This window comes from Notolabrus celidotus, chromosome 20, assembly GCF_009762535.1.
Source record: "Notolabrus celidotus isolate fNotCel1 chromosome 20, fNotCel1.pri, whole genome shotgun sequence".
In the NCBI taxonomy this organism is placed as follows: domain Eukaryota; kingdom Metazoa; phylum Chordata; class Actinopteri; order Labriformes; family Labridae; genus Notolabrus; species Notolabrus celidotus.
In genome coordinates, this window is record NC_048291.1 from 8,918,235 (window position 1) to 8,974,782 (window position 56,548).

General features: G+C 38.8%; 3 protein-coding genes and 1 long non-coding RNA gene across 5 annotated transcripts; 2 read left to right on the plus strand and 2 right to left on the minus strand.

The window, feature by feature from the left end:
* The first annotated feature begins 5,674 nt into the window (after window positions 1-5,674).
* Window positions 5,675-16,083, plus strand: LOC117832495 (cytohesin-4-like). Its single transcript, XM_034711653.1, has 12 exons — window positions 5,675-5,695; window positions 6,418-6,464; window positions 8,598-8,664; window positions 10,080-10,198; window positions 11,470-11,550; window positions 11,707-11,819; window positions 12,049-12,197; window positions 12,755-12,866; window positions 13,027-13,103; window positions 14,453-14,524; window positions 14,752-14,900; window positions 15,712-16,083. The coding sequence occupies exons 3-12, from the start codon at window positions 8,650-8,652 to the stop codon at window positions 15,794-15,796; spliced, it is 972 nt and encodes a 323-aa protein (XP_034567544.1). The 5' UTR covers window positions 5,675-5,695; window positions 6,418-6,464; window positions 8,598-8,649; the 3' UTR covers window positions 15,797-16,083.
* A 3,776-nt stretch (window positions 16,084-19,859) lies between these two features.
* Window positions 19,860-37,355, minus strand: fam83fa (family with sequence similarity 83 member Fa). Its single transcript, XM_034711487.1, has 5 exons — window positions 36,266-37,355; window positions 28,892-29,059; window positions 27,401-27,522; window positions 22,276-23,057; window positions 19,860-20,496 (listed from the first exon to the last, which is right to left on the minus strand). The coding sequence occupies exons 1-5, from the start codon at window positions 36,737-36,739 to the stop codon at window positions 20,447-20,449; spliced, it is 1,596 nt and encodes a 531-aa protein (XP_034567378.1). The 5' UTR covers window positions 36,740-37,355; the 3' UTR covers window positions 19,860-20,446.
* LOC117832389 lies at window positions 36,366-39,692 on the plus strand. The gene is made up of 3 exons (XR_004635179.1): window positions 36,366-36,808; window positions 37,501-37,539; window positions 39,369-39,692. It is a non-coding gene; the product is annotated as an uncharacterized LOC117832389 (long non-coding RNA).
* On the minus strand, window positions 37,934-54,500 carry grap2a (GRB2 related adaptor protein 2a). Of its 2 annotated transcripts, none has more exons than XM_034711488.1 (8): window positions 54,217-54,500; window positions 45,004-45,156; window positions 44,830-44,921; window positions 44,228-44,347; window positions 42,044-42,233; window positions 41,642-41,731; window positions 41,332-41,448; window positions 37,934-39,532 (listed from the first exon to the last, which is right to left on the minus strand). In XM_034711488.1, exons 2-8 carry the CDS (start codon window positions 45,079-45,081, stop codon window positions 39,338-39,340), a joined length of 882 nt encoding a protein of 293 aa, XP_034567379.1. In that variant the 5' UTR covers window positions 45,082-45,156; window positions 54,217-54,500; the 3' UTR covers window positions 37,934-39,337. The 2 variants fall into 2 exon arrangements, with proteins under 2 accessions (XP_034567379.1, XP_034567380.1); XM_034711489.1 differs by having other exon boundaries at window positions 38,890-39,532; window positions 45,004-45,090.
* Between the last annotated feature and the right edge of the window lie 2,048 nt (window positions 54,501-56,548).

Sequence of the window (56,548 nt, forward strand, 5' to 3'; positions counted from 1 at the left end):
GCATGAGTCATTGTTCAGCTTGCAGTTGCATCTAGTGCATTGTTTGGTGGCACTTTACATTACAGCTTATGTGATTACAAGAAAATAATGGGTGTTGTTGTGATCAGAGGAAAGAACACAGTATGTAGAAGAGAAACACCTGAAAATACCAAAGCAAATCATTTTCCTGAAACACAAATGGAAGTCTGTATCTAATAACTATTGATCAGGGTGGATGTTATACATTCTGTATATCCATATTGTGATACAGAAGGATTTGTCTATACATCAGACCTGACTGCTGTCTCCAGAGCTTGCTTTAATCTCATCAGACTGGCGGATTACAGTCGAGACGATTTTTTAATACTGTTTACAATAATTACAGCTGAAGAGTAAATACTGCACATGTTTGACAGAGCTTGAAAAGTTTGTTATAATTTGAATTGAATGAAGCAAAATGAGTACCTTGAACTTTCTGTAGCCAGCTAAGACCTTTATTAGAGTCTAAAGAACAGGCATCACCAAATGGTTGACCATTCAATGACCTTGTTTATTCTTCCATGTCTTTTCAATAGCTTAATTCACATGGCACAGCTTTTACCGTCTTTACAGTAGACATTTTAGCATTCCGAGAAAGTCCCAACCCAGGTATTTGTTGTAAATTCTCACGTGATGCTGAGACGGTCAAATCTTTTACCGACATAATGGTTGTGAGCAATGCAGAGATATGCACATAGAGGACTGACACAGCGGGAGGAAACAAGTGAGTCAGATAAAAGTTGATGTAGCGTCCTCTAGAATGAGAAAGGTTCACAGTGAAAACAGAGTTTCACATCAAGAATCAGCTGACTCATATCATTCCCAAGGGCAGTTTTATTTTTTATTTTTTTATTTAACCTTTATTTAACCAGATAAGTCCCATTGAGATCAAGACCTCATTTTCAAGGGCGACCTGGCCAAGAGGTCAGCAGCACACGTCAGAATAAATGGCACAACTCTAAAACATGGAACATATATGCAGACAGTATGTAGAAGCAAACAATAATTTAAAAAGTGCAACTTATTTTCAAGTAAAGTGCAGTTTGTGAATATAAAACAGCATTTAAAAACACAGGCACTGTTCTGGGGTCTTTCTTTCATTTAAGATAGACTTAAAGGTGTCCAGAGAGATGAGATCCGACAGATTCAAGCCCTTCTGGAGTTTATTCCAAGCAGTAGGAGCAGCAAAACTGAACGCTCTCTTACCGAACTCTGTGCAAAACAGTACGCCTCTGTTTTGTGACATATCTTGCCTCACCTCTAGTTCAGACACATTTTGGGGATATATATTAACAGCAGTGTTTCTCATTGTAGCACAAAACAGAGCAGCAGCAGACATGTACAAAGATTGATTGTTTATACAGTAACAAAAGTGACATTTTTTTACTCTGCAGAAAAAGTATAGAGACAGACAAACCATTCAAAAACTCACCAGTACAATAAGCTCCTACAGTCTGCATGGGAATACAATCCTCAGTTTGTACAAGTTTTTAGAGCTCCTGAAAGTTTCCTTTTGCAGGTAGAGTATTTAAACTAACCTCCCGTGGTGCTAAATTACAAACTGACAGAATTATAGCAAGGTACAAACAGCTCAGTCAGTGCACAATATATATTTCAGTAATGCATTTGCTTTTCCTTCTTTGCATTAACTCACACAAGTTATTTTTTTCAAACAGAAGTTCCCAAAAAGGCAGCTTTACCAAGAGAGCAGATTTGCAAGTCAGCCTCTAAACAGCCCCGCACAGAGAGAAGAAGTACTGAATGATGGAGTGAGTTGGCATTTTTACTCAACACTAACATTCAACCTCTCAACATGTAATTAAATCCCATTATTTCCCTGAAGGTAATGTGATTTGTTGCACTGCTGGATTATCACACAATTCCTTATGTGACATTATTACCAATAAGCAATTTGGACAGTCATGCATTAATGTGGCTCAATTGCTTTTTGTGATTTATGCCGACACATAAAGGTTGAGAAATAATGGTTTGTTTATATTTTGACTAAATCATGGTTGTGTTACAGTAAAAGGTTTCTATTGTGTAGAATGAGCTGTGCAACGCTGTCTCAGACGCCTGAGAGAAATATTCTTAAACAGAAGCTGTATTTCGCCGTAATGCTCCAAGCTGGGTGAATTCATTTGCAGCAACAATCTAGAAAAGGAGTTGAAGATGCACAAAGTGAAACAAACGTACATTTGACAGCTGTTCGGTAAAGGCAGGCTGGGGGATCTACTGGAGGATTCGGAGGTCAAGTGGCTTCGTGTGAGAGCAGTTTGAGAATCGTTTCTGGGAAAGAGAAGAGCTCTTCAAAACTGTTCTACATCCCACTCAAGCATTTTCACGTCATCTCACTGTGATTACAGAGTTTCACTTGTAAGTCATTCTCAAGTAAAAGCAGCATTTTAATATAAGTTTATGGAATGAGATTAAATAATTACAATAGAGACACTACCAGTCAAAAGTTTGGACACACCTTCTCATTCAATGGGTTTCATTTATTTAATTATTTTCACATTGTAGATTAATACTGAAGACATCAAAACTGTTAAATAATATGGCTTTGCCATAATATTGATTACAACAGTAGTCAAATTGGGCTATCTATTGTGTACTAACCCTACCTCTGGACAACAACTGATGGTCTCAAACACATTAAGAAGGCAAGTCATTCCACAAATGAACTCTTGACAAGGCTCATGTTAATTAGAAACCATTCCAGGAGACCACTTCATGAAGCAGACTGAGAGTTTACCATGAGTGTGCAAAAGGGCTACTTTACAAAATATAAAATATAAAACATATTCTGGTAAATAAATAATTCCTTATATTTCCTTTCATAGTTTTGATGCCTTTGGTATTAATCTGCATTGTATGCGGCAAAGTAATGTTTCCGTTATTAGTGACTGTTTATAGATTTATTTAGCATTAGTATAATTAAGAAATTGTTGTGGTAAAGAATGTAGAAAAGCATAATAGGTTTGGTTGTTAAACATATTATAGTTTATTTTTTGATAAGAAGACACTGTCTCTTTAATATAGGTTTGTGTGTGGCACAGACAGTGGGAGGAGTCAGTTGAAGCTGGTTCGGAGTCACACGTTTTTTTTATCGGGTCTGTCTAGAGTTTTGTTTATTATTTTGGAATCCAGCATCATCTGCAAAATATTTGGATTTGTGACACTGATGGAACATCAGAATAAAGTGGTTTTACTTTTTACAACATTTAACAGCTCATGAGTGGATGATTGCTCTGGATGCAACAGGGAGACATGTGTAAGCCAGGACTCCAGTTAGCGATGCAGTTTTGTAAGCTAAATACAGTGTTTAAAATATACAAAATAAATAATAACCCTTGAATAAGAAGGTGTTTCCAAATTTTGAATTGATAGTAGTTTTGGACTTTTGACAAACATCTTCATTTCCAGTCCTCAAACAATGAAGCTAAGAGGTTTAAATGTTGTATCTCTGTTGTGCTTCTATTGAAAGTTAAAAATGAACACAGAAATAAAAAAATTTTTGAACACTCCAACGCTAGCAGTTAAGTTAGATATTTTCAGTAAAGACATAAAAAGTAAATAAATTATATTTATTCTTGGTTGCTGTCATGCTCATGCCCCCCCCCCTGCTGGCCCCAGCTGGGCCACCCCAGTCAAGAAGGTCTGGACACGCCCCTGGATGTGATGATAGGATTTGAAAATTGTAGTTCTTTAACTGTAGTGGGTAGTATATAAAAACAATAAATAGATAATAGAAAGGAAGGATGGCAGAATACAGTATTAGAAAAGCATCCATTTAAAACAGTGTTAAAAATCAAATTAGGTATTTTTGGGGATAACTTTGAGAACTTCTAGTAAAATTATTTGTGTGGTTTTGACAGCAGAACTCATTTAAAATGCTTTTTTACGTTTTGTTTGTTACAAGCGTTTCAGTTTCATTGACTTGAATCATCTTCTTTAACATTTAGTTTTAAAACAAGAAATCTGTGATTCACTTCTAACTCGATAAAACACCTGCAACAATTTGTGTGCACAAGACTGACACCCTGAGCTATTTTGACTCTGCGTGTAATTTTCCTGGACATCCACAAGTTGAGATGATTTCTCCTTTAATGGCCTCAGACTCAGCCTGCTTCATTACAGGAAGAAGAGGAGCTTCTATTTCAGCCTCCAGTTTATCCTGTTCACTGAGTTCCTCTTTAACATTGGAGGATAAAAAAAAAAGTGAAGCTTGCTGGTCTGTGAGCGAGCGGGGGAGTCAGGGAGGTTGTTAAAACGGTCCACATGTCTGCTCTCTGTCTCATCAAATACCTGCTCCCACAGCTCCACCTAAAGCCCCACCAGGAGAGAGCAGGAGGGGGGGAACCATAAAGACTTACAGGCGTGAGCTGCGGAATGCTTCTCAGGTACAGAGTGTTTCTTCCTCAAGGTCTCATATAAAAAAGTCTACCCATTATCTCCTTCAGGCACACACCCCCAGCAAGCAGACCCTTTGACAACACACAAAGACTCACACAAGCTGACTTCAGACATGCACTCTGAACAAATTCTGCAGCTCTGCTCTCTGAAACTTTCCTGAGTCAACTACACATGTCCCTTCACACTAATCCTGTCAGACATGAGGGTGGTCTCCAGAGGCTGAACATGACGTCACATAGATGCTGTGGTAGACACAGTGTACTGCTTTCCTATCTAATCCAGAAAGAAACAGCTGATCCTTTTAATTTACACTTCCATATGTTTTGATTCACTTCCTCTCTTATTCTCCCTGTTTGTATATTCATCACTGTGCTATTGTCAATGATTGAGATAAAGTTGATTTAAAATGAGCTTGCAGAAAAGCCACAGTTGTACACTGTGACAGAATTTAAATCAGCTCTACAAGTTACTGAACGCATCCACAGTATCAGAAAATTAGTGGAAAGAAAAGAACACACTGCAGAGCCAGTGGAGGAGCCAGAAATCTGATTGGCCACCCAGAAATTCTTAACCATGATTGGCAATTTGCCTTGTCAGAGGCATTACTTAATTTGAAATCAGCTACTTGGGTTGTGTTTCGACTAGCTGCAGGTACTATAGCTTCTTTGCTTTTTAATGTTCCTTTTAATGATGCTTTAAATGGTAACTTTGGATAATCATCTTCATTTTGAGTCTTGAGTACAGCAGATTTAAATGTTGCCACTCTGTTGGTTTACCTTTAACGTTAGAAATCTTCAACTATATCACATTTAAAAATATATATTTTGTACAAGACGTTTAAGTAAATGTGATTTTTGGAGGTAAGTTTCCTTGGTTTGGGGTAAGCCCCTAATGTTTGCCACGCCTGGCCACCCCTACATCAGTCAGTGCCCCCGTTTGGCCACCCCAGTCAAAACAGTCTGACTCCGCCCCTGTGCAGAATAGAGGGGAGTCGTCAGTCTCACCACAAGTTGAGGATTTTTCATCCTCTGGGTTCCCACCAGTCAGTATGTTTCTATGCATAGTTATGTGGAGCTACAGTTATTACAGTTATTGACTACTGTTATCCCAGTTTGCAAGCACTGGGCGAGAACCTATTTATTGACAAAAGCATGTCCACCTCCACTACAGTAGATGGCGATACGCCCCCTTTCAGCTACTTACTATAGGACCTTCTTCTGGTTGACCTAATACATCACATGCCAAAACAATCGACACACAAGTAAGCAAAGAGGCTAACTGGTTGTTTGTCCAACTGTACATACATGCACAACTTTACAGTGCTATACTCTGCACGTACGATACAATAGCTTCATCTTGTTTACTTTCCTTCTTCTTCTTCTTCTTTTTTGAAAGTAGCTACAGTAGTCTCACAAAGACAAACACAGACTCACACAGGCTCACAATTATGCACTAAGACTAACAAACAGTGTACTAGGGATAAATTGGCTGAGTCATGTAGCATTGACTCTGTGTACTTGTGTGTGTGTGTGTGTGTGTGTGTGTGTGTGTGTGTGTGTGTGTGTGTGTGTGTGTGTGCGTGCGTAGGTGCGTGCGTGTGTGTGTGTTCATGTGATTCCATCAAGATTAAATACCCATTATTAAAACAAATAAAGAAACTTTAAACAAACACTCACCAGGTAACAGACGTGGTAAAGACGTTTCCACTGCAGTGTATTGACGTCTCCTCTTGGAAAGGTAGACATTGCTCAAGTCTGCGAGTTCCCTCTTTGCATTTCTTAAAAAAGAAAAGATTAAAAAAACACATTTGAAGTGACATTTACATGAATTTTCTTTTCTTTTTTGGTATTTTTAAAATGACTAGAAATAGAGGTCCACATTTGGTCAGTTTGGAGTGATGGTCCCCTATTGGTGAGGTAGATGAGTATGTGTGTGTTTGTGTGTCCTGAGCTGAAATCACTAATATCCCTCTCTCTCCATCAGCCGAATCTCGTCACAGAGATCCTCAGTCCTGACCTGAAGGAGCACAGGTGAGTGTGAGCAGCTCACCTCTGAGTCACTGAGGCCCTTTTTTATTTCACAGACACAGTGATTCATTCTAACTCCCACACCAGACCTCATGCTCAGTTTGTTCAGTTTGTTCAGTTTGCTGAGTTTGACAGAGTCATCGAGCGGCTGTATTGACAATTTTATTTCTGAGTCAAACGTCAATATAGTTGTATTACCTGAGTCCTCTGCAATGAAAACTCTTTAAACCTGAAACTCAAACCGTTAACCTCAGCCTTTAATTATTTCCTGACCGCTTTTCATAAAGAAAAAAAAATCATTATAGCATTTGATATCCTCAAGGCTCAGTCAGAAAGGTCAAGTACACAACAGAGCTGCCATTTATTTCCTCCATTTCAGCTGATCAGAAAAAACACAGTTATTGAATTCTGCAGGGATTAAATGTTCAGAGGACATATTGATCATGAGTGCGTCTCTCTGACAAAATTAATTTTGGTCTTTGTGTTATTTTTGTTGACTTTGTCCTCATTGTTTTCAGAAGGTGATAATGATATGTTAGTGGTCTGTACTTTTTTTCTTTCTTTTGTTAGAACAGCCTTCCTGCTACGACAACCACAGTTTCTGAGTACCACACACCACATCTCAAAACCTCTAACACCTAACACATTAGAAAATACTCTGAAGTATTAAACGTTTGTAAAGGGTCTATAATTAAGAGCTGGTCCAAGCTTGAGCTAGCCTAAATTATAAGCTTTATCAGGAAAGAAAGTTTACTCTTAAAAGTAGAGAGGGTGTCTGCCTCCCAGACACTGATCGGTAGATGAGCCCAAAAGAGAGGGTAGAGTAGGTGATAATCGAAAGCTTTACCTCCCATACTACTTTTAGAGACTTCAGGTCCCATCACAGTAAAATAATGTACTGTATACAATGTTAGAATGTCATTTGGCAGACGCTTTTATCCAAAGTGACGTACATACGAGAACAAGAACAACACAAGCAAAGATCTAGACAAGAGGAAACAAGATCAGTAAGAGTAACAAAGTGCTTCAAGTCCATTTGGGTGCAGGTACTGCCAAGCAGTGTAAAGGCAATGCACAAAAGTAGAGAAGGAACATCTACAATGAAGCAACCAAACAGTTTAAGACCTTCCATTATCATCACCAAAAATTAGCTTGTCATCACCACAATAATGACCAAAGTATCAAGTGCTGGGTCAGAGCTGAACACAGATTCCCAGAGTAGAGCAGGACAGTGCGAGTCAACTGTAGCTGGAAGACATGATCTGCCACTGGGGATAACAGTGGAGAACAGTCTAGCTAAGTGCATAGTGCTTCCTAAAGAGCTGGGTCTTTAGTTGTCTTTTGAAAGTAGAGAGGGACTCTGCAGATCGAATGGAGTTGGACAATTCATTCCACCATTTAGCAGAAGAGAAGAGTCAGGCTAGTGATTTTGAGGCCTTATGTGCTGGAAGCACAAGGCGCTTTTCAGAGGCTGAGCGTAGCGGGCGAGAAGGGCAGTAGACCTGGATGAGGGGTTCCAGGTAAAGTGGAGCGGTTTCGGTTACTGGTTTGTAAATGATGATTAGAGTTTTGTATCTGATGCGAGCTGCAACTGGAAGCCAGTGTAGCAAAATGAGCAGGGGAGTGGCATGAGCTGTCTTAGGCTTGTTGAAGACCAGACGTGCTGCTGCATTCTGGATCATTTGCAGAGGTTAAACTGTGCATGCAGGGAGGCCTGCCAGTAGCGAGTTGTATGTGTGAGTTTTATGTGGGTTTTTTTTATTGCACACATGCTTACAAAGCCTTGAATTTAAACCCGGAATGTTGTTTTTAAACCAAAAATCTGTTAACATTACTTTTCATTTTGTGACTTGTAACGGTTTCAAGGTCTAAGTCACTTCATTTTGCACATCATGCATTAAAAATGGATTCCATTCAAGCTTCATGCCCAACATTTTAAAACCAATTAAACCACAGTGTCAGTGAAAAACAGCCTGTATGGTCCGACTAAAGAAAATATGAAGCAGGGTATAAAGATATGACATACGACAATGCAAGATACAGAGCTAAAGAACACAGTGTTCAAGTATGAAATTGCTTTTAACCTCGAAGAACTTGAATTTAATGAAGATTTTTGCCTCTTGTGTTTCCTTGCAGTAAAAATGTTGTAAGGAACAGGAAGTTCTTACGAGGGAAAAAAAAGTTCAATATGGACCCAAACAAGGTGAGTTCTCCTTTTTTCCCTCTTTTTTGTATTTATACGCAAGAAAGGTATTATCAGTGCTGCCTTACTTCAACAACAGAGGGGCAATTTTCGTTCACATGAAGATCATTCCCTGGATCCTTCACAATCATAGCATATTATTGCACACAATGTATCTGCCTGACCTCACATAGGGGAAAATGAAGGCCATGCTGGGTAGTTTGCAACAAAGGCGCCTGGACAGCTTTTGTTAGGTGGGAGGACGGCTCTCCGCTTCAGCTGCGGGTTTGGTTTCAAGTGCTATTTGAGACTTGACAAACTCCTGTGGTAACTCTATTCACATCAACCATCAAGGCAAATAACTTTTATTCTTGTCGAGACAACCGTTAAAAGGAACATGTGTTAATGTGTTATTGTGCTAACTTAGACAGCCCTAATTGAGAGCAATATAATCACACCTTCACGTGTTATTGAGGAATGATGCTGGAATAATTCCGTTTGATCTGATACACTCATGTGGTCACCTTTTACTAAGAGTAAACGCTATTTCCATGCATGCATTTGTGAGTGTGTGACATCCATGGTTCTTTTAGATTAGTGTGTTATAGAGTTTAACATTCCTCTGAGTCACAGCGAGGTGCAGGGGGTGAAGTTCTCTCCAAATTCGGCTCCTCTGAAACATCCAAAGGGTCAGGAGACAAACATAGCACTCCTCACTGAGCGGATGTGGAGTAAAATGCTGTAGAATTGTGTGTGTGAAGAGTACATGCTGTGTATGTATGTGCATGTTTGAAGTGCACAAGTGCGAAGTGTGCGGATGCAGATGTCTGGGTAGCGAGAAAAACCTCTTCCTGTTCCCTGAAGTGAAGCATCTCTTCACCACAGCGGGCTTCGTCTTCTCGCCTTCATCTCCGCGGCCTCATTTCAGAACTGTGCTCGCTCTGTTCAGACTCGAGGACAAACACAAGGGGAGAAGGAGAAGTTTGAGACTTGCGGAGGTTAAGAGTGTGTTAAAGAGAGGTTGATTAGAAGGACTCCTCGGTGCACAAGGTTGTATTTGGCAGATTTGTCAGTGAGCTCCTCTGAGAATCACACACAGCAGCATGAAATATTCATTCAACCCTTCGGAAACCTGCTGCTCTCATGATTAATGACAGCAGGGATTTAAAGAAGGGGAGGAAAAATTACAAAAGTCAGATGACTCAATTATCAACCCACAAAGTTAGCAGAATTACTAACATCTCAGTTTTCCTCGAAACAGGACTGAAACACAAATGAAAGTTTTTGATTTATGACTGAAAGTTGGACAAAAAGGAACTGTTTTCACACCTTTCAACTTCTCTAAACCACACTAAATAAGTGTTTCATGCTCATGGCTACAAATAGGTTTTGTACCATTCTGACCTTGTTAAACCCCTCCATGTTTCATGTTTCAGGGGGTTCAGTTCCTGGTAGAGCACGGTCTACTGGAGTGGCAAGCGGAGTCTGTGGCTGAGTTCCTTTATAAAGAGGAAGGACTGAACAAAACTGCCATTGGGAACCTCCTGGGAGAAAGGTACACAGCACACACACACACACACACACACACACACACACACACACACACACACACACACACACACACACACACACACACACACACACACACACACACACACACACACACACTAATTCTAACATAAAAAATCAGTCCTTTTACTTTTAGCTCCTATGAGTAACTTTCAGTGTGTATTGATTTTGGCACCCCCGGTAGACACAAACATACATGTTCTACCTTTGCAGATCTTATCTTGCTCGTGTGTAAGTGATGTTTGCTGATAAAATATCTCTCTGTTTTTTGACAGTCTAACATATAACTCACAAATCGGTCAAGGCAGATGGCCATCTTACATGAGCCTGGTTCTGCTCGAGGTTTCTGCCTGTTAAAGGGAAGTTTGTTTGTTCGCTTAATCACAACAAACGTTATCTCAAGAAGCTTTTACAAACAAAGCACGTCTACACAGTACTCTATGTTAAGTTATCAACAAAGACCCAACATCAAGACAGGGTAAGAGTCAATCTTATCTCATCTTAATCCACCATGAGCAGAGCACTTTGCAGCATTTAGCTAATTGCAGTGGCAAGGACAAGCTTCCTTTATCAGGCAGAAACCTCGAGCAGAACCAGACTCATGTTAGACGGCCATCTGCCTCGATCAAGTTGGAGTTGGAAACAGGGGTAGAGGGAGATGAAGGGAGAGAGAGGGATGACAGTGGTGAGGCGGATAGTTGTAGTTGTAGCCGATGGCAGGTCCGTAGCAGCTGGAGTGTTGCACGTCCACAGCAGCATGCCATCTACCGCAGTAGAGAGGGTGTCTGCCTTCCTGATAATAGAAGGCTCGACCTCCCATACTATTTTTAGAGACTTTAGGTATGACGAGCAGGCCTGCATGTTGGGAGCGTAGTGTTCTAGAGGGGTGATAAGGCACTATGAGCTGTTTGAGATACTAAGGTGCCTGACCATTAAGAGCTGATGTGATATCAGACTGTCACTATCTTGAGTCTTTTTCGCTAACAATGGTTTGAAAAGAGGGCACTGGTGACAGTTTATCAGATTGTGACTCTTATAAAAGGAGAGCTGTTCAGTTGGCGAGTAAATCTGGATGTCACACTCAGGAACAGAGCTAAACTAGTACAGTATACAACAAAACCAGTTATACCAACTTCCTGTAGTTTTGGGAATATTAAAAAACACACATACGGCTGCTAACAGATTAGAAGATGGATTATTTCTTTTATAATGAAGCTCACATTCTTAGTTTTAATGTTGGTATGTTTATTCACACAGGGAGGAGCTGCACTTGGAGATCCTGAAAGCATTTGTGGATCTGCATGAGTTCTCAGATCTGAACCTGGTGCAGGCGCTCAGGTGTGTGTCACTGAATCACCCTGAGAGGAAAATCAGGAGGAATCTTTGCAGCAGTTTTGATCTTAAAAGTGTTTTTCTGAGGGTGTACGCATCTTTCCCTTATCGTGTCTAACATTCTGTGTTTGTTTTACCCTCTCTGTGTCTGTCGTCTTGCAGGCAGTTTCTGTGGAGCTTCCGCCTGCCGGGAGAAGCTCAGAAGATTGACAGGATGATGGAGGCGTTTGCAGCTCGTTACTGTGCCTGTAACCCAGGTGTCTTCAAATCTACAGGTAGAGTACAGAGTCTGACTCAGCCTGAGACAATCACATTAAAAAGACAACCCCACAAAATCATGTAACCCCCCTACCGTGATCACAGTAAACACATTGTTCAGTCTGAGTGTTTTTCTGCAGCAGCTATTATTTTGAACAGAACCAATTTATTCAGCTGCAGCAGTGATAACAATGCACACTGAGTTTTTACACCCTGTGCTTGTGTGTGTTTGTGTGTGTGTAACAGACACTTGCTACATCCTGTCATTCTCCATCATCATGCTCAACACGAGCCTCCATAACCCAAATGTGAAGGAGAAGCCGAGCCTGCAGAGATTTGTCTCCATGAACCGAGCAATCAACAGTGGGGAGGACTTGCCCATCGAGCTGCTCACGGTCTGATTATAACACACACACAGTCATGACAACACACACTCTGAGTACAGTCACTATGTTAACATGAGCTTTAAATAATCATCAGTCCTTGAGAGCTTTATGGAAAAGGTTTACTTCAGATTATTAACAAACAAAGATGGCTGGGACTGATGTGACTGCTAGAGACTTTTTAAAGGAAACTATACACGTCTTTTTATAGATACTGTCAGCTAACAATGATCAAAAGTCACAACGTTTTAACTTTCTGGGGTTCTGAGAGAATATAGTAGCTTTGTTACGTTACCCAAGAGCAAACGCAGACACAGAAAGGTACTTTGACTAATTAAATGTATCCTCAGATTTGAGGATTACATTAGGTCCAATCTTTGCATTTCTATTTCTTACCCTGAAACAAATCTTCCATTTGGTTCTTTACCACATTTGGGGCTTTTTCTTTTTATATCTTTTTAAGATGAACACTTAAATTCTTCTTCCTCCACTTTCTACAGTTTCAAAAAAAGCAAATTCTGAAACATGATGCTGAACATTTGTTCTCCTCTGATTAAAACGTTTTACAGAAACTTTATGCTAGCATCCGCAGCGAGCCGTTCAAAATCCCTGAGGATGATGGGAATGACCTCACGCTTACGTTTTTCAACCCGGACAGAGAAGGATGGCTGCTGAAGAACGGTGAGATGAAGAGAATACACACACACACACACACACACACACACACACACACACACACACACACACACACACACACACACACACACACACACACAGCAGAGTTTTCTGAGTTTACACTTTTTGAGTCTGTCTCTCATTGTATTCATTTTTTGTGCCAAAGGAGGCCGAGTTAAAACCTGGAAGAGAAGATGGTTCATTCTAACTGACAGCTGTCTGTACTACTTTAAATACACCACAGTGAGTGTCTCTGTTGATATGAAAAGAAAAATGTGTATCGTTAAATATGCAAATGACAAACATCTCTATGGGGCACCATTTTTTTAAGTTGTGCACACTGAAAATGATGACAAGATCCCTCCCCATTAAGCTCCATATGTCTTAAAAACATAGTGTTACTTTTTTAAAAGTCACTTTTAAATCACATTTAGAGCAATATTTGTGATCTTTTTCACTTTATTTTTGTTGTGACAAATATATTTAAGTTAAAATCACTGTTAAATGTTAAATGTTAAATCTAAGTTTAAAATGTTAAATCTAAATGCTAGATATAAATCTAAATGTTTAATCAAGGTGTAAAATGTTAAATCTAAGTGTTAAATGTTAAATATAAATCTAAATGTTTAATCAAGGTGTAAAATGTTAAATCTAAGTGTTAAATGTTAAATCTAAATATTAAATATTAAATCTAAGTTTAAAATGTTAAATCTAAATGTTAAATATAAATGCTAAATATAACTCTAAATGTAAAATATAAATATAAATGTTTAATCAAATTGCTAAATTAAGTGTTAAATGTTAAATCTAAGTGTTAAATGTTAAATGTAAATATGAAATGTTAGATCTAAGTTTAAAATGTTAAATCTAAATGCTAGATATAACTCTAAATGTTTAATCAAAGTGTAAAATTTTAAATTTAAGTGTTAAATGTTAAATCTAAGTGTTAAATGTTAAATCTAAGTTTAAAATTTTAAATCTAAATGTTAAATCTAAATGCTAAATATAAATCAAAATGTTTAATCAAAGTGTAACATGTTAAATCTAAGTGCTAAATGTTAAATATAAATATAAAATGTTAAATCTAAATGTTAAATCTAAATGCTAACTATTAATATAAATATAAATGCTAAATATAACTGTTTAATCTAATTGTTAAGTGTTGAATCTAAATGTTGAATGTAAATGTTAAATGTTGCTCTGCGATCCTAAATATTTAGCTGATATGCAAAATTCACACTACCATCTGGGGAAAGTTCCAAAATAAAAGCTTCATAAAGCGATACAGACTTAGCAATTATAACTAAGTATTTCTGTATCAGATTCATATTTAACATTCATATTTAACATTTAACATTCATAACTGTATTTTAACTTAAATATATTTGTCACAACAAAATTAAATGTGAAAAAGATCACAAATATTGATCAAAATGTAATAAAAAAAGTGACTTTAAAAAATTCACACAACATTTTTAAGACACTTAAGAGCTAAATGTGGGAAAATATTGCTGTTCTTTTCAGTGTGCACACTTTGACAAACCGCGCCCCATACATCTCTGTGAAGGTTAAACTCTCTCCCTCTCCTGCAGGATAAAGACCCAATTGGGATCATCCCTCTGGAGAACCTGAGTGTGAGGAAGCTACAGGACACCAGCAAACCGGTACATGTTTATTTTGTGTGTTAATTTAACAGCTTGATAGTTTCATAGTGCATAAAAGCAGTTCCAGATCCATGTTTCTGCTTCCACATGAATCATGTGGGGGAGTTGCTGATTGAGTTCTAACAGAAGAGGTCAAACTGTGCGTCACAAGGCTAACAGAGAGCTAACAGAATAAACAGAGAACAGAGTAACAGTGTTTGTGTGTGCATATGTGTGTGTTTGAACAGTACTGTCTGGAGTTATATAACCCTAAAGGACTGAAGATTAAAGCCTGTAAGACAGAGAACAAAGGCAGAGTGGTTCAGGGGAAACATCAGTCCTACATGCTGAGTGCAGGCAGTGAAGACGAACGAGACGACTGGATCGACGCCATCAGGTGAGAGAGAGACATTAAACATTTAACAGACACAATAATCAATAACCAGAAATATTCATGAAATATAGATTCAATTAATCAGCCGTGGCAGCCCCATCAGGTATTGACCATTAACTGTATAAAAGGTGGATGACATGACAGCTCCCCAAAAGTGAAGTCACAACTTTTAGAACTACCCCAACCGACTGGCTGCAGAATGCATTCTAAGTCCCCCCTCCTCCATGTTAACCGATGGAACATGAGTCAAACTATAAAATCAAAACACAGGTTAAATAAAATTTTCTCCAACATTGTTTCTTACTTTAAAGTTTGTCATTATCATGCTAATTTAAGTGTTCATTTTTCTTAGAAGTACGGTTTAAATTAGTTTCTTGATGTTTTGTTTGATGACAGCTCTGTCGACAAATGAGGCTCTTGCAGTGCTGTATGCACCAGATTAAGAGAGTTAGGGAGGAACAGTGACGTCATTGGCTGGTTAATGTTCAATTTGGTAAGGGGAGGGGCTAAATGTAAATTCGGCTAGATTGCTTCTGCACATGCCTTGGCTCTAAAATAAACCACCAGCACAATGTGTCAGCCCCCATTGTTACAATATTTTGGCTTCATTTTTTACAATAAGAGGAGATGGTCATGTGTCGTCCATGTTTATATACAGTTTAAGGTGGTAGTGATGAGTGCAGTGCAATTAACCAGCCACCAGAGATAAAACAAAGTTATATCAACTACTATTACTATTATTCAAATGACTGACGAACCCTTATCGTCTCTGTTATTCCTGATTAGCTAATTTTCCCTGAACCTTGTCTTGCAGGTCGAGTATGGCTAAGGACCCTTTTTACGACTTGGTGTCTGCACGCAAGAGGAAGCTCATAAACACCTCGCCATCAAAGGACTGAAACACAAACTACCACTGACAATGGAGCCTGAGGGGTCTGTGCAACATTAATCCTGTGGATTAATTAGATTATTAGCTTTTTTGTTAATAGAGATTATGGTAAAGGTCTTTAGAGCAGCTCCTCAGGAAAGACACAAATCCAAGATAAATATCAAAAATGAACACAAAAGGATAAATTATATGACATTCATACACTTAGACACACAAATAAGGCACAAAGGTCCCAGTGCTCATTCATTAATGCTTGAGATTATTCAGGTACAAAAAAACAGAATTTACTCACACACTTTTCTCGGTGGTGTTCAAAGAAGCAAACTACTTTCACACTTGTTGAAGCGTAAAAATAAAAAAGAGAACTTGTTCAAGCTTCAGTGGACTTTCGTAGACAATTGACAAACTGTATGCAATACTGCACTGACACACAAACAAACACACACACACACACACACACACACACACACAAACACCTGCTGTAGGGCTGGAAAGAGTTAAATTTCCAGGTCTAGGCCTGCTTCAACATGATTTCTATCAAATGTTTTTTATGTTTCCTTTTTAAAATGCTGTTCAATGAAAGCAAATTCGAAGCATGCATAGTATTTTAAAGCAGACTTTATAGTCACTACTAAGGGAAGTGGAAGTGCACGAGGACAACTTTCATAAGGTAGAAGAGGGGGCTGCAGGGAAGGGGCCTGAAATAAAAGTCAGGGGTGCAGTGAGTGCAAAAAACAGTGGAAGTAGACACAGCCACTTGCATGACATTTTGTTCTTAATTATTTTCTGTTTAGTATTGTTATAAAGTGCAATATAAATGAAGCTAAAATATGTATTCTGAATTATATTATGATAAACTTAATAGCATTTATGTAGTTTAAGTGTTATTTCTTGTTACTGTCTGTATAATGTAATGACTGTATTAAATCAAACTATTAGTTGTATATTAAACCAGTTTATTCTGAAGTCAGTGTGGTTGTTTGTCCAACAGATGGCGCTGCATCCTCACTCTGTCACTTCTCCTGTTACAGAGCTTCTTTTCAAACATCAACTTCTATCCACAAAAACTGATCACCTTGTGAGGTGTTACAGACAGAGAATAGATATGGTGTGTGATACCTTTCCTGGGGACTTCCTGTTGTGTGAGCGTACAACGCTTAAACAGAGAGCTGTGGTTTCCTCAAATCAACAAAACTACACATAAAACACATCTCTGTTTTATTTTAAATGCATCTCCTTCAAACATGGAGGGTGTGATCATGTGACTCACCCGGGGAGAATAAACTCGATTGGCTGCTTCACCTGTCAGGTTGTTGACTTTGGTTTAACCTCCTTTTGTTTATTTAGAAGTTAAAATGCTTTTTCCGACCTTTTTAAACCAACATGTTCAACATAATTAACTCTCTTGTTTTATTTCCTTAAACATTTTCATTGATTATGTGAGTCAATATGAAACTCAATCACTAATTTTAAACAAACTGAAAGTATTTGTGTTTATAATGGAAATCCGGCCATGCATAAAGAACGTCATATTTGTTAAGTTTGTCACTCAGAGACAAACAAACTCACAGTCAGAACAACCTGCGTGAACAGACTTTTAAATGTCCTTCGGGATCCTGGAGGTTATGTGCGTCATAAAACCTTCTATCAACACCGACCACAAACGGTGACAGCTGAATGATTTATTGATCCAGCAAGATCAATAAAAGTTGACAGGTAGCTGCAAGTGAGGTTGTAGATGGCAGGTAACAAGAACATGTGGAAATATTAAAATGTTTGGATGAAGCTGGCAGGACTGAGTGAGGACAGGCAGCAGAAACGCTGCAGGGCTGCACAGGGAGAGACTGTGAGAGAGAGTGGGCAGGGTGGATCAAGTGTCTACAGGGGGGTGGCAAAGGATGTGGGAGCATAGTGGTGCAGGTAGGGTAACAAAGTGGAGGTAGGATGACAGACAGCTTATAAGAAGCTCAGATGTGACTGCAGTGTTTGAAACAATGTTGGAGGTTTTTTGGAAGAGGCTGAATTATTACCATTGCTTAAAAATCACTTTTATTTTTTTATTTATTCTATCTTATTTATTTAAATCTTATTTTATTACAATTATTTCAGCATTGTTTTTATTTAATTCTATCTTTTTTTCTGATATTTATCTGATTTAATTTTATTGATTTTATCTTATTTTACAGCATTTCATATTACTTTCCTCCATCTTGTTTTAGCCTTGTACAATTTTATCTATTGCTGTTGTTTTCTGTCTTCGTGTAATTTTTTGTGAAGCACTTTGGGCTGCATGCATTAATGTATGAAAGGTGCTATATAAATGAAATTGAGTTGAGTTGAATCTAAAACAAAAAAATCCTTAAATTTAAACTCAACTCTGAATTCTTTCACCCTTCAAATGTTTGCTGTTGAGTCGAAAACATGAAATAGCACATTAAACATTTATTGCTTCATAACATCAATTTTCAATCTGGGAACCCATGGGCTGTTGTCTGATGAAGAGATGTGTCAATGACCAACTTTTTGGGTGTTCCAGCATATTTAACAGCAACAATATATAACTTCCAACAAAGACTTCATTTTCTGTGTGCTGCCTTGTGTGCAGTTTAGTTAGCAATTTGAAAAGTGACAGTGTGTTCAAAACAAAAACAAAGTCTAATTCCCCCCTTCAGATAAGTCTGCAAAATAAGCACCATCATTTCTGGTGTGTTACAGACTCCTGGAGGACAGCCTGTTTTGGTGGGTCTCAGTTTCACTGTTAACAGTAAGTTTGCAGTGGCTTCTCTCTGGCTTACTTTAGCGGTATGAACCCTGAAAAGAAACATACTTCCTTGTAATTTACCTGCAATTAATGGGTCTTCAACTTGCTGAGACAACAACGTTATCTTCTGTTTTTAGAGATAGTTAAATAAATCGCAAGGTTGACTAGGGATGCACCGATCCTACTTTTAGGTCCCGATACTGATACCTGGGCTTTGGTATCTGCCGATACCAATACTAGCCGATCCGATCTCGGTATTGATTTAACGATCTTTATTCCTTAATGTGAGGATAGAATCATGTTTTGGCAACTTCAGGCTTTTCTGACTTGATGGTGAACTGTACCTTGGTTCCAAGTGCTAAACCAGAGGCTGAAATCCCTTTATTCCATGCATCCGGAACAATTAAATCCAATAACCTGTCCATTTTTTCACACTTTGAATCCATTAATAGAAGGTTTCTTGCTTCTTTACAGTAGGCTACAGCTGACGTAAACTTCTTCCTTTGGGCTCCCATTATATTTCTCAGCTCGACTGCCATCCGTCAAAACATTAGTGCTGCACATGTTGCGAGTTTCCAGCGGAGTTGTTAGCAAAAGAAGTGTGACATGCACAACCGCAGAACCTCTGTAGTTATCCTCCATCATGCTCCACCGGGAAAAAAGGCACAGACCGGCCAGCGCTGATGATGTAGGAGACTCACATGGCTGTTGTAAACACAGAAAAGCATAGAACTGAGATGAAGAGATCTGCCATATGGATCGGCACTATATATCGGTCCCTTGTCACCAATATCCAATCTAGCTTTTTGAGTCCAATCTAGCCGATATCGGATACCATGATCGGATTGGTGCATCCCTAAGGTTAACTGTGGATGGGAGCCAGGATGTTGTTAATGTGGATTGTGTTCTGCCTGCTTTTGCTCTCTGTACGGTAAATAGACTTATATAGTGCTTTTCTAGTCTTTCTGAGCACTCAAAGTGCCTTTACACTACTTGTTGCATTCACCTATTCACTCACTGATGGTAGAGGCTGCTATATAGTAAGGGACCATCAGTATTAGCTAATCTCTACATTCACATTCACACACAACTGAACAACAGTGGGAGCAATTCGGGGTTCAGTGTCTTACCCAAGGACCGCCAACCTTCCAATTGATAGACAACCAACTATCCACTGAGCCACAGCCATATATGGACTGTTCTTACTGCAATGTTGAAGCTAATGTTCAACATTCATAAATACAGATCTAAATTCCAGATCCCTTTCTCCCCTTATTTTTACTGAATTCTAACATTGAATCACTCAATCCAGTATGTTTGCCACTGTTTTTTAATGTTTTTTTAGTTACATTTTTTTCTACAAAACTTTTATTATTTTCATCTCAAGTGGTTCAAAGTCTTCACATTTCTTTTGTAAAATAAGAACAACAGCGGTGTGCTCAGCATTCATTATTCACAGCCTTTACAAACCCTCTCTCTCTGTGTGACTGAGGGTCTCCTGTAAGGTGACGCTCAGGGACAACAGCACAAATGATCACTTTCCTGTATCCGTAGCAACCAGGTTGACATGATGTAATCCACCCACATAACCTGAGGCAATGCCTGGGTTGTACACAAGTGGGGAATATAAAAACACTGAACAGAATACTTTAATTAAAAAATAATAATAAAAGCAGAGTAATGATGATCCTTTAGATCTTTGGCTAAAAACTTTAGACTCTCTGTAGGAGTTACTGATCACATGGGGGGTTTAACTGTAACCCTTCCCACCAGACAGACTGTGACTGCTTTAATTTCTCTAAAAGGAAGTCCCCTGTTACAGGTAGGTGATCATGTGACTCAGCAGGTACAACCTGCAAGTCATCAGCTGCTCGTTACCAACTGTCCAGTTGTTCTATCTCAAGACTGGATGCAGTTCTTCTTCTGATGCTTCCGACGGCTTCTGGGTCCTGTAGGAAATCAATAAAAAATACAAATATTTTTTAAAATCATGTCATCAAAGATAAGAGTAAAGACATTTGATAAAAGACAAATGGATTAGCAGTGAACTAGACCAAGATAGAACCTGTGCAATCGAGATACAGCAAAGAGATACTCAGGGATCTTTCCTCTACCCAAACAGAGACACATTTTCATGATTCCGTAAATTATGAGGCCACAGAAACAATACTAGAATACAAAAAATGTTGTGTATCGTATCATGTTGGCACCCATTGTGGCAACCTTATCATATCATTTTGTATCGTATCAGTTTCTATCATAATGTAGTGCTTGTAATGTATCAAGTTACTTCATATTGTATTATATTGTGTAGCGTATTGTATCCTATCATATCATATTGTTTTGAGTTATATTGTATCACATTGTATCGTATCGTATCATATCGTGTCATGTCTTATTGTGTCGTATCATGTTGTATCGTATCATTTTGTACCTTATCATATCTGTTCAGTAATATTATTTTATATTGTAACGCCCCAACGTCCACGTTAAGACGTCACCATTTCATCACCACCCATAATCCTGTTAATTCCTCCATTCATCGGTTCATCCACACCCACCTGCAGTCCATAGCCCCATCCCAGCGTCGTCTAAAGGGGCACGTTGTTCAAACCCTGCCTCCCGGAAGCTTTAGAAAGAGTGTGTTACCGGTGTGAGGGAGAGGTAAAACGCTGGGATTGGGCTATGGACTGTTGGGGCGTTACATTACAAATTAAAAATGAAAGTTAGTGGCTCAGAAATTATATCGGCAGCGATTTTCAGGAAGTATGGCTGAATACCATCAGGACCAGCTGATTTTTTGGTATTTAGCTTTTTTAGAGCTTCACATACCTCATGTACCCGAAACAGAGTGTACATAAAATTTAAATCAATGGGCATCTCATCTTTATCTTCCTTACTCCAAATGATTTTTAGGGAGCTGTGACTGAGCATCTCTGTCAAACAAGAAACCAGGGGATATAAAATGCTGATTTAAAGTATTTAATATATTTGCTTTACTTGTAATAATTTCATTTCCAATCGTCATTGATTTTGGCAGTCCTCCATTTCTTTCAGTGTCAGAGGACATACCCTTAAAAACTTTCCAAAACTTTGAGGGGTTTTCATTGCTTTCAGAAAGCTCCTTTACATAAAAGTCTGATTTCACTTTACGAGTTTGGGAGATGCACCTGTTCCTTAAATGTTAAAAATATGTCCAATCCGACTGGCTTTTGGATTTTCTTGCACAAGCCCACGCTAGATTTCGCTTGTGAATTAAATCAGAAAGGTAATCTGAAAACCATGGATTATCACGTCCTTTGACTTTACATTTTCTTAAAGGAGCATGCTTGTTTATAACTTCTAAAAACAGTGAGTTAAAATATGATAATGCACTTGCAGGCTCTGGAATCAGATATAACTTACCGAAGTCACACAAATAAAGCTCATGTAAAAATGTGCATGTAAAATGTTGTTCATCAAAACTTTACGTGGTTTAACTTTTTAGAAAACAGTTGCTTATGAACACTTCCAGCAAAGAAGTAGAAACAAAATGTTATTTGTGTTCACTTGGGGAACTTAAGTTTGAAATTATTCCTCTTTTATCCGATTTTGGTCTCCACCACCTCCTGAGTTAGTTAAATATCAGTTTCTTTGGCTGTTGTTTTGTGCTCAGCAGGAAGTTTAATTATTGTACTTGGAGGTTTTTCTAAAACATAATAAAACATAAATGAAATAAGAAGACATACCATCCTCTTCTTCTGTGTTGATGGTCTGCAGAGACAAACTTCTCTGCATCACCTTTGATGGCTTCTTGGTTTTGGTTTTTAGGGGAGCTGGTTTGTCAATGATCTCAAATGAGTCTTCCATCTCATTTCCTGTAACATCATTAGTCTCTGACACTTTAGTAACAGGGGTGGGGTTTGGAGGAGTGACCACGCCCTCCAATATTGTCTCTGTACTGTGATTGGCTCCTCTGCCTTTCAAGAAATGTCTGAAGGAACTACGTTTCTTTGAACCAGGGTTTTTATTCTTCTTCAGGCCGTCCTTCCCATCCTCATCCTCCTCCTCTGAGGGAGGACCGGTGCTCACAGGAGAGACTCCGCCCATTTTCACCCTGCTGTCTTTGATGTTCTGCAGTCCATTCCTCTGGTTCAGCCCGCTGATCAGAGAGTCACTTGTGGTGGACAGGTCCTGCAGAGACCCCGTCAGGCCCGTACTGTTCCCAAACACTAAGGAGTACTTTGGATTGTGGTATTTGTGAGCCGGCACCTTCAGATCGATCTGTCGAGACTCTCCCACAGACACCTGAAAGCGAGATATAGAGACAGGGAGAGGACGGATCGGCTCCACCTTTGGCTTCCTGACGGGTGCGGGGAGGGGCGGCTTGGTAATATTAAACTCTTTGTAGAGGTCAACATGTTCAGAGATGGCGTACAGCTCCCTGAAATCGTTATCAAACGTGTCTACAATCTGTCCTGACATCACTGTGATCATGTTTCTATCCATCCGTGATGAAGTCCATGTGAAGCTGGAGGAGGAGAGAAAAGATAAAACAGAACTTTATTAGTCCTAGAGAAAGTCTAACCATGTTGACTTAGAAAATTACAGAAGTGAGAGGAGGAAATTGAAACCACCCTGAACCTAGCACATGCCAAACTAACTTAGAGTAGCATCAAGCCTGTACATGGAGTGAAAGGGTTAGCCTGGCTCAAAAAACAAGAAACAAAGGAAAACACAGAAAGTTTCTGGTCCCACATAGCTCTCCCTAAAATATCAAGCTTTATATTTCACTCCTTCATTATTTATTTAAAAAAACAACCCAAAAAAAAAAAATGCTTTGTCCTTACTCAGGGGTTACATCCTTCAAAGGACGCATTTGAAGACTGTTAGTGTCACAGCTAAGGGTTGAAGGCTGACCAATTTCAAAGGCTCCTCTTATTAATGCAGCTGACAAATGCGCCCTAGAATTTCCAGGTCCAGGAAGATACATCAAATGCATCCTTTACGACCAAACATATCCCATAACTCTTTGTATGCCGGTTCAAACTAGATCGCAGACTCTTAAGCAGATGATAATACACCGTTGCGTTGTATTTAGTTTCAACTTAATGGAATAGTTAACAATAGAAATGTGAAAGAAAGACAGACGCACTGAAACTTGAGATAGTCTTTAAAATGATAGTGATGGAAGTTGAATTCAAGAAGCAACCTCTGGTCTAAAAATATGAGTCCAATGCGGAAGTGCTAAAAACAGCAGTTCATAGAGGATCCGCTTGAAACCACATACACACCAAGACTCAATAGACTTACTCAGACTTAATATGTCAATAGAGTCCATTAAGAGCGTGTGTGGAATTGTTATTACCAAGGGTAATTAATTACCATAGAGAACATTTTCAAAATCATGTGATGCTGCTTGGTATCTCTGTTTTTTTGTGCAATTTGGAATATTTAGAAAGTTGTAAATAAGTCAGTATATCCATCAATTTAATAGATTAGTGCTTTAAAAATACTGTGTAATGGTCCAGAGGGTAAAAAGAATCGGTCCATACAAGACTTCTTGCAAAAGATCTATCGTCTTTTATGGTACTCAGACTTTCTCTATTTCATCAACTTTGATACTTATGTACAACATCTTACTGAGTTTGAAAAACTCTGTTTAAAAATGGTTTAATAAAAGCTGATATGTTTTGTTGAATACTTAGAAATATGTCAGATTGTTATTGTGATAGAAGTTAAATTCAAGCGGCAACCTCCGGTCTAAAAATGAGTCCAATGCGGAAGTGCTAAAAACTGCAGTTCATCGAGGATCCGCTTGAGGCTGGCTCCAGAAGTACCGGAAACCACATACACACCAATTCAAAAAAGATCTTTACAGCAGAAATAAACATGTTTACAGCCTTGTACAAAAGACGAGTGTAGTCTGGATAGCTCATTTCTCGATTAGCACAAACTGTACGGGGGGTAAATCATTTTCTAACGCGGAAATTTCGAAGATATTGAGATTACGAGTCTTCTTATGAGAGGCACAGCTGACTTGATTGACAGGCGGGAACACTGTAGCTGTTGGCTAGGAGGCTCAAAGCCTGCCTCTTTATGTCACAATCGCTAGACAGCAGCAATATGGCTGCCGCCGCCGATTGGCCTCAAAACAGCGCTTCAGAAACAGATGAGTGACGTCACAGATACTACGTCCATATTTTATACAGTCTACGGCTAAAATTATGTAACAGAGGCAGCGTTCTATCATGTAAGTTTAAGGGTGGGAACAACTCATGCCACATTGCCTGGACCCTTCCAAAGATTCTACTCCCATGAAATGGGACACAGCTACATATTCATATTAGCTAGCTAGCAAGCATCAGGGATTCTTGACCTGACCTTCTTTAACCTTTGGAGGGAATAAGACAAATTTTCCCCTTTTTTAGGTTCTTCAAGCAAAGCTAAGCTAAGCTAAGCCAACTGGCTGTTAGCTACTTCTCAAAATTTACTTTACAGACCAGAGAGTGGTGACAGTCATTTTAGCTTAAACCCAGGGAACAGATTAAGCACATTTCTCTGAGTTTTGAACTATTCTTGTTGACTTGTCTTTTTTTTTTTTACACTATTTAAAAAAAAAAAAAACTCAATCATTAAAATGTCCCTAATTACTTTCTCCAGCTTTGAGTTCTTTGTGTATCATGTTCATAACGTTTAGACAAAGTGCTTCATCACTTTTCAGTGTTGAACCAGGAGAGTCAAACTGATAAAATCACATGCAAGTGTGGTGTGGATACAGGTTTAGCTTCTGTTTACAAGAGATTAGAGCTTTACTTTATGTGATGTGTCCAAAACATTTTAATCAGATTATTTCCGCAAACAGTCTAGCTCAGAGATTTGACAGTTTGTTGGGGGGCTGAGTTTTATATCTATCACAAAAATTTCACTAATTTTACACAGTGGCCTAATTTTTTTCCAGTTAAATTTGTAATAAGTACCTATAGAAACATGATGGACATTTGAGGGTTAACATATGAAGGTCATGTAATTATCTAACAAAACCTTGTTGATGGTTTTAATAATCTTTCAGGAGACGCCCGTAGAGCGTTTATCCTCCTGGCAAAGGCTTCAGAGAGATATTAAAACAGACGAGTGGATCCACAACAACAGATTTATATTCAGGTATTACAGACAACACAGACAGAGAGCAGCTAAAAGCATTCCTGTCATTCCTTAAGTTTAACAGCTTAACAAAGTCTTTAAAGAGTTATTAACGAGCGGGTGAATATATTTTTAATGTGTTGTTGTCTGCTGTCTCTGTCATTTAGAACAGAAAGTGAAGATGTATTATCATTTAAAGAAGGTTTACATTCACACAGATGATAGACAGGTCATAAACTCAACTTTAAATATGGAAATATAGAACAAATTCAAGTTAGATGTGTAAAGGCTGAAAAAAACGAGCAATGCAAAGCTCACTTTTGTAAGGGCGTGTCAACTGATGCCATCTTTTTTAGCCTTGACGTTTTAAGCACAAAACTTCTCTTGGTGTCAGCTGTATTTTGTCCCTGCGCTTACAACAATCTTAGTGCCACCACTCTCACTGACCAATCAAAATCAAGAAGGGGCGGGACATCTGATATCATCATTGTCAACACTTAAAACAAAGATTTACACAGAGATAAAACTAACCATACACATTTTTTGAGGCATCATTTCTAGGTCGAGAGCTGCTGCTAATGCTACAAGATTTCTAGCTTTTTTCTTACTTTCCCTTTGTGAAACTCCATTTAATGAAAGAAAATATGAAGCATAAAGAGCAATTTAAAACAGAGTCAGTGATCATTACTAAGGCTATGTTCACACTGCAGGCAAAAGTGGCACAAATCCAATTTTTTGGGGGGTCAAGTCACCAGGTCAGATTTTTTAGAGGCAGTGTGAACACTCAAATCTGGCCCAAATCTGATAGACCACTTCTATATGTGGTCCTAAATCAGATACAGATCAGATTTTTTCAATGCGACCTCAGTGTGAACGGCCAAGGCGGATTTAATGCACATTTGATACTTTCACGTCACGTTATAGCGACACACGTCACAATTCTGTGCGGCGGTAGCCTTGCAAAAATGGAGGCTAGCAACCATGGAGCAAGTCAATGGAGGGACAGCAAGGTCTTGGAACTTATAAATATATGACACTTCCATACAAGCAAAGCTTGCACTGCACAAAAACTTTGTAACAAAGGTGAGGCAGTTCAGAGCCGCAAACAGTTCACACTGGAATCAGATATAGGTCACATTATAGATGGTAATGTGAACAGGCAAACAAAAAATCGGATCCAAGCAAAAAATTGGAATTGAGCATTAAGCCAATTAAGCCAGTCAATTTGAGGTGCTCTGTTATTGAGGTCATGATGGTTGCATATTAAAAAAATGCTGTTAGTGGACACAGGCCCTAAATATGTCAATAGAGTCCATTAAGAGTGAGCGTGGAGTTGTTATTACCAAGGGAAATTAATTACCATAGAGAACACTTCAAAATCATGTGATGCTGCTTGTTTTTTTGTGCAATTTGGAATATTTAGAGAGTTGTAAATCAGTCATTATATCCATCAATTTAATAGATTAGTGCTTTAAAAATACTGTGTAATGGTCAGGAGGGTAAAAGGAATCTGTTCATACAAGACTTCTTGCAACAGATCTATTGTCTTTTATAGTACTCAGACTTTCTCTATTTCATCAACTTTGATACTTATGCACAACATCTTACTGATTTTGAAAAACTCTGTTTAAAAATGCTTTTTTAAAAGCTGATATGTTTTGTTGAATAATTGGAAACATGTCAGATTGCGAGTACATATGATTTAGGGTATTTCCACAGAGATGAGCTCACCTGTAGGAGCCGAACATGACTTTCTCCCCATCCACCAGCATGTACTTGGAGCAGAGCGAGCCCGGCAGCTTTCCAAACGACAGAGCGAGTCCTGCTCCTCTCACTGTCCGCACACGCAGGTTCTACAAAGACACACACACACACACACACACACACACACACACACACACACACACACACACACACACACACACACACACACACACACACACACACACACACACACACACACACACACACACACACACACACACACACACACACACACACACACACACACACACACACCTGTTAGCATCACACAGGTGAGCCTGAGTCAGCTCACTTTTTTTACAGTCTGCAATTACGTCAGGTGTGATTGATTTCAGAGAATACAAACTGTCACACCTGAAACATTAAATAAACATCTAAAAACACAACCCTCAAACCTTTAGCCTTTGGTGTTTACTCAGAGGGAGATACAGGAGGAGACAATAATACTGGGACGAGGACTCAAGGGGGCTGGGAGGACTGGGGAGAAGCTCCAGTTTCTGTGGAGCATTTCTCTAGAGTGTTTTTATTGTACACAGTCAGAGTAACATAGCCCACACTCTGAAAGGCTCTTTCACAGCCGGGTCACCTGACACCAAAGATAACCGGGAACCCAGAGCTGTAGTCAGAGCAGACTGTATACAAACTGGTCTCAGACCAGATCAGAGTGGTATCAAGTCTCTGTGAGTATAACATGTCAGACTGACTCAGTAAGCTGTGCTGTTTGCTCTTAAGCTGATCAGGTCTCAAGTGTAGTATATTAACAGCAGGATTAAATACCAATGATTAAAAATTAACTTACATTTATGATGATGCCAGCCTCAAACGGACACTCCATGAACTGCAATTTTTAGCACTTCAATATGGGCTTCATATTTTCAGACTAGAGGTTGCACGGCAACTCTTTAAAAAACACAAATGAAGTTGTTTTCCCTGGAGGGTTTGTGCGGTCAAAGCAAAGGTATCTGAATCTAAAACAAACCACAGACTGTCTGCAGGATACCTGGAGGAGAAATGTAATTTGATTCTTTTACTTTTCTGTGGTTTTCTGTACTGAAAGACCAATAGGGAAAATGGCAGCTGTTAAACATCTGAGGACTAAAAACTATTTGATTAAGTAACTGATTAACGTGTTTTAGCAAGACACAGATGTATTACACAAAACTTGAAGTTTTTTACTAACAAGATCTAGACAAGAGCATCACAAACATAAATGTTGAATGCTTGATAATGATCAGTGTTTGTTAAGTAAAGGACACAGAGCGGCAACCTTTTCATTTATGCATATTTCGCATGATCAGGCCTCACCCCTCTGCAGTAATTTGTTGTGTATTTCAGTATTTTGTTTCATATTTTTATGTGTTTTCATGAGTTTTCGTGTCCTGTCTCATGTTGTTTTTTGTTTTGGTTTGCTGTCAGGTGTTGTGTGTTTTTTGTGTGCTTCTCTAAGCCCCTCCTCACCCTCAGGTGCACGGCATTGATCTGTAGCCGAGTGCACATGTCCAGGAAGTGTGGCAATCCTCGTGCCTCCAGCAGAGCGTAGACGGCTACCCCGCGGCGGGATGAGACGTCAAGCAGGTCCTGGAGGATCTGAAGGTCGGTCAGGAGGTCCATGACGATGGCCACAACCTGAAGAACACCAAAGTAAACTTCATAAGGGTGCCGGTTTAGATCAGTTAATAGAGTAGGTGCCTTATGTATGGACGCTACTGGTTGTAGGACCAACTCTTGGGTGGTGCATCAGTCAGGTTAACGTCCACATGCTTGCCCTGGTTACACATTGCCCCAGTTAAGTACTTATATGTCTGTTTATCTCCATATACCAGCTCAAAATACAGACAAACCGCACTCCCCGATGAGAGGCCATCTGTCATCTGTACTTGTTTACATCAGGGTAGTAGAGCATTACAACATTATTATAGCAGCTTGAGCTACAGCCCAGGCTAGTTGCAAATGGATGCGTTACAGCTTAGACACAACCTTTGAGTTGACATTTAAGGCCTATGCAAATAAAAATATTAACAATTAGTTCAAACTGGTTATTCTGGTTCCACTAAGCAAGGCTGATGACTGTTGATCGTTAAGTTGACTAAAGGCGCATGTACTTACTAGCAACAAGTGCAACATTTTTCAGGGGTCAAAAGCCACTATCATCTCTCTCTCTTTTCATCTCCTTGATCCCTCTTTCCAACCCCAACTAGCTCAAGGCAGATGGCTGTCTAACATGAGTCTGGTACTGTTCGAGGTTTCTGCCTGTTAAAGGAAGTTTGTCCTCACTGCTTTAACTTGCTAAATGCTGCAAAGTGCTCTGCTCATGGTGGATTAAGATGAGATCAGACTGAGTCTTACCCTGTCTTGATGTTGGGTCTTTATTAATAATGTAACATAGAGTATGTTCTAGACCTGCTATATTTGTAAAAGCAACTTGAGATAACCTTTGTTGTGATATGCAGCAATATAAATAAAGACTGATTGGTTGAGAAGCATTTAGTCAGACAAAGCAGAGATGTGGAAACTTTTATTTTAACTGTTTATTATTGTTGGTGCTGAATTACCTGTAAGTGTTTCTGCTTGACATTTCATTTTTGCTAAATTAGAAACAAAGTAGGATACAAACACGGAACATTAGATGCAATTAGACGTGCATTTAGGGTTTGAGCGTATTTTCCTTTTTGGATATAATTTGCATTGCATCACTTGTGTGTTGTCAAAACATTAAGAGTACTTCTGATGTTACTGAAGTATGGATATAATATTGTGTCCTCAGGTCTCTGCAGCACCAGAATCCCGATTTCTACTCAGAAACAAATTTACACAACTTGTTTTTCTTTGTGCCCTATAATCCCATTATTCAGTTCAGAAGAAAACACGTAATTACTCAATATGACTCATTATTGCTCGCACTTGTTTTCTCTTGACCTGTTTTGTTTCCTGTAACACAGAAAAGAAATCCCCGCGCACAGAGGTGTGTTAAGATTAGTGTGCAAGTGTTACGGATGTCACGCCTGGGGATTTCTTTGACTTTGAGTCCAGATTTAAGTCTTGCAGCAAACACATCACCTGCAGACTGAAACGCTCTAACCCTCCCTCTGTCTCAGTCAACACTCTCTAAGAGTCTAACCTGTTATTACTGCTCGATACAGGGTTAATGAGATCACTTAACAACATGTGAGGATTCAGTTAAACTTGTTCCAGGTGATTTAAAAAGACCTGAGAAAGTTTGGACTCGGTCCATTAACATACAGTAATTTTTATTCCAGACTGAGACGGAGGGGACCAGGATGTGAGCTTTGGATAAATCATCCTGTTTGAAAGTACACACATCAGCCTCAAGCACACACACTGAGGGACTTTCTGTTCAGTGTCGTCATATTTACAGTCTATATTTTATACTGTATATGCTTTCAAACACAACAAATGGATTTTTCCGGCTGCGTAGTTTACTCCGGCTGTTTTTGTGTCCCTGAGTGAAGTAAAGAACAATCACGGAGTGGAGTTCTTTTTTCTGCTTCTTTATTCCAGCTCTCATTTGGCTCCGATCAATCACGCTCCCCTGACAGACAGCTTCATGAGCAACAAGCTCAAAGAATTTAAATGACATCAGCCACATATAGTTCACCACAGGCATCTGAATGAGGCACACGACAACCAGCTCTCCTGCTAAATGATTGTATATCATGTCATGAGGAGACATTTGGCTGGGGTAAGAGAAATCTCTTTCTTTCACTGCAAATTAAGCCTGATGACGACTTCATAAAAAAACAAGATGATCTCCTCAGACTGGAAAAACTCTTAATGCTGCAACATTTCTGCTGCTTTGATTCTTGAATGTAGAATAAACAGACACATCTCAGCTTCTTTATTGCCTGTAATGTACAGAAACATCTGACCCTGACCCATCTTCATAACTCTCTAGCCAATGAGAGATGAGCTGACAGGCACTTGAATTACTTGTTTTATATGATTTTTATAATTTTATCTGCCAGACACCTGAATTTCCCTTCGGGGATTAATAAAGTACATTCTATTATATTCTATTCTATCTCTGCCAACGATCCTCAGCTCATTTCAATCTGCTGTAACAGCTCTGTCTGATGATTTAAATCTCCTGCAGTCATTTGTCATGTTTGTCTATAAGAGCCACAGTCTGAACTTCAGAGTGCTGACAGAACTGTCTCAAGTATTTGGCACAGGTTCATCTGTAGATTACTTAATTCATGACAAGGGGAGCAACCTCTGCATGTTATCAGATAAGCTGTCTGAAGGCTTCTGTAAAGAGATATTGCTGTAGAGGAGGATTAACTCATTGCACATGTTGACCCGCTTTCATAGATCTCTCAGTCAATCTGCTCTGGATCTGTATCCTGTCCTCAAACTGAGACAGATTTTATTCTTATGGCAGTTTGGACGAAACAGAAACTTCCAGGGAAGAAAATCCAGAGAAAGTGAGCTTGTGTCAGGATCTACAGGTTACCTCACTGAAGAGATACTAATTTGCAGCCTGCTAATAAAGCAGCCATAGTTGAGCTTTGATAACTTAGCATCTCATCCAAGTCACTCCTTGCTTCAGAAAGCCAACATACCAGCGGCCAAATGCCAAGGCTTCAAATTCACAAAAGAAGAAGCAATGGCTGACATCACAGTCGCTACGTCCATTTGTTTAATGTTCTATGTTTTTAGAAAAACATGCGACTTAGGCCTCCGTGTTCCACGTCAAACTGCAGGTGAGCGTTACCCTGTTCAGCTCACGTTTACATACCTGTGAGTTCAACACACCTGAGGCAGCAGGTTGAATCAGTGAGTGTGCAAGTACAAAATAAGAACAAGCCCTCCTCAGTGTACAGGGGGGGTGCGGGGGTGGGTGAACATGTCCTGATATGAAGCTGACATTTAGCCTCTGTATATGACTCAGCCTGTTTAAACCTGCTTGACTCTCCCATTGATGTAGAGATATTATTAATGCTGCTGGTTAACCCTTCACTGTTATTATGCCTGACTGGAAAAATCAACATGTGAGGATGTGACATTTAGGGTTTATAGTTCAGCTAATTACTGTGCATTACTAAATAACTGAAAAGACGCACCACAATGACAGTTTTTGGTTTGAGAAATCTACAATGTATACAGTGTGTTTAACTTGAACTTTTTTTTCTTATATAAACACCCTCGCAAACAGACTGGATGCATGTGAGTGCTGACAAATTTAGTGTTAATTTAACATATTTCAGGTTGTATTTGTTGTTTGAAACAAGGACCTCAAAACAGGGCAAGAACTCAAGGTTTTCAGTGTCCGTTTTCAAAGGATAAATGCTTTTTTCCCCGACAAAGATAATCACAGATAAGTTATCTTGAGTTTAGGATTTTCAACAAAGTATTTCAAAATTAGCTTAGCAATGTAACTTGTCACATCAAGTGTAGATCTTTTAAATAATTCTTCTTAAGGAGTCTAATTACAGTAATTCTTAGTAACTCAAATCTTTGGGCTTCAGTGACCTTTCTACCACCTCTGACAAAAAAAAGGGGCACATATCAAGAAAAACAGACTATAAAGAGTCAAAATCAGCCCCTAACATTATCATGCCCAGCTAGCTACCAACCCACCATGAGTGCACCTAGTTTTAGGGATGTTCTGAAGTGACAAATTTTCCTAAATTCCAACTAAATGATTAGTCAAAAGATAAGGCAACACTCATAAAACTGTCAAAGGAAGCACAATCTATTTAAAATCTCTTGACACACACAGGATAACAGAGTCCGAGTATGGCTAACGTTAGCAGAGCTGGCACCACCAGATGTCGGTCTTCATGCAGACACGTCTGTACTTGTTACACATTGATCCAAGAGAGTAGTTCCGCCAGTTTAACTGGAAACAGCCTACAAACAACGTTGTACCCTCTTATTACCTCAAATACTGCTAAACCACATTGCACTATGGGATGTTATCGGCCGTCTTTAGAGCCAAAGTTGAGGCTTGTAGCAGGTGATTATGCTCCAGCTTAGACACAACATATGAACGACATTTCAGGCCTATAATAATAAATAAAATTATTTGTTCAACTAGCTAGGGTGATAGTATTTAATTGTCTAACTAAAACAAGGTACAGGTCACTCTAGCATCAGTATGGGCTTAAGCATGTCAAGCTAACTTTGGCTTAAAATGACAATGAACATTTTTCTTCAAGACAAAATTCAGTGACAGCAAAGATGTTAGTTTGTCAAAGTTAAGCAGTACATTAGCCGCTTGGTTGTGATCTTTATCTGGTTTAGCAAAGTTTGTCTCAAAAAGTTGATGACAAGATAATCTATGAAACGTTCTTAGATAGCATTACATATGGCATATATACTTGATATTCTCTTATTTTAATCTATTTATAATCTGTTAGCAAGGTAATCTTATGTAGACACAAAAGACTAATTCAAAGTTAACAAATCAAAATGATTACAAACGTACTTATGAAAATTAGATTCCATTATTATTACGTCTGTTCTGCTGAAGGCTGCTTAATACGACACACTGTACCTTTAAGGATTTGAACGATTACAAATAAGATAATGCAGACACCAAATGATTCATGAAAAAGTTCTGTCAAATATAAAGATAACATCACAGCTGCATGCACGTAGGCCTCACATTAATCCCTACAAATACTAACTGTATGAGTTGACACGGTAAGCTGCTGTACATTATTTCATATCGAAGTAATAACTCTTAACTGACACTTTAATTTTCCATTCCACGTGAAATAAGATAGGTGGGCTGAACTGAACAAGTTCAAACACATCTGACACGGTTAGCCTGTGGCTAACACTCTGTAAGCACCTCTGCAGGAATCAGGTTTAAATTAAAACAGAGTATTAAAACAGATACAAAGAGAGTCTGTGGTACACCTAATGCATGATCTGAGAGACCGTGTCCAGGAACAGACAGCTTTAAAACCTTATGACTACACCGGTGTTACAGATTAAACCATACAGTTTTAGTAGTAAACCAATCCTGTGACCACTGTGAGTATCCTCTGATATAACCTCATCTGTAAACTCTCCTCGGTCTGCTGACATGTGATGCTGTTTGTTTAAGTACCTGAGTGCACCTGTGACTGTTAGCTGTGTCCTGGTTAAAGCTTATATAACCACTTTGAACCGGGTGGAAAGTTTACACACATTAGTCATCTATAACTGAGCACACATTCAAATGTTACTGTGACATTATCATGACTTCATTACACTCAGAATTTACATGACATCCTGCCAAACATCAAGCTAATTAGCCTAACATTTAGCCACATTGATATATGAAGAAAGGTAAATAGATTGTTGAATTTGTTCATTTACATAAAAATAATTTCCATTCAAACTTTCACTGTGAGGAAAAGTTTGTTCGGGGTTTTTTAGGTTGAAATTTCGTCCTTACTTGTACATGCTTGCGAGCTTAAACCGGGAAAAAACAACACGTAGTCTTATGAAGTTTGATCTTTAACACTTAAATTATTCTTAATTCATCTACTACATTATGCTCACTATGAATATTATACTTCCTATCACTGTAAAACCATCAAAATTAAAAAAGTGTCAGTTTTCCTTTAATTCACTTCAGGATTAACTACATTTAAAATGTGAATTATAAAAGGCTTTATTGATGGTTCTGTCATGATCCAATAAAAGTAATCTATAGGAAACCTATAGACAGTTATAAAGAGAGAAAGAATTTGTATGTAATCTATAGGGTATTAAAATGAATACTCTGTGCTATAATTCAAACTGTCATTTATCACAGGTTGCCTGGTGTCTCTTAGGAAACAGCACATATCAAGTAGCTGCAATGGTTCTCAGCCTGGGGTCTCTGTCACATGATCACCTCAAGCCAATCATTTCAAAGACTCAGCTCTTTTATTGTGCAGGTAAACTGGGTCAGGGACATGACGTACAATCAGATGAGCTTCAGTTTTACTGCACGTCTGAATTTTCATAATATACGGTCATAAAAAAAAACTGTTTTCTTTTTTCTGTGTGTCACAGTAGGACATAATTACAGAGTGAACAACTCACATATTTAAAAAAAGAGCTTTGGCATTTAAACTCAACTTTCCTAGCACACTTCATCTGTAGGCCTACACCTGTTCAGTCTTAGCTTTTTATAGATACAATACTCAATGGATGTGTTTTTTTTATTCCATGCAGTACAGAAAAGTCAGACTAATTATCCTGCATGTGGACAGAGTGGAGACGATGCATTCAGTGTTATGTTTTTTGTTCTAAGGTAGAGCTCATTTTAAGAGATCTGCTTTGAGCTGTTATATTTTTTATTAAAGGCGGGCATGTTTTGTGTAAAATCTTAATCAGAAAGTGTCTACATTTGTCAAATTAATGTAGAAGAAGACAAGGTAACGTAGAACGAAATAGAAAAGTACATGTACCTCAAAAGTTCTCCGAATAAGCCTTGAGGCTCAGCTCAGTTAGTTATAAGTGAACATCATGTATTTATTTTGTTAACATGTGGAAAAATGTACATTTCTTTTGTTCATCAAAGAAATTCCAAATCATTTTACTTACAAATAAGTTAGATATTTTTTTGTGTATGTGCCTCGTGTTTTTAAAGTTCATTCTTTTTCATAGTGGTGGAAAAAAGGCACCTTTTTCCCCTCCAGGATGAGACTCCTCATCACCTCCTTTCCGTTAAAGAAATGTAAACTCTTTAGACCTTTAGAAACGTAATTGTATTATTAATAATTACTTTATTATTCATTTATTATCACTTCTCTTTTTGTGTCTAAATACATTTTACTTTGAGAGCAGATTAAGTCCACACATTAGAACCATTTACAAAAATATGTATACCTTGTGGGCCTCCTGGATGAGCCTCCTCACCACCTCCTTGATGTGAGGTCCCGGTTCTTTGGGCGGGTGTGTGAACACACTGACCCGGGTCACCCCCTTGTAGAGGCCGCTGGTTCCAGGCCAGCCGATGTCCAGAGCCGGTACCTCTGTGTCGGACATCTCAGGCCAGTAAGTGGAGTGGACCCCAGAATCCGCACTGGAGGACCCTTTGGACTTCCCTGAGTCCCCAGACTCGGACTCCGTATCCGGGTCATACTCGGAGAAGGTCTTGCGGAGCAGCCGGACTTCCCTGGCGGACAGGAAGTCCTTAATGTTGTCCTCCTTGAGGCGCATCTTGAACGCACCATCGCCGCTCTGCAGCAGCCGCTCGAGCGCCGCGCGCTGTTCCTCGCTGTAGTAGAACTCAGCTCTGGACTCCGGGATCTTCTCGTTCACGTGCTCGTCGTCCATGCAGAGCAGCTGCGAGCCCGCCATGATGGACTGACGGTTCTCCTAATCTAATCAAACTCAGACCTGTGTGGACAGGTACTCAGGTGTGATCAGGTGAGTCTCTCAGGTAGCAGCAGGGGGCGGGGCCAACTACTGTTTGAATGGATGTGGCTGCATGAAGCAAACCGTAACTACACAGGACTTCCTGTTTTTGTCCCTTTCAAAATTAAACGCTAAGGTATTGAATTATCTAGTCCAGGGGTTCTCAAACTTTTTTGGCTTGTGTATCCCCTTTCAAAAACAATTTCAGCAGAGTACCCCCTTGCATGACCGAGAACATTTTTCAGGATATGGGAAAATAACATGAAAAAAGGTATGCATTTGGTTTTACAGTGTCATAATAACATTGAAATGAAAGATGACAAATTCTATGCTTTGGTAGTGCAATATTTTTCAAAAATAATTAAAGATTTCTAGTACAGCTAGTACCTTTGAAGTCCCAAGGAGCACAACGATTTATTTCTGTCAATCAAGAAGCATTTCAACCACCTGTCCATTGATATCCTCATGGCCGCGCTTTTCGTAGCATGCAAAATACGTGATCGCTCGCTGAACAAATGACGTCAACAGACGGAGGCCGTCAAGTCCAAGCGGTTTTCCTCATTACAATGCTGTTTACACATTCATACATTACAATAGTTATTAACTGTTAATTAGTCACAGGAGACATTTTATTGCGGGGTAAGAACTTAAGAGTTCAGGTGCCTCTTTAAACGTGTTAACAATATCCTGTACCTTTGTTTCAGAGGGTCTGGGTTGGTGTTTTGATTTGCAGCACAGTAAAGGTAAGGATTGTTCTCACTTCACCTCCTCCTTGCTATAAAAACACCTCATAATGCCAGAGCTATATCTCACTAAATATTAATGTTTTATAGAAACATGTTTGATTTATAAATCTGAGGAAACATGAACAGTAATCAGAGTTATGTAGAAAACAGGGAGACTGAATTATGCTTGGCTTTCTGTTTCTGGAAGAGTTCACTTCATTGAATCTTCTCCTGCAGCCTGTCAGCTTTTAGTTTGAAGTTCCTCACTTCTGGTTTCATATTGGCTGTCATCATGCAACTAAAATAGACTGCTAAAATAACCACAGAGATCACTGAATGGATAGAATTCAGGGTTCAAAAGAAAATGTGTCAGTGAAACACAATACCGCACAGGAAGAAAAACCTCAGTAAATCCTTAAAAAAAACATCTTTAGTTTATTTTCAGAGTTAGATTTAAAAAAAAAAAAACAGCTGTTATAAAAATATAGTATTTCCCGCTCAATGAGCTGTGAGGAAGTTACAGATTTATCTTAAGCATTTGGACTTGAGCGGAAAGCTGCAGAACTTTCATAACACACGTTTCTGCGGCAGAGGAAGTCGGATTAAAGCTGAAATTAAATGCAGATTAGGACTGTCAACAAATATTCTAAATTTGAATATTCGAATATTTAAAAAAAAAAAAAAGGAGATTCGATTGTGAAAATGAATATTCGACTGTGGAAAAAAACCACACCAGCGGCTGCTTTGCGAGTGGGCTCACTGCATGAGAGGTCAGGGACAGGTCACAGGAGTCACACATGCACAGCGTGAAGCAAACGGCAGAGTGAAATCTTTCCGTCCCCGGATCCTCAGTGCGCTCTGAACGCGTCTTTTCCTCCGTTGGGAATACAGTGAATAAAAAGAGATCGGGCCTCTTCACATGTGGACTGTCTCGTGTTTTTGGCAAATAACCTGTCAGGCCTAAGACCCTACATTGACAGTGGACTAAAAGAGCCCAAGACAATCAGTGACACTGGGATAAAATGCAGTTTTTCCTCTCTGTTTTTTATACAAGCGCCAAGAATGTAAGTGGACTACTTTTTCGTTTTTAACTTCAATTAATGTTAATATAATTTGCTTCAATCACTGAATGAAGCCTGCCTATATTAGGGACAAGAGTCGGGACCTTTAATTGCTCGCACAAGTCTTGTTCAGCACTCACTCAGCGCATTGCGCACAGAGAGGGGAGGGGGGCGAGCGATCGAGCGAGAGGTCTCCGGTCTTAAAGGTGTTACGGTATAGACCATTAGGTCATTTACTTGATTTGTATGTGTAGGTATGTTTTAGGCATGTTGTATCTTAAATAAAAACACATATACAAGTAGTTATGTCTCCTTGTATTAGTTTGTCCACCTGTTATTGACATAATGCGCAAATATAGATATTCGAATGGTTCGAACCTATGGGTTTTTTTTAGAGCGAATATGCGAACGTCATTTTTGAGCAACTTTGACAGCCCTAATGCAGATTAACACTTCCTGTCAGAAACAGAAGTGTACATGATAAAATATTGCTGTGTGCCTCCTGCAGCAGATCCTACGTGTCAGATTAACAAACCTGACACAGCGACGTGACAATATTCCTTAAAACACAAACTGACTTTGAGTCCTTTAAATCCTGAGATTAGAGCTGAGTCATGACAGCTCACTTTAGACAGCACACACACACACACACACAATCACACAAACTCACACACACACACACAAACAAACACACACACACATACATATTCCAGGTCTGTGTGTGTTTTTGTGTATATTCAGGGTAACAGTCACTGTCAGGGTTTTTTTGTCACTGGTTCGGTGTAGTTGGCAGGGAAAAGCCCGCTCCTCCCCCGCAGACGTCCTCTCCACCACGAGGTGTCGGAGCGATCCATCACCTCGATGATGTCGCCGGCGCAGAACCCGAGCTCGTCATCTTCCTCTGCAGTGAAGTTGTACAGCGCCTTGACTTGCAGAGAGGAGGGGCCCCTCTGTTGGGTGGAGGAGGAAACAGAAAGCATCAACACATGATGGTTCAATAAATGTTACTGCACTTTAAATATTCAAGATAAGTTCAAGAATTACGTCGTTTATTACCGTTAACTTGTGATGATCAAAACCTTTCAGTTATTAAAAATGTGTGCCCTCAAATTCAGAGTAACTTTTTGTGTCAAAGTCTTTAAATACTCAAACTAGTTTTTAAAATCTCCCCTCATATTCTACACTTTTACAACAACCACCTTCCCAAGGTACCAGCCATATACTACGAATAATGGACATAGTATCTGTGACGTCACCCATCTGTTCCTGAGTGCTGTTCTTAAGCCAATCGTCAGCAGGAGCCATATTGGAAATGCTAAACTCAACCTAACTTAGGCTGTTTCCGAAACGGCCTGCTTCATACTACTTACTAATGTAGTAGGCAGTAGGTACAGCCTACTATATACTGAATTTTGGCCAAATCAGTACGTACTGCTAGTATAGTAGGCGGTTTCGGAAACAGCCCTAGTGTGAGGTAAAGAGGCGGGGTTTGAGCCTCCTAGCCAACAACTATGTGTTCCCGCCTGTCAGTCAAGTCAGTCATGTCCTTATTTGGGCAAAACTCATAATCTTAATATCTTCTGAACTGGCGTGTTAGAAAAAAAATCACCCCGTACATTATGTGCCGATACAGAAATTAACTACGTACAGCCAAACCGTTTTTTGAACCAGGCTGTAAACATGTTTATTAATGCTGCAAAGATCGTCTTTTTTGAATTGGTGTCTCTGTGGATTCCGGTGTTTCTGCAGCCAGCCTCAAGCAGATTCTCGATGAATTGCAGTTTATAACACTTCCGCATGGGCTTCATATTTTGAAACCGGAGGTTGCCGCTTGGTACCATTACATGAGGAAGTGCCTGTCATCGTGTTTGTGTGTACTGAGAAGTGTGTGTGTGTGTGTGTGTGTGTGTGTGTGTGTGTGTGTGTGTGTGTGTGTGTTTTGTATAATGTTTTTTTTGTGAATTTTTTTTTGTATTTCGTAGTTTTGTAGCTTTTGTTGTTTTGCGTTTCATTAATCATTTTGTGATTTGTAAATTGTTTTTGCACATCCTGGAATAATTTTGCTTTTTATTTTATTTTTTTGCATTTTTTTAAATGTTTTTGTGTTTCATGAAATATTTTAGGTGTTCAGTAAAATGCTTTTGTGCATGAAATGGGCAAAAACCTCAGTCAAATATAATACAATTAAAAGATTTATTATAAATCTACAAATAAAACAACTTGTTTGAGTTAAAATCGACAGTTTTCAACTGTCTTTCAAAATTAAATCTCAGTCTTTTTTCAGAGGAGTTAGTTCTGCATAAATCAAATGTTCAATGTTCAATCAAAGTTACTTTACATTCTGTACTTATTGTTAGGAGGGACTCTGGGGACCAAAAGTTATATTTTGAGTGTAGAAACGACACTATGAGGGAATAAATTAGAATTTCAGACACATACACACATGTCCTTTTGATCCCTGACTCTGAAACTGTGGATCAAACACATTTATCTCAAATTTAATAATCTATAATGTCCCAAAGTTTCCCTACAGCTGAAAAATGAAACAAGACAACAGTTTAATGATTCATGAACAACCATTAAGAAGAAAAACATTGCTGGATCAATTGTTTCTGTTAATGAAACATTGAATATCAGTGTGTGTTTTAAGTGACTGAAACCATACTCTCACACCACAGTCCACTTTTGTGTGAGAGTACGGTATGCGTGGTGTTATATTTTTATTAATAGATCAGATTGACTTGCTGACCTGGGGGAGGGGCATGGTCTCAGATGTGCGGCGTGGAGGGAAAGCGGAGGGGACAGGGCTGCTTCTTCCTGTGTGGCCAATGGTGTGAGCTCGCTCCTCCAGACCTGTTCTCTTAGCCTGAGAGACAGAGACACAGAATACAATGTTTGTGAAAAAAGATCTAAAGCATGTGTATCAACATTTTGAGTCACTTGTTACAGCAGTATTCTCAGTGTCCTCGTTCAAATATGCATTTTAAAATAATGACAAAAATGTTAAATAGCTCTTTAAAAGTAAAACAACAATGATTGAAAGAGTGAGGTCAGAGTACCAGCTGGTTGTGAGGCTGATCTGAAGCCCTGCGTGGTGAAGCTACAGCTGCAGGTGTGCTACGCTGTTCAGGTAAACTCCCCCTCTTCACCTGGAGAAAGGAAGCAAAGTTAATAATTAAGTGTATTAACTAGGGATGTCAACAATTAATCAATGAGATTCTGAAATCAAGAAAAGCGTCATGTACAAGTTCTGATGAATCGCTGAGTTTTTCTTATGCAAACACAAGTATATTGAGTATTTTTTTGTTGTTTTTAATTGACATTTTATGGACCAAAAAATTGGAGATTGAAGTTTTGAGACACAAACAACAAGACATATTTCTGTATAGTGAAGCATGGTAGGAGGTTCCTGTGGTGTGACCTTTGTGACCTTTAGCTTCAAACAGAAGCACCTCTCTCACCGGCTGAGCCGACGACGGGCTCCTGTTGTCTGAGCTGCCGTCGTTCAGGTAGATCTCTCTGGTTTTAGAGATGGACGTGGTTTTGTAAAACTCCACCAGCTTGTTGAGGGAGGTGAATTTCTCTGACCACAGGAAGTAGTGACCTTTACTGTCCTTCATCACTTTGAAGTGCTGAACGTCACTCTCATGTCTGAAGAGGAGGAGGAAACAGAGAAGATTTAAATTAAAGCTTTGTTCCATCTGATCATGTAGATGAAGATGCTCTAGCAGTACTGAGGCTCAGCTGTTGGCTCTACTTGATCGCCCTCTGCTGGTCAGAGAGAGAAGTACAACCCGAGAGTCCAACAGAAAGAAATCAGTCTTATTTTTGAGGTTATCACGGAGGCCATCAGGACCCTGTTATTTGAAACATTTAGTCTAATTTATCTACCATGTCACTGTACTGATTAAGTCATTTAGGGCAAAATATAAAAAACATCTAAAAGTATCAACACCATATTTAAAATGCTGTTTTGTTTGGTAACTTTGAAGGTTTTTAAGTTTAAGTTTAAACTGTTGTACCCAACAGAAACTGTAGGTTTGATCAAGATAGAAGGCAGAACTGGGTCATCTGATCTAATCCAATTTTATATTATTTTTTCATGTTACAACCTGTTTTCAACACCGTGTCCTCTTGAGCTGTGACGATCAGCAGCAACATATAAATGCAGAGATCTCGGTATCAGCGCAGCTCATCGATCTGCACCGACTGCTGATTTGAAGCCTGCAGTAACACCCAGATAACCTCACTGCTAACTCTTCCTCTGTATCTGCAGCTGGTTCCTGCCAGTGAACATGTGAATGGTTTGCAGAGTTTGCAGCACACTATAATAGAGGGTGATGTCATGAGTCGTGGTTTACTTCTTTAAATGAGGTCTACAGAGGGGAAATATGGTTTACTGGTTCTGATGATTAGATTAACCAAACATTAAATGGATTTCTATCTCGCTTTTAAGTTTTTTTCAAACTACCAAAAATTCCCCTCTCTATTGTTTTGACAAATGAAGCTAAAACAGGAGAGAGAACAGACCACACCCTAAACATGTCCGACAGAGTGAGACAGGAAACACGTTGAGAAACATACAAACAATATCAAATAAACGTTACAGTTCATCCATAAGGTGACATTTTTCAAAGCTTTTAAGATTTTGTTTGTGAGTTTGACCACCAGTTGGCACATTTTAGACTGAGATCAAACGTTGACTGTAAACTTAATGTATCAGCAGCTGTTTCCAGGAATGGCAGAGTGTAAAAAAGAAAGAGGAAGTCTCTCTGAATTATCTGTGTTTTAAAATAAAGACATGAAAGACATGCCTGTTTGTTTCTTTTTTTGTTTTCCCTGAGAAAAATAGTGCCAACATCAAACACTTCAATTTTAGAGCAAGTCTCAAACACTGCAGTTCCACATGTGTCCACTTGAGACTGTCTCCAAAAGTGAGTCAATCCCTACAGAGCCCCATGTTACAATGTCCAGCTTCATAGCAGCATGGTACAAAAACTGTTTTGGTCTTCATGGCTCATTTTTCTATTCTTGGCTGAATTTTTAGATAATTCATCATTTAAATGTTATTAAAGCTTAATTATTTTAATAATTAGGGGGGCATGAAGGGTCAGAAAACTTGAAACCTCATGAGCAAAAAGGTCAAAGCAACAAATCTAAAAGCTAATAGTTCGTGTCATCGCAGTAACTTCTACCTTCTTTGTACAGTATGTAAGGCATAATGTATACTGAATGGGTAGATACGCAGATTATAATCCTATCAGAGGACACTAACATTTTTGCCACAGTGTCAACAGGCAGAGGTGAAATGTTCTGGACTTCTTTCCGTGGAGTGATCTGATATGACGGGATATGTATTTGATGTACACTGCTTTTTTTTTCTGTTGAAAAAAAATTGCCATTGTTGTTGAGTTTTGACCAATTAGAATAGAGTATTTAGCCGCCAGGTAATAAGGTCTGCTAACACCTTGTAATATAACAACTCTCCTGTATAGTGTTACAATTTTACTTCCATGTACTTTCATTGTTGATTTTTTTTTTCTCTCAGAGTAATGAATGGACCAATCACGTGTATTGATGTATTTGGGATAGAAAATGTAGAATAACTTTCATAGTGTTTCAGACACACACTCGTCCTGACTCACTTGACGGAGATGGAGAAGTCTCCCGGCGAGCTTTGACATCCTCTGATCACAAAGTCTCCAACTTCTTTATACCTGAGGAGTTCCTCTGCAGCGCCGCGACTTGCATCCTCCTGAAACCACCTACACACACCCACACACAGAGATGATATTACATTTGACTTATCTCGTGCACACAGACACTCATATCTGATCCACAGGAAGCGAAGATCTGACTCTTCAGACAAACTTTTTGTTAAACGTTACATGCTTTCAAACCTGTTCATGGTTTCTATTTTGGTTATATTCCCTTTAAAAAATGTAATTATAATTTTAAATTCAGAATGAGTGAGTGATAGTGAACCAGATTCACAGAAGAAAAAACAAGGACAAATTCAGCTTTTCTCTGTTTAATTTTGTGTTTTATCTCTAAACCTGATTCAAATCTAGCAGCTGATTTTGATCTGATAATAAGATTATAATATAGTTTTTGACTTAGAGGATTCAGCTTTCAAACAAAATATATTTTCTGATGGTTGAGCGATAATTAGATTCGATTTCATCCCAAATAAATCGTCAAACTCCCCCCACACAGTCTCCATTTTTGGGGTTCCAATGTCTCTAACCTGGGAGTCTCCATCTCAATGTAGTTCTCAGGAACGAATCCTTCATGTCCGTTCATCTCTGCTCTGTACCACTCATCAAGTGGACTTATAATCTGTAAAAATCACAAATATGGTTTGAAGATGAAACATATTTTACAAGTATAATGAGAAAGGAAGTAGTGAACAGTCACTGACCTTCAGTATATCGCCCTTTCTGAAGCTGAGCTCGTCGTCTGCTGTTGCATTGAATGTATATTTTCCTCTGGCCTCCATCAGGATCGGCTGAAGAGTCCGGAGAGATTAAGGAAAGGAGTGAACGGACAATTGGAGAGTCCAGGACAAAAAACTCTGTGGAAGAAGTCAAATGTGGACAGTGTGAAACAGCATTTATCAACTCTTCTTCACAGAGTAAGAACCTGCTTTTACTCTCCTCTGTGTACCGAGTCGACACGCTGCTGAGATGATTTTGGAGATATTTGTGCGCTGTGGTTTGGGGACGTTCAAAGGTTTATCTTCAGGAAGTCACATGATGATTTCAAAATTATTTCAAAGCGTCTTTTAAGGCAGAAATAATATCTCACCCTCAGTGAAACTTTCATTCAGCTTGTCTTGGCATAGGTAGATTTAAGACTACAGAGATGTATACATTTTAACCGCTATGATACACAGGATTAAAACTTTATGTTTAGGCTTCAGCATCAATCATCAGGATGAAGTGTTTAGGATGATATTTATGAAGTATTAAAGGAAAAGTTCAACATTTTTGGGGACATTTGATGGCTGTCAGATGAGAAGTTAGCACCATCCAGTTGTGTTTACAGTAAAAGTGAAGCAAAAATCAGCTGCTGGTTAGCTTAGCTTAGCATAAAGACTGGAATCAAAGGGGAAAGTTAGCCTGGCTCTTTCCAAATCCAACTTCAACCAGTGAAATCACTTTTTATGTCTTTTGTTTGAACAAGTAAAGACAAAAATATACAAGAGTACAGATATATGAAGGATTATGTGCTTGATGTTTCGGAACTAACATATCTAAAATCTGCAAAAATGAAATGCTGTATTTTTTAATTATTTTTTTAATTTATTTATTAGTTATACTTTTGGGGCAATTTTGACTTTATGGATAGGGCAGAGTGGGGAGCAGAGAGTGGGGGAAGACATGCAGTGAATGTTCAATGCCGGGAGTCGAAATAGCGACCACTACGACGAAGACTATAGCCTCTGTACATGGGGGCACTTAGACTACTAGGCCACTGGCACCCCAAATACTGTATTTCTAACAATAAACAAATCAATGAGTACCATTACACATTAAAGAAAAAGTTATATAGATATATGGCGTTAGTTTAAGTATCCTCCACCACTGCTGCCTTAATGCAGAAAAAAAACCCAGTTCATTATGATTGCCTGAGTGGCCACAGCTTCTCATCTACAGTCATTTTTCTCTCGGCAGTTGATTGGCAGGTTTGCTTATTTGGGATCAAAGGAGAACAAGAAGTGAAAAACATAGGGAAGTCTAATTGTACATACACTTTCTGCAATAAAAGCTGAGGATTAATCCTAATTCCCTGATGTAACCTCAACTTAAAAGACTCTACTATTGAAAAAACATGTTTTGTTTTATGTAGTGTGGATTATGCATGAAACAAACAGTATACACTTAATGTAAGCTGACAAACTGACTTTAGTTGGAGAAGTAAATGTATACAACAGTGTAAGACTCACAAAACAAGATGATAAAACAACAATCAGTGAGACTAATTGTCATTCAGGAGCTTATTGCTGCAAAAGAGTCCTATAAACATTCATCAGAGATACAGAGAATAATTAAGTTCAACCTTTTCTCTGAGACCACAAACAGATAATGTGACATTTTCTGATGCTGACTTCTAAAACAAGCCGCCAGATAAAAGAAGAGATGAGAAAATTCAGTTAGACTTTATATGATGCGCGAAATGCATCTGAATCATCACATGGCCGTCAAAGTGCTCAAAATGTTACAGTGCTCTTAATGAAGTAAACTGCTGCTCAGTTTTGATGTAACATTATTTTAAGGGAGCCAAAATGACTTCCTGAAACTAAACCTGCAGAGGTAATTATGTGTCTCCATCATTTTGGATTCCAGTTCCTGTATTCTAAAGCCTGCGTTCATGTCCATTCATGTCTTAAATTCTCTTTATAAATAAAGTACATGGAAATGACAAAAAGATTAAGGAAGTGTAAAAATAATTTCGCTTTTATTTTGAAAGGAGGAAGAGTCTTGGTCCGTCCTCTTTTGTCCGTCCTCCTCAACTCTGAAACAAACTTCTTCAAATTGGATTAAACTTTAAACCAAAGTGAAGATTTGAATCCCATTACAGCAGATGATATATCTCAGGTGCTATGTTTGGTTCTTTTCCCACAGTCGTAAAGAAAACACGCCCTCTCTTTGAGGTATTGGAGTGAAGGATGTGGTGAGTTATCGTGAAAAGAAAAAACAACTCCACAGTTGATTTAGTTATGCAGCTGTAGCCTTGCAAACTGAAAAATGAACACCTCTGAACTTCTCCGCCATGAGTACATGTACTGCTGAAAAATATGCACTCAGTATTTTCTTTACTCCTTGGACAAATAAAACACCTCTTCATAAAATCATTCTCTCTCTTTTCAAACTGCTCTTGAAAATGAACTTCTCACATTCATGTTTTGATCGATAGCAGACTTTTACATGCCTTACAAGCAGTTCTCTTGCACCTGAAGTTGCTGGGCTCAAACATACAGACTGTAGAATACATCAGCTTTGTTCCCCTTGCAATCAACTTTATTAACTCTGAACTCTAAATACCAAGGATTAGACATGGCCCTTGTATTTTTGTATTTTGAAATGTTACGTCTACATGTACAATTATGTTTCTATGTCTACTGTTAAATGTAATGTTGGAACCTGCAGCTAATAGTGTTAACAAAAAAAAATACATTATTATTATTAAAATTAAAACAATATAAGTGACCATTTTAAGTCAAAATACAGTTACATAAAAGCAATTGAGAAATCACTGAAAGAGAGAGAGAGAGAGAGAGAGCATAAAATCCACAATAAATGAGTGATCCAGCTACTGAAAGATTGCCAAACAGTCAGTTAAAAGTAGCTTAAAAGCCATATGATAGCTAACAGCAGTAAAGCTATAACTATAGATTAAATGTAGCAGCAGTTAGCTAGCAAACATAAAATGCAGTAACTATAAAAGCCGTCCGATGTAGCAGAAGTTGGCTAAAAGCTTATAATAAAACTACAGAATTTAGCTTAAAGTCACGAATAAAGTATAGCAGCTAGCTAAAAGTCACGGAGAAAAGCTGGCAGTAATTAGCCTAAATCACTGATTAAAGGTACAGGGTAGAAACAGGAGTATTTAGTGATATGTAGCAGCCAGGTTCTAGTCTGAAACCCTCCCCTGCTCACCCATACTATTACTAAAAACTTGTCAAGTTTTTGATATCAGAAACTATCAATATATATATTTTTTGTGCATAACAACCACTTTGTTTTTCTTCTTCTTCTACTTTCTTCATCTTCATCTTCTACTTTCTTCATCTTCATCTTCTTCTATGTATTCAAAACGCTGTCTTTGTAGTGCTCATAGAATCCAAAACGCACATGGCCATCACTAGTTATTATAATTTTGCTACTGTAGAGACAGGCTGCAATAAGGCGGCCTGCGTAGCAGAGGACCAACTCCTTATGTAGACAAATGCTCATTCTAATTCAACAAAAATAAAATTGTATACGATTATTATTATTATTATTTACAATTTGAAAATGTTATATTCCATTTTTTTTAACAAGTCTGTTGTGCTAAATTCCTAATAATACACACTGTACCTTCAAAGGGAGCACAATTTAGTTGCAAGTCATAGTATACAGTTGAAAATGTAGCTAACATTCACATGTAGCAGCAGTAAAAGAAAGTAGCATTTAGCTAGAAATCATTGATGAAGTGTTGCTAGCTGAACCTTCTAGATACAAGACAGCACCAGCTAGCATCATGTCATTAATAAAAGGCAATAGCTTTTACAAAAAGGTTGCAAAAGTTATCTAACAGTCACAAATAAAATGTAGCAGCAGTTAGCTTAAAGTTTTATACAAAAGAAAGTGGCATTTTGCTAAAAGTCATTGATGAAGTGTTGCTAGCTGGACCTTCTAGATACAAGAAAGCACCAGTTAGCTTCATGTCATTGATAAAAGGCAGTAGTTTTTGCTAAAAGTCATAGATAGCAGGTAGCACATGTAAGCTAAAAGTCAAACATAATACAGGTAGCAGAGGTTAGTTGAAAGTCATAGATACACTATCTTAACAGCTTGAAGTCGTGAATTAGTTGAAACAGTTAGCATGGAGTAGTTAGCTTGAACGTCTTGAGTAAACTGTTGAAAAAGTTAAATTACAATTATAATTAAATGGTTAATATAGTTAGTTAATAATTACTGACCAACTTTTAAAATACTTAGATTTTTTTCAGGATCCTAAACATCAGATTTTTTTCCCTGTCAATGCCTCCCATACAGCAGATAATACATCTTATTTCCATATGAAAAGTTGGGCGGAGGGATGGTTCTTATTTCAGTCCAAACTGCTGAGCGTGTGTTTAAATACAGACATAAATAAAGGGGAAATCAAGTACATTTTTAGTACTGTTCCAGTAAGACTGTGGGGACTTTTCTGAACTTATTATCTAGCTCACAGCCACAAAGTCGAAATCTAATGATTGATCAGTTCAGGTCTAACACCAGAAACACATGGACTCTCTGATTAGTCTAAAAATCTGGAAAGGAAGAGGATCCACTGACAGAAAAAACAAAAACTGTTAGTAGTTAGTCGGTTCAATATCATGAGTATATACTCTGCAGATTAAAACTTAGCTCAGAAATCTACTGAGACATTTATTGGAATTATTGAAAGTTGACTTAGTTTCCAAGCTGAATTTTCAGTGAAGTGTTATTTATTTTACTTTGCTTTGAAGCGAGGGTTTTGCTAAGCCAACCTGCCCTTTTAGAAGCTCTCTTGGCATGGTTGAGGTTTTATTTAACCACCACAGAGCTGAAAGTAAGCTGGCCATCGTAACAGCAGCCCCGTTTGTGGTTTTCCTGCTCCTGTTGCCTCTTTCAAAGACTGAATATCCAAACATGACTTATGTAGCCGACATCTCAGATATGGTCAATAATCTGTAGAAAAAAGGACTCCAAATGATCCTCTTTTCAATCATTTCTCATGGTACTTATTATTTTTTCTGCTTTGAAGGCCAAAACAGTCAGAGAAATACAAACCGACTAGAAATGGCCATTTGTGTTCTTGAACTTAGTTGAAAAATGCACCAGTTGGAAGACGAAGAAGACTAAGAACACGAGAGTGGTTGCTGTGTGTGCAAAATAATATGTACAGATAGAAGTTTTGGACACTAAAAGCTTGAGGAATAGAGGATCACAGGAGGAGCCACAGAAGCTAGAAGGTCACTAAAGCTTCTGGAGCTTCACCAACGGAAGGGGTGAGCAAGGGAGCGTTTCAGTCTAGAAACTGACCCCTATACAAACACTCTCAACTACATTTCTACACACAGTACCTTAAAAATGTCACACTTTGGGGCACCGTTGGCCTAGCGGTCTAAATGTGACCCCCACATACGAAAGATATAGTCCTCGTTGCAGCGGTCATGGGCTCAACTCAAGGCCTCGACCATTTGCTGCATGTCTTCCCCGTCTCTCCACTCCCCACATTTCCCGTCTCTCTTCAGCTGTCCGGTCTATTAAAGGAGAAAATGCCCCCCAAAAAATAAAACTTTAAAATGTCACTGAAACTGAAACTTTAAAAATGTTTCTCATCTATTTATAAATGTGCAATCAATACTTCATAACATTCCTAACATGTGCAATATGTTTTTCTACCCATCTTCTTAGTTCTGTACGTTGTTTTTAACCTATGTTACTACTGTGTGGACATTTCTCACTGTATCACTGTATTTGTAAATGTATGTCAATTTACTTATTTAGTTCTGTACATACTTTTCTTAAGATATGCTAATTTACATTTTTAATTGCTAATCAGTTTTTAAGATTTTCTATTGTATATGCTCTTGTTTTCTTTATACTGTTTTGCACTATCTACTTTGCTGCTTTAATAACACTTTAAATTTCCCGTTGTGGGACGAATAAAGGAATATCTTATCTTATCTTGTTCATCCATTAGTTCAAAACTTCAAAGCAGCAAGTGCACTGCTGTAATACAGAAAAATTGAAATTGTATATTCACAGAAGATGCTGAAAACAAGCTCTTTTGCTTAAACGTTACAAATTACATGATACACTGATGCATACGCTGAGAGTGTACATAAGCTGGTATCTAATAAATTAAGATACTTTTCGGATGGCATAATCTCAAATCAGGTTAATCTCCAATATGCATATGTTTAATGCTCTCCAAATCTACTCACTCAACTTTTAATGTAACCCTCAGGTGAAGTCTCTGGATGTTCATTACATTAGTATCATATTTAGACACAAGCCTGGTCACTGCCTTCGTGCAACCACTTGCACTTTAATAAGTAAGGGGATGTGAGGGGCATGTTCTGCATATAGGGAGGGGTGGCAGTAAGCATGCAGCATCTCTAATATCTCAATGTATGAAAATCATCAAAGTGCATCAACAGTTTCAGTTGTGCGTGGAAGTGTTGCTTGCAGTGTTGCATTAAGTGTCAGTGTGTTCATAACCGTTTGGGGTTTTTTTTCTCATCGTGCACCAGATGTGTTGGTGAGTTTGTGTGTGTGTGTGTGTATGTGTGTGTGTGTGTGTGTGTGTGTGTGTGTGTGTGTGTGTGTGTGTGTGTGTGTGTGTGCGTAAGCTGTCAGGAATCAGAGAACAGGGAAGAAGTCAATCACGCTGTTGTTCTCCATGTTTAAACTTGTTAGTATTTATCAGAACTTGAAGAAGTATCAGATCCTTTACGGAAAAATAAAAGAGATAATGTTATAGAACTAAAGTATGCCATTACCACAGATTGTATAAATAATGGACATAGTATCCGTGACGTCACCCATCTGTTCCTGAGCGCTGTTTTGAAGCCAATTTTCGGTAGCCATATTGGAAATGCGGAACTCAACCAGTCAAAGTGTGACGTAAAGAGGCGGGGTTTGAGCCTCTTAGCCAGCAGCTATGTGTTCCCGTCCGGGAGTCAACTCAGTAATGTCTTCTGATCTGTTGCGTTAGAAAAAAATTAACCCCCCGAACAGTGTGTGCCTATAGAGAAATTAGCTACGTAGAGCCAAGCGGTTTTTTGTACCAGGCTGTAAACATGTTTATTTCTGCTGCAAAGCCCGTCTTTTTTAAATTGGCGTGTATGTGGTTTCCGGTGTTTCTGCAACCAGCCTCAAGCAGATTCTTGATGAATTGCAATTTATAACATTTCCGCATGGGCTTCATACTTTGAGACCGGAGGTTGCTGCTTGGCCATTACATACCAAAGTAAAGCTACACGTAGCACAGTTACATGTGAGAAAAACAATGAGCAGCCATGCATACAAGAAAATACAATATACATGGCTAAAAAAGATATGAAATAACAAGTAAAACAGAAAATATCTCTGAAATCGACCCACATCGCAACTACAGCAGTGCAAAAGCTAACTAGTGCAAAATCTAACTATCGCACAATTAGACGAGCTGAAGAGAAAAGATGAAGAGAACACTGAGGGATTTATTTAGTAAGTCATCTAATTATATAGAAGATGTAGCTCCTGAAGTTGCTGATGGCTATAATAATGGTGAAGGTGGATGCAACAGCGGCAAAGAGCACTAAAAGGTTTAGCAAATAGTGGCTTGAAGACTTTCACTAGCTCCAGTAAGAAAACGGCACAATGCACTGTGTTCACTGTAAAGCCTTAGGGACAAGGGTTGCAGATAATTCTGCATTCACAGTAGGGATGGGACATGACATGACAATGCATATTTGAATATGTGTTCACTTAGTAAAAATCAAAGAGTAACTGCAAATGTTTTCTCATTCTAGAAGTACACCTCCCCTTGTTTCACTGGTGCCTAGTTGTAATACGGTATTCCCACCAGACGATGGCTATAGAGCATCTTAAAGCTGTTTGCTAACTGTATTAAATAACAGAAGAAGAAGAATGCTCATTGCATTGAATAGCAAAAGAGGAAGAAAACATTAGCGGCAGTCATGGCGATTTTCTCAGTTTCTGAATCTAACACTATTACACACGCATTTCTAGAGACTGAGCATGGCTGTAAAATAAAAACGTACACACCACATCGCGTCACAGTAACACCGATATGAAGATCGAGACAGACGCCGTCAGTGCCCGCTACTAGCAGCACCTTGTCCTGCTGCTGGTTAACGCAATTGCCACACAAACGGGCTGTTAACAGGACAGGTCAGGGGATTATTCGAATAATCGCCAAATAGATGATTATCGAATAGTATTTTGGCTTGAAATGCCCATCCCTAGTTCACAGTATGGTGGATTCACCCTACATTTTTGCTACCAACTCAGGAAGTTAACTTAGAGTCTTTAAGAGGTACCACTTTGTCCACAGGGGGTGCCAAAGTCAACACAAACTCAAAGTTCCTCACAGGAGCTTTATGGTTCAGGTGTTTTTGTGAGTAAAGTAAAAGGAGCAGTGAACTTGAATGCCCTTTTTGCCCACTTCAGTGTCAACACTGTGGGCACTTGACGTTACACATGTGGGCAAGGGTGGTACGGAGGACTGACATCGACCAGAAAGGCAACAGAAGACACGGGTTCTTGCTTATTTTGTTTGCTGGTTTTTCAGAAAAATATAACCCCAAAAAAGCAGAGCTCGCACACAGACAGTGGACTTGTGTACAATTTGATTATGTTTGCTTTATACCTGGATTTTTGGAACAAATGCAGATTACACAAGCAAGCATTGATCATCAACTTTCTCATGCCATGAAATTATGAAACACTGTTTTAACTCGTTTTATCTGCCCTCTGCAACACTACATGATTTAAAACCACTTCCCTAAATAGAAGTGAGTAAAACATCAAACTGAGGAACAAACATAAACAACAGATAGTAGCAATATTGGCAGAATATTAGAAAGTTGGATTTTGCCTGTGTTTATAGGCTACAGGTATGAGTGGGTGATGTGTGTGCAGCCTGCTTTAATGTCCTTACAACCGTTTATAAAGCATGATTATAATGTGAGTTGTGTTTGTTTTAATGTGCCTATATGAAGCACATCTAGAGTGGCTCTTAAACTGAAACTGTAATGCAATGAAGCATGAAGTTGATAGAGAGGAGACATAAAGAGAAGAAAAAAAAAGAGGAAGAGAAATGAGCTGTCATTGAAATGAAACACTTGTAAAAGGAGGTCTACTGTTAATAAAGTTTCTTAAAATCTTACCTTTCCTGCTTTCTGAATGAACTTCTTAGACTTGTACAGATTATATTCTAAGGCTGGTGTCTCCCCCGTCCACACAGTGAACGCAGCAGCATGTTAAAGTGTCGCTTTAAAGAAATAAGAGTCCTGTTCCTGGAGATAAATGCTCGTCCTTCTCTGTCTACTTGAACCCGAGTAAAGACGGAAGATAAGTGAGTTCTCTGTGTTTCTGCGCTCTACGGATCTTCGCTCTGCTGCTCTCTGATGCTGAAGCGTCAGACCACCTCTTCCCCTGCGGCACCACCTCTTCTCCTGTACCAGCCACGGACTGTGTCTTTGTCACTTCCGTCCTCACTTTCAAAATAAGAGTCCATTTGTTGCCGAATGAAGCCTATGAATGCTAAAAACGGCAGTTCCTTGAGTGTCCACACGACGTTGACCCCAAAAGCCCAAGAGACCACACAAAAACCCATGTTAGCTAAATTAAACTTGTTTACAGCAAAATAGTTTTGGTTTGAATAGCCCATTTGTGTTTTTGAGAAAATGATTAAACAGTTACTTTTTCCTGTGTTTTTAATTTGTCCTGTACATCTGAATTGTATGCAGCTAGTTCAATGATTGATAGTCGCTGTCGGATGCAAATGTGTACAGCACTGTTAAATGTTGTCCTGTTTTGCCTACTTGTGTCTTCCTTAACATTTCCTCATTGCTGCGTAGCTTCCTGATTGTCTTGCTTCATGCATTTTATGTCAATGGCCACTTTCATGGCCACCGGTCATATCATGTCCTTATGTAGCTTTTAGTCATTTTAATAGTATGACGCTATTTGTACTTTTCTTTTCATTTTTGTTCTTCTTTTCTTCTTTTTTTGTGTTTTGGTTGCTCCTCTCCCTTCTCATTTTGATTTTATTTACTTTATTTTAAATTTTTGTTTTTGTTTAATCTTGATCTTTTAAGGGAGCCTTTTTAACATCTGGCAAGGGACTATGGATGTAAAATAGCTTTTTTTTGGCTAATTCTGGTATATTTAAAGAAGTGCTAATTAATATGCATGGTCCTTCTAAATGAAAAATACATAAATGAAATAAGTATAAAGCCAAGTTTTTCATATATATATTTTTTTAAGTTATATTTTTGGGGCTTTTTGCCTTTATTCCATTGGACAGCTGAAGACTGACAGGATATGGGGAGTAGAGAGTGGGGGAAGACATGCAGGACATGGTCGACCAGTCAGTAAATCGAACCGGCGACCCCTGCGACGAGGACTGTAGCCTCTAAATGTGGGGCGCTTAGACCGCTAGGCCACCAGCGCCCCAAGTTTTTCATAATTTAGCACAATAAAGGGCACAGCTGACTTGACAAGCAGGCGCACTGTTGCTGTAAACCAGAAGGCTAAAGGCCTGCCTAAACTCCACCTCTTAGCCTTTTGCTAGGTCAACCAAAGTTAGGTTGAGAGAGCATTTCCAATATGACTACTGCTATCTTTGGCTTCACAACTACACTGTAGACTCGGCAAAACTCATTGAGACTATGTCCATGTTTTGTACAGCATATGTAAAGGCTGGTGGTGCTTAGGGTTGCAAACTGTCCCGTATTAGCCGGGACATCCCGTATATTGGGCTAAATTGGTTTGTTTCAAACGGGACCTCAATTGTCCTGTATACTGACTATTAACTCTTGTAAATACAGCAGACTGCACTCTACAGATCCTAGATCAGATAAAACGGCAGTGGCAGATCATGTGCCAGTCACACCGCCTGTCATCCATTCACAGACCTCCTCACGCGCATCAGTTGTATACAGCGAAAATGCGCCAAGTCCTGCAAAAAAGTGTGGAGAGGATTTTCTCTCTGATGTCCATTAAATGGTCAAATGCAAGAAACAGAGGCAGCACAGAGCTGATCAAAAATGAACTTCAAATATCTGTAAATTGTGACTTGTCATGTAAGGACTTCTCTCTGGCTGTGCAAAAGGACAAAAGACTGCTTGAGTCAGTCAAGAGCAGCAAGAAGTATCCATGGAAAAAGTAAATTTAGTGAGTCATACTCCTCTTTTGCATTTAATTTTTCTTTTTCCTGTTTTTTTATGTAAAGAGCCAAACTGTGATTTCTTTGAGGTTTATTCATATGAGGTTACATAATGATACAGCAAGGATTAAAGGGAATATACACACTTTCTGCATTTCCAGTTGTATCAGAATATGAATATAGCTAGTCATTAGCCAAACTATGCAAACTGTTTGACATTGCTATTCGCAGACTTTGTGAATCCCCTGATTAGTCTGTTCAAATAAAATGTGTTGAATTTGACTGTTTTCTGGGTGTTTTCTTACATTTCTCTTTAATTGACTAGGAAT

What these genes read in the sequence shown, in the direction of transcription:
- grap2a (XM_034711488.1), bottom strand. Translation starts at nt 45,081, where the DNA reads ATGGAGGCCAGAGGAAAATATACATTCAATGCAACAGCAGACGACGAG. An exon ending in GAAAGGGCGATATACTGAAG is followed by an intron (nt 44,922 to 45,003) that starts GTCAGTGACTGT and finishes TGATTTTTACAG; the next exon opens with ATTATAAGTCCACTTGATGA. An exon ending in ATCAGCCTCACAACCAGCTG is followed by an intron (nt 41,449 to 41,641) that starts GTACTCTGACCT and finishes TCTGTCTCTCAG; the next exon opens with GCTAAGAGAACAGGTCTGGA.
- fam83fa (XM_034711487.1), bottom strand. Translation starts at nt 36,739, where the DNA reads ATGGCGGGCTCGCAGCTGCTCTGCATGGACGACGAGCACGTGAACGAG. An exon ending in TCAATGCCGTGCACCTGAGG is followed by an intron (nt 27,523 to 28,891) that starts GTGAGGAGGGGC and finishes GTGTCTTTGTAG; the next exon opens with AACCTGCGTGTGCGGACAGT. An exon ending in CAACACAGAAGAAGAGGATG is followed by an intron (nt 20,497 to 22,275) that starts GTATGTCTTCTT and finishes GATTTCCTACAG; the next exon opens with GACCCAGAAGCCGTCGGAAG.
- LOC117832495 (XM_034711653.1), top strand. An exon ending in ACTACTTTAAATACACCACA is followed by an intron (nt 13,104 to 14,452) that starts GTGAGTGTCTCT and finishes CCTCTCCTGCAG; the next exon opens with GATAAAGACCCAATTGGGAT. An exon ending in GACTGGATCGACGCCATCAG is followed by an intron (nt 14,901 to 15,711) that starts GTGAGAGAGAGA and finishes CTTGTCTTGCAG; the next exon opens with GTCGAGTATGGCTAAGGACC.